We start from the raw sequence: 72,089 nt of genomic DNA on the forward strand, positions 1-72,089 counted from the left end.
CCTTGTCAAGTCAGACGTCCACCTCCTCGTGGTACCGCTGGATGCAGTGTGGCGCGCCTCTTTGAGGTTGCGCTCCTGTAACTAAGTGGCGTCGTGGCGTAGTGCGCCCCGAAGGTCTTCGGGCCATGTGCCTAGGTCATGGTGAGTTGTGGGGCCAAGAAAGACCAGGCTTCTTGGGGAGCTCTCGGCTGTCAATCCGTTTGCTCCCCTACACGCAGTAAATTCTATGATGGAACAAAATAATAGATTGAATGTCCCGGGCTCTCGGATGGCCCGGGGTCTGCGTGTGCAGAGCGAATGCTCTGCCAGTGCGGAGGACCCTGACGGGGTCGTATCTGGCTCTAGGCGATCCACTTCGGATGGAGCCTTAAATACGGCTGAACACGGCAGCCATAACAGAGCCGAGGCTGAACACGGCAGCCAAGAGTCTTACAGTTGTGGGCACTGCCCCAAGGAGTTCCGGACCAAGAGTGGTCTTGGGCTGCACGTAGCTAGAGCCCACATTGAGGTGGCCAACAGGGCTGTCAATGTCGAGCGTGTTAAGGCCAGATGGTCTGTGGAGGAAGTTCGTCTCATGGCTCGTGCTGAGGCTACAGCCACCTTAGCCGGGGATGTTCTCTTCATGAACCAGCACCTGCAGGAGAGAATCCCTGATAGGAGTCTCGAAGCCATCAAGGGTAAGCGTCGACAAGAGGCTTACCGCGAGATGGTTAGAGGCTTCTGCCAAGAGATGCGGCAGCGTTGCACGATGGGCAGTGCTGCTGACATCGATGAGGGCGACCGGACGGACGAAGCAATGATAGGAGCTGAGTCCGTCCCGATAACGGCCATGGAGACAGCTATTAACGAAAGATCGAACGATCCAAGCGCACATCAGCCTCCCCCTGGGCAGAGTTCTCAGAGGCTGCGTGACCATATACAACTACTCATAGAGCAGAGTACAGCGGTCCGCGGCTTTGAGGCTGATACTCTCGTAGGCACGGCGAGAGATGCTCTCCTGTCGGGGGCGGTCGACGTCCATGCCATTGAGAGATGGCTGGGCAAGATCTTCCCGCCGGCAGTTCAAGTGCGCCCTCCACAGCGCGCGAAGACTAGACGGCCCGGTCCTCATCCGACCGTCAGAGAGAATAAGAAGCGGAAAAGGAAGAGGGAATTTGCGGTCACGCAATCCCTGTATAAGAAGAACAAGAAAACCTGCCTCGCACATATACTCGAGGGTGACTCGGGACGCAAGCGTCCGTCCGCTGTTGAATTCTGCGATTACTGGCGTCCCGTTATGGAGGCGACCGGTGTCGCGGATGGAGATATGACGGCCTTGCGGAACCGATTTCGAGTCGAGGACAGGATGGCGAGTGCTAGCCAGAGCCTCCCGTCGGGTGCCAGAGGGATTCATCTCGAAGGCCTCGGCGAGGGCGCCGTCGCAGACCCAGTCAATGCGATGGATAGGATCTTGCTCTGGGATCCGATCACTACAGCCGAAATCAGACGGATCTCTGTAAAGACTGGCACTGCGCCCGGATTGGATCAGATTACGCCGAGAATGTGGAACGCTGTTCCCTTCGTTCTTCGTGCGCTTCTGTTCAATCTGCTGCTTCTTGCGAGGGAGGTTCCCATGTCGATCGCCACAACACGAACGGTATTCCTGGAGAAGGGAGGTATGTCCGCCGTGCCTGCACCCGCGGAGTACCGACCTCTAAGTATAGGATCCGTCGTATTGAGACACTTCCACAAGATAATTGCGAAACGATTAGCAGCTCTTGACATCTTCGACGCTCGCCAAAGGGGTTTTCGGCCGGTGGATGGTGTCTGTGAGAACGTCACAGTGCTGTCCGCCGTGCTCGGGGATGCCCGGAGGCAGCGAAGAACTTTACATCTGGCGTGTGTAGACCTGTCGAAGGCATTCGACACGGTCTCGCACGCCGCAATACACACAACTCTCGATGAGCTGGGACTCCCTCGGGAGTTTCGGGAGTATGTGAGAGCTGTCTATTCGGGTGCTCGGACGGTATTGCATATGTCCGGCACCAAGGAAGTGTCGGCCATTAAAGTCGGCCGTGGCGTGAGACAGGGAGACCCGCTGTCGCCCCTGTTGTTCAATCTGGTCGTGGATAGAGCACTGGGAATTCTCTCGGAGGATGTTGGTTACCGGATGGGTGGTCGGCTCGTCAGCGCCCTTGGCTACGCTGACGACATTGTGCTCCTGGCCTCTACCAAGGCAGGTCTGCAGGAGAACTTGACACGGCTTCACGAGGCCTTTATGCGAAATGAACTTAGCATCAACGCTAAGAAGACTGGAGTGCTGTCCATGGTGGCGTCCGGCAGAGACAAAAAGGTGAAAGTCGATACAACACCTTACTTCACCGTGGGGGGAGCGCTGATACCGCAAAGATCCCCAGTCGATGTTTGGGCGTACCTGGGCTGCATGTACCAAGGTGCTAGGGAATACGCTAACGTTCCGCCCCTTGCTCATTCCATCGAGCTACTTACGAGAGCGCCTTTAAAGCCGCAACAGCGGCTGAGGTTGCTGCGGGACCACCTACTTCCCCGGTATTATCACCGGTGGATTGTGGGATCGGTCTCCGCCAAAACGTTAAAGGGAGTGGACGTTACAGTACGCAACGCTACACGACGTTGGCTGCGTTTTCCCCATGATGTTCCTGCGGGATATCTGCATGCGCCGATACAGAGTGGCGGGCTTGGTATGCCTTTATTAAAAGTATTGATCCCTATTCTGAAGCACAGCCGATTGCAGCGGTTGTGTCGGAGTACTCTGCCCGCGGCGCGCGCCGCTGCCGAATCCACTTACGTGGCTAGGCAGTTGGTATGGTGTGAAAACCAGATGCGCGTCCGTGGTAACAGGGTGACTACGACCGCTGAGCTTCGAGAGCAGTGTACGGCCTGGTTGCGCGAGTCGTGTGACGGGAATGGACTCAGGGAGGTCGTGTCGTCCAAACTGAGCTCCCATTGGGTGTCGGGTGGCGCCGACGCTATTCCCGGAGCCGACTACGTGCACTATCATCACATACGGGCTAACTGCGTTCCATCTCGAGCGAGAGTCTCTCGCGGGCGTGAGGGACGCGAGGTGCGTTGTCGCGCTGGATGTCCCGAGATCGAGACTACAGCGCACTGCGTACAGCGCTGCTTCCGATCGCACGGCGGGAGGATCCTGCGACACAACGACCTGTGTCGTCAAATCGGCGGCTTCTTGCAACAGAAGGGATGGCATGTCGATGCGGAATTAGCGTATTCGACCTCTGCCGGACTAAGGCGGCCCGACCTGACCATTGTCAAGGGTGATGAGGCAGTTGGTCGTAGACGCGCAAGTAGTGTCCTGCGAAACAGCGCTTGATGTGTCTCACGAGCGAAAGGTTGTGAAGTACCGGTCTTGTGAGGATCTAGCGGACCGCGTGGCGGAGCGCACAGGGGTGCCGCGAAGTAATGTTCGTTTCACCGCCTTGACGATCTCATGGCGAGGAGTCTGGTGCTCCAGGAGCGAGGAGGAGATGCGTGGGCTTGGCCTGACCACCGGCCAGCTGCGTCCTCTCACGACTCGCGTCCTTTGGGGCTCGTGGCTCAACTGGAAGAGATTCAACGCCATAACATCGCGTTACAATGAAGCACGGGGTTCCGTCAGGAGTGGTGCATGGAGACGGAACGTAGAGTTGGGGGCCTCCGCATTGGCGGAGGTGTGATTGTGTGAGTGCATGAAGTAAGACGAGAACTGCTAGTCAGTTCCTTTAGCACTTCCAGGGAGACAGGGAGAAACGGGAGAGACGAGGAGATAGATAGATAGATAGATATATTTATTATGCCCGAGCATAGGCAAAGTATGATAACACAAAATAGAATACACTTTTAAAACAAAATGTACGCAAAAATAGCTAACATAATGAAAAATCGCACTGATATAAGTATAACTATATGACTAATTTAAATCTTAATATTAACGATACAAGTAAAGTGCTAAAGCTGAGAATTGAGGGAGACGATAAGAATGACAGAAAGCAAGACAGACAATACAAGATTGAAAAATCATGCTAACTCAGATGCCTGCAGAAATGAGCGAAGAAGGGTCTTGAAAGAGTCCAGCGAAGGAGCGGATACAATGTTTGCAGGGAGAGAATGCCAAAAATTAACCGCGGAGAGATGAAAGGAATTTCTGTATGTAGTAGTCCTATGAAGAGGAATATGAAAAACATGAGACAAAGAAATTGTGCGATCTGATTTTCTTACTGAAGGATCAGGAGGGGTAAATAGTTCACATAAGTAAGACGGAGCGTGCCAATGGAGAATCCGATAAGTTAGACAGCCTAGAAAGTACAGTCTCCTGTTTTCAACCGAAAGCCACTCAAGACGATGTCTAAACGGCGTAATATGTTCGTCTCGCTTAAGATTAAAGATGAATCTTATACAGCAGTTGACAAGTCGTTGCAGCTTAGTATTAAGTTCTTTACTCAATCCATGATAGACAAGGCAACAGTAATCAATATGTGGCTGGATCAAAGTATTGACCAGTTTAATTCTGAGTTCGGTAGAGAGAGAGTTTCGGTTAAATTTTAATTTATACAGAGCGTGGTGAACGTTCTTTGAAACTTGTATGATGTGTTTATGCCATGACAGGTGAGACCGGGAGAGACGGAGAGAGACGGAGAGAGAGAGAGAGAGAGAGAGAGAGAGAGAGAGAGAGAGAGAGAGGGGGGGGGAGGGGGAGTGCGTGCATTTGTGCGTGTGTACACTGTGGAGTATTTTACTCAAACGAAAGATTTTCGAAAGTTAGTTTTCTCTATTGATTATTTTTTATTTGGTTATTTTTTAAATTTATTAATTTCTATGTGTGCACGCGTACGTGTGCATGCATATGTCACAATATTATTTTATAACTAGCAATAATAGTTAATTAATTAATGTATATAAAGTTCCCAAAAATGTTGATCTTATTTTATATAGAAAGATACATGTAATGTCAAAGTATTTAATAATTTATTAACAATTGTAACTTTTTTTTGTACATTGTAAAGTATCTTACTCGAACAAAAGATTTTCGAAAGTTAGTTTTCTGTATTGATTTTTGCAAAAGATGTTGATCTCATTTTATATGGAAAGGTACACATATAATGTCAAAGTATTTAATAATTTATTAACAATTGTAATTTTGTTTTTCAAATTATGTCGTCAATCTCTAATGCTAATTAAAGAAAAAAAACAAGAAAAAGAAGAAGAGTCAGAGCTGACAACATTTCGTTACATTTCAGTGTCAGTATCATATTACTTTAAAGAAGATTTATGTATGTTGTGTATATTGTATTTCTTTTTTTCTTTTTTATATGTATAATATTTTTAAAGAAAAAAGAAAATTAGATAATAAATTAATGTATGTAAGTATGATTTCTCTCTCTCTCTCTCTCTCTCTCTCTCTCTCTCTCTCTCTATTTCTTTTTCTTTTCTTTTTGTATATAATTATTTATTTATATAATTATTATTGCAATTGTTATTTTTAAAAAGTAAAAAACTAAATAGCGCGCGCGTAGCGCGCGCCTGTGTTGTTCTAGTTCTTTAAAAATGAATTATCATCTTCGCACAGTTCAAGCTCATCATTTTGAATTTTTTCGTGCCGTTCTGTTTCAATATACCCATCCTCACGCATATTTGTCAATTGTAAAGGTCTATGTAAATTCTTTGTAGTACTCTGAATAATAATAATTTTTTAATTCTTAATGATTTGTATAAATAAGATTATAAAATTATAAATATATGCAACTTTATAACTACTACATACGCCAACTTATTTTCGGAGAAATACTTCATTATACTATTCGAATCAACAGAATGTTTAAAAAAATATTTTGTAAATACACTGGCGCAAAAAAAAAACGAAACAAAATTTTTGACCGATTTTTAGGCAATATTCAAAGTGATGCAACTTTGCGAAAAATCATCCAAATTACATGTACCTTTCTTTAAATTAAAGGGCAAAGACTCTACTTTGAGAATCCCTACGCGAAAGTTTGATTTGTTAAGTGCGAACCTTTTATATCGTATAAAAACCAAACATGTGTTTTTTATTTGAAAAAAGTAAAAGTTTGTTATCGTTTTGCACAAGTTTCTCGTTAAAATCTTGCTAATATTAATTCAGATTCTGAAAGTTCATTTTTTTCTAAACAATTTAAAAAAAATACATGTCGATACGATGTTTTTTGTTGATTGCACGCTAGTTTGAAAGTTGCACTGCATTTTAAGGTATTTTAGCGAATAAATATGGTATTTTTTAAATATCATGAATTTTGAGTATCAATATGATATTGCACATTAATTTTACTCGTGTTTAACTCAATCATACCGCCGTCATCAAAGTGACCCGATCTGCACCACGTGGAAAATGACGATCAGATTTTGTACATCATGTGGCCCTGAAAAGGCTGATTTTTTAAAATAAAATTTGAACTTTTACTCTTTATGTATGAGTATGTGTATATGTATGTTTACGTGTATGTATGGGTTTATGAGTATAGATAAATTCGCGTCTGGCCGTCGCGAAGTACTTTCTCCTAGCTGCTGTTGGTGTGGGTCGAGAGGATGTGGACTGGTGTTGATTGTCGCCTGTGGACGGTCTCAAGGTTAGGTTAGGATTTTAAGTTCCTTAATTTTTGATTATATACGAACATACAGTATTGTGATTTTGTGATAATAATTCATTAGTATAAAGTGTTATTCATAAGTTTTTTTGATTAGTTTAAATTCCTTAGCTTTATTATATACGAACACACAGTATTGTGATTATGAGGCAATAATTCATTAGTATAAAGTGTTATTCATAGGTTTTGACTAGTTTAAGTTCCTTAGTTTTTGATTATATACGAACATACAGTATTATGATTATGTGACAATAATTTATTAGTATAAAGTGTTATCCATATGTTTTGATTTGTTTAAGTTCTTCTTATTTACATTGCGAAATCAATGAATGAGAAAATAATAATATAGTCATACCATTAGGTACGACCGATATAGTTTTATAAAACAAGACTCCCTATTGCCGGTTAGTGTTTACACAAAATCTGTGTATTCTTGCTGTCTTACGACCCGCAGTGGGGGAGCCACACTTATTGAATCTGAGGTATTTGATGCTATAATTATTCAGGTATAGCTAGTCAAAATGAGTAATATAAAAGAAGATATTAATGAAGTGGTAAATACCCCTTCCAAATCGAGTTTACAATTACAATCCTATAAATAAGAAGGGTTTGATGACGCGAAGCCATTACCAAGCCAACAATAGTTTCTATTGAAAATATAGAAATAAACTCTAAGTATAAGAATAAATTAAGAGCGTATGCTGGTAAGAAAAGAATGGAAACAACTAAAGATCAAGCTGGATATACTTCATATTGGATTTCCCCATCCGACCTCGTAACCGACATATGTAGATCACAACTAAGCATTCGGCGAAATATTAATCGCGCAACTCCGGGTGCGACAATAAGAAAATAACGCAACGGCCCAATTAGAGCCGAATAATCGAAATTCAGACGCAGCAGCCTTGCCGAGTAGCAGGAACGCTGATCGGCAAGGATGCAACGTAACCCAGAAAACTGGAATAAAAAGGGAAAGCCCAACGCCGAGTCGGGCTCAGTCAATAATCAATCTGTCGCGTTATTCTGTCACGTAACACTGCTATAAAGTAACCTATCGAGTGAAGTTAAGTAGTGAAATAAAGTGTACATATTATCCACGGCGAGAGTGCCTTATTTAAACCCCAGTCCCCGGGAGCGCGCTCTCAAGCAAGCAGAGTGCAGCAAATAATAAGTGACCAGCGGTTCAAAGGGCCCCTGACGGAGGACAGACCCCGAAGTGCACAGAGCGGCACGACAACCCATTGTCTTAAGTGATGAAGACAGTAATGCTGAAGAAATATTAGAGGACTCAACGATCAAAACACTCAAAAATAAAGGACCTAAAGGACCTAAAGATGGGGTAGCAAAAGCCCATATACTAAGGGTAGTCTCGGCAAAAGTTCCAAGATGGAAAACCGATTTAGACGATGAAGCCTGGGAATATGTTGAAAAAATTTCGGACATTGGTAAAAATATAAGAAAGGAAAGTTATAAAGAAACTAATGAAGAAGTTAAAAAGAAAGTTAAACTTAGTAAGAAAAAGAGAGATAAAATACAAGATAAGCTGGCACAATATCAAGAAATGTCTGCCAATCAGCTTGCAGTGAAGGCTTTTCACTTATTAAAGAAAATGGAGGACGCTCGCGCTAGCTCTACCAATCTGCAAGGACGTATTAGTGGTGAATTAAAAGACGGTATTTTTTATACTAAACGCCTAATTGAAAAGTTAGCTATAAGATCCACGGAAAACGGCGACTTAGAATACTATAAACAAACATGTATGAAACTTACTAAAAAAATGGAGAAACAGAAGAGAAAAATTTCTACTAATCAATATGATAAAAATATAGATTCCGAAGTGATATTTAAAGAGAGATCGAGAGGAGGCCAAAGAATTGAATCATCTGACGATGAGCAATTACCTGGATTGTTTGGAATGATTAAAAGAGCATCCTCACAAACTAAAGTGATCTCAGCAGATGATATAGCTAAACAAAAGAATGAATGTACAGATAAACGTAAAGTTACCATAAACGAAGATGCTAACAAAGTTGAAGAATTAAATTATGATGATTATTACTTCCCAAGAGAGGAGGATACATGGAAAGAGGTTAAAAACAAAAAGAAAAATAGACGCGAAAGAAACAAATCATTTACGTCAAGCGCGGAGAGCGATTACGAGGCCCCTGTGTTAAACAGGGAAGATAGAAATATATAATAACCAAAATGTAAGATATAGTAGTAACCTTCCAAGGAAAAGCCCCCCTAAGTCTGCGGCGGTTACTATTAATCTGGAAGATAATGTTACTTTATTTGCCAGTATTATGAGAAAGGCAAGATCGGATATTTCCCTGGAAGAAATTGGGATTAACAACACCAAGATTAGAAAATCAGCGACGGGGGGAATCATCATTGAACTCCCTGGAGAGGATATGGAGAAGAAAGCAGACCTGCTCGCTAAGAAACTTAAGCTTTCACTTAAGGATGACAATGTTATGATAGGACGCCCGGTTAAGTCTACTGAATTAATTATTTACGGAATGGATGATTCTGTTGTGGCCCTTTGGTGGATAAAGGGTCACAGGTATTTTGGGATCGCTGTCGTGACTCCTCGGATCAGGTTTCTTGAGAGATTGTAGCCGTTTGTTGTATAACAATGGGTATATATTTTCTCTATTGATTACACTGAGTTACACTGACTTAATTCGATAATACCCGTGACAAATATAAAAGACGGAGCGACATACGTACGTCGCTGTATAATGTGTAGTAAAGCCCGCCGTTGTCTGTACCTCGGTGTTTATATACACCGATTTTTGGTGTATAACCGGGGAGGGTACTTCCCGGTCACTGGCCTTTGGTCAATGTTCTTGCTTAGCCAGCAATTGCTAGCTATGCAGATTCCAACCCAAAATCAGGAGATTTTGGGTGTTGTTTATTAAGCAATCGGGTGCATTGCCCGGTGCGACGCCCGGTATGTAGGCTCGGCGATGTCCGCGCGCGAGGTGTCATTTGACACCATATATCGCTTGCGACATTTCTTGTGTAAGTGCATCACACTCACAACAATTCCACTCCGGAGGAAATTAAGGATACGATAGTTAAGAGAATTAAATGTTCAGCTTTGTGCAAGCGCGCAAGCGGCGATTCAAAATCAATCGCGCATGCGATTCGATTCACCGGAACGACTCAGCGCTGAGTCCGGAGTGCGTGGATCTCGTGAGCCTGATGATCACGAGCGGATTTAGGCATGTAATGAGATAAGCGGTGGATATTTTCAATAAAACGTCACTTTATTTCAGTCGTCACACACAATGACGGGTTTCCGTCTATCCAGAGGGAGAATTCCACTGGATTAAGTAAATCCTCTAACTACCTCGTCTTTTCACTCAAATAATTCAATAATGTTCATGATAGTCGCCCGCAGTCACACACCGCAGATTCTTTATCGATTAGATTATGCGAGAAATGCACTCGAGAACTGGAGAATACGCGCTTCCGCCTTAACTTGCAGGGCGCGGAGACGGCGATCTGTACATCACAGATATCTCAGGCCGACTAACTACCGCAACGCGGCATCCTGAACGCGAACGGAAGCATCATGCTTCTGCTCGGTCCAGGACACCCGGCGTACACGAGCGTCTCAGGGTGAATTTAGAAGGCGAGACCACGCGGACGCCACGAGCGAACGAGCCGCCCGGATCCTCGCCAGCGGTCGCAGATTGCGGCCCCGGTAGCATACGGTTGTATGGGGAGGGGATTAAGACTAAGAGCAAAAACCAATCATATTAAAGAATAAGTGAGTGCTCAGTATATGATTGGTTCTTGCCCTTAGTCTTCATCCCCTCCCCATGCGACCGTATGCTACCGGGGCCGCAATCTGCGACCGCTGATCCTCGCTCGCGCGCGACACCCGAAAACACCGTGATCGAGTGTTCTCGCGCGAACAAGCTTTAAATATTAAAGTTGGCGCAATACGTTATAATAGAGATGGATTGTGCTGTATTTGGGTTAAATGCTTTCTGGAGGCTGCGATTGAGTTGACGCAGTCAAGGAAAATTAGGATTGGTTGGACTTTCGCCAACGTAGAGATATTAAAACGTAGACCGTTACAATGCTTTAAATGTTTTGCATTGGGTCACGCGTTTCAGCGCTGCTCATCTAAGGTTAATCGAAAGGGTAATTGTTTTCAATGTGGCAAGATTGGTCATATGATTTACCAATGTACTAATAAACCTCACTGTCCGCTTTGCGCGGAAAGAGGTCTACAAGCTGACCATAGAGCAAATAGTGAGGGATATGTTCCCCACTCCCCGAGAAGGATTCCCCTTAGCAATAAGAGAATTTATTCACCTGACTCTCCTTCAAAAGCAGGAAATAAAAAAAATAATGCTGAGCCCAGATTAATTAAAAAAGGGAAGCAAATTAAGATGCAAACTGATGACGAGGATTCAATTTCTCGGGATACTGCGGAAGAGATACAAAATGATCAGGAAGGGATAAATATAAACGAGGGAAATATAGAGGACGACTATATACATGCAAGAGCATATGGATCTTTCAAATGAACCTCTTATCTCTGAAATCTGACGACCTAACTTATTTCTGAAATCTAATAACAGTCTAGTAAATAGAGATTCTTCATTGGATAAAACATTTAGAGAAAATCAAAACTCTGAAAAATCGCTGTCTAGAAAAGAGGAAATGTACATAATATTAATAGAACCTCGATCCCGGAGACGATTACGGGAATAAATGAGGAGTATAAAGCAACTATGGGAAATCCACTTTCTGTAGAAACTCCATTGGAGGAAATGAATGTTTCAATAGAAGAATTATCGAGGATGACGGACGACATCCAAGAAGGAAATAAAATTCAAGAATCTAAAAATTAAAATGTTACAATTAAATTGTAACCATTCGTCAGCGTCACAAGACCTGGCAATGACTAAATTAAGAAATTCAAATATCGACGTATTAGTTTTACTAGAACCCTACAAAATTTTAAATAATGATTGTTGATTATACTCTGCTGGAGATAAACCAGATATAGCTATAACTTGGCATGGATCAAAAAATAAAAGTACCAAAGGTCAATTATTGGATAGGAATAAGAACTTTATAGTGGTCAAGATGTATAAAATTATTATTATAGGAATTTATTTCTTGCCTAATAGAAAACTCAAAAGATTCGATTATTTTCTTACGAAGTTATCTACGATTATTATTAGATACAGTAACGAGCCCATCATAATCCTAGGAGACTTTAATGCAAGGGCATTACACTGGGATGTAAGCGTTAATAATAGAGTTAATTTGATGACTAATTGGTTACATAATCACGACCTAACCGTGGTTAATACGGGAAAAGAATTCACATGTATACACATAAGAGGAAGTTTAGTTGTGGATTTAACAATAATTAACAAATTAATTAATGTTGATGATGTCTATTGGAAGGTAGATAGAGTGGAAGATTCATTATCGGATCATTGTTATACTTATGTTAATATCAATATAAGCCATTCGCAACCGGTTAAAATTAAGATGGATTCAAGATGGAGTCTAACCTCATTGAATGAGGACGATATGATGGCAGCGGCGTATGTTCTGGGTTGGCCTATTCCGGATTCGAGTAGGCCCGCAAGGCAACAAGGTAAGAGGATAGATAGTCTTCTTAAGGCTATATCCAATAGATCAATGCGCAAGTTCTGCAACTATAAAAATAGTCCTGTATATTGGTGGTCAGAAGAGATCGCCAAACTAAGAACCAACTGTAATAGAGCATGGAGGAAAGTTACTAGGGCGAAAGGGAAGGCTTCCGTGGAACTACAAACCCGGCTTAATAATACATTGAAGACAGCCAGAAAAATTTTACGAAGTGCAATTAAAACGGCTAAAAGCATGGCTAGAATTATTAGATTCTCTGAAAATCGACCCTTGAGGTCGACCATTTAAGATTGTCTTGAACAAGCTTAAGGGATTCAGGCTCCCTCTGACACAAACTATAGATAAGGATGTATTAGAGGGCGTCATTACATATTTGTTTCCTAATGGAAATCTAGTAAATATTCCAATATTACTTTTTGATTGGAACGATAACTTTGAGATTACCGATGAAGAATTGATAAATATATCAGAATATACCAGTACCAAAAAAAGCTCTTGGGCCAGACGGCATACATGGTCTATTATAAAAAGGACTTTGATGCCTCTTTTAGATTATTGGAAAACATGCTTTAATGCATGTTTGAGAGATGGAATTTTCCCGAATCATTGGAAGAGTGCAATATTAACCTTAATCAAGAAACCAGTTACCATAATTGACTTACCATAATTCAGATGGAAGAAAGATGGAAAAAAGACTGACATGTGGAGTACACACACAAGGCTCTGCATTGGGTCCGGTGCTTTGGATAATGGCTTTCGATAGAATATTGAATTTACCCCTACCAGAGGGCGTAAGTGTCATTTGCTTCGCAGATGATACACTTATTCTGATCTCGGACAAGGATGTAAATACTGCCAAACTTAAGGCAGAGTTAGCATTGGACATGATATGTTTAGAGATAAGTAGGTTACGATAAAAAATTGCATCTAACAAAACCGATGTCGTTGTGTTTGCACAAAGACATCCGTATGATTATTTGGGCATGGAGGTTAGAATTGATAATGTTTTTGTTAAATCCTCTAAATGCATGAAATACCTCGGTATAACGATAGACTATAATTGATTCTTTGTGGAGCACTTTCAATCGGTTCTACCCCGGGCTGAAAACATGATATTGTTATTGTCACGATTGATGAGAAATTTGCGAGGACCGAGTGAGCGATGCCGATGTCTATACGCTGAGATCGCCCACTTGGTCTTAATGTATGGCGCTCCTATCTGGGTGAGTAAGATTCATAAAGATAAAAAGATAAAACAAGGATTTCGAAGATTACAGCGATTACTCGCAATCAAAGTAGTAGTGGGATACCGCACGATAGCGTACGATGCAGCCATGATATTGGCTAGGCTTTTTCCGGTTAATATATTCGCAAAAAAGTTAAGTAATATCTATAATAGAATACATGTAAGTAGGAATTTAGGTAATGAAATTTCTTTACTAGGTAGAAAGTTGATTAAGAGAGGAAGAAAGACAAAGGGCGATAGCGGAATGGAAATTTAGATTAGAAAAATTGGGACCGAATGCTCCCGGACATAGAATACGCGAGGCGATTTTACCCAATTTCGAATTGTGGTATGATAGAGGAGATGGAGACCAATTAACCTTTAGGTTGACGCAAGTTTTGTCTGGACACGGCAGTTTCAGCGATTTTCTGTTTAAGATCAATCGTAATGTTTCACCACATTGCAGACATTGTGGAGCAGATGTGGACGATGCACATCACACACTTGCACTTTGTGAAGAGTGGAATGAACAACGCTCCGAGTTAAAAAGAATAATTGGTGAGGATTTAACGCTTACAACGATAATATTAGTCATGTTAACTGTTGATGATAGCTGGAACGCCATGACTCGCTTTAGTGAATCCGTAATGCTTAGGTAGGAGGAAGAGGAGAAAGAAAGAGAAAGGAAGAGAAATATAATAATGAACAATATTCGATGATAGGCAAATGAATTAGGCTGCTTTCCTTTTAGGGAACACAATCGATCCAAGCATCGTTCTACCTTTTTTTATGTTCAATGAGTAACAAAGATAGAACGATACTTGTGTCGATTGTGTTCCCTAAAAGGAAAGCAGCCTTAATTTGCCATTTTTGTGCAGAGGGTAAGGATTAACCTTTACTCGGGGCTTAACGCTTTCCCACTCCCGAGCTAACTAGAGGAATGACTGGTCTCCGTCACCGGTATATAATATAAATAAGTACACTAAGATCGCTGTAAACATCGGGGTTGGGCAGACCTGATGGGTACACCATCTAGGTCCTGTCCAGCCTCTTGATGGTTGGTTCTTTAGTTATATATAATGTAAATATGTAAATAAGATGCTATAACGTTAAAAACCCCGTTACGTTTGGTTCGGAGGAGATTTTATCTCCAAGGGCTTTTGAAGGTTTCTACTGATGAAATGGCCAGAGCCAATACCAGGGAAACCTTTGGAATAAGTCCGAGACAGAGTGGACGACTGGGTGAAGGTTTTAGTAGGTAGGCTACGCTGGCACTAGTTGCGACTGGCGTAGAATCCCACACTACCCGGGAGTACGGACTTCCGGGTGTTTTTTGAAGATTTCTCTCATCCGCGCAAAACAAGAAAAAAGTTAGGTTGTGACCGAACAAACTATCGCAATTAATAAAATCTTAGGAAACTTGGAATTATCTTACCTTTTGTTATATAACGGTCGCCAGGTCGATGTTTAGCCCCGCCGCCAGGGTGTGGTCTCGCCCTTATGGGTAGGTCCGAATACGTCGCAAGTTCCTGGATTTGAGTGTTTGGGTACCTTGCCGCTCTCGAGGAAGTCCTCTCGGGTCGCCTTGGGATGTCCCTGGATGATGCAACAGGTCGTTGCCGGGTCTGAGACTAGCGGTAATTCAATATGGCCGCTGCAGAATGGACTCGCCCAAGCGTGGGTTGGGGAGGGAGCGTCCCAGATGCGCACAGTAATAAACGGACACAGCAGGCTGAGTGAAACGGACACAGTAACAAACGGACACAGACCAAACGGACACAGTAATAAACGGACACAGTAACAAACGGACACAGACCAAATGCGCACAGAGCGAAACGGACACAGTGCGAAACGGACACAGACCAAATGCGCACACTGCACATGCGCACGGACCAAATGCATACACGGAAAGTTGCAAACCCATGTGATGCAGTGAATGCTTTGCACGCACACACACACACACACACACACACACACACACACACACACACACACACACGGAGGGGTGCAAGGGGGGCCTTCGGCCCCCCTCCCGCACCCACCCCGTCCAAGTCGCTAACCTATGTGGACTTTACTCTGCTTGCAATGTACATGGTGTGACGTGACGCGTCCGGTCGCGCTCGTCACAAGGACGTAAGTCCGACCGAGGGGGTCGATTTGGGGCTCTTCCTCGCCGAGCCGAGGGGGACACGACTTTGTTTTACTATTATTTCTTTTTTTTTTTAGTTACCGTATTACCTTGTCAGAATAATTAGAGTAGTTAGCACTAAGGCGCCGAGTGAGGGCTTAATTCTATTGTACCAAGAACGGAGGAGGAGCAGCCATCGGGGGATAAGGATCGCGAGCAGTCGACAGTGGGCGAGGTGCCCCGCACAGAGTTTCCCCGCCGAGCCGTGCGCGAGCCCGGCTGATTGTTACCGCCCTGAGCCGCAAGGATACCGTCGCCGTAAGAATACCGTGGCAGAAATGATACCGCATAGCAACATAAAAGATTCTTGAGAGGAATCACGCCGGGGAAGCGACCGTGAAACCGTCAACCGCCCGCCACGCAGATCGGTTCGGCCACGGCATGGCCAGCCGGGCCAACCGAAAATGGCAGAGCAATAGCACTCGCATCGGCGGAAGTCGTCACGCGCGGACCACGAGGCGATCGGAGAGGCGAGGCGGCACAGCATGGGATCGAGGCGTGCGGATCGACCGAAAATCGAAGCACGCGCATGCGCGGCGGCTCGAGCCGGCCGGCGCGGGACCGGGGTTCCTCACTGTTCGGCACGCCGTGACTGCGTACACTTGCGGAGGACGAGCCCCAGATACCGAGATAGTTACCGAAGACTTCAGGGACCAGGACTCCGTTCATTATTGTAAGGCCAGCACTCGGCAGCCATCGATTAAGTAAGGTTCGGAAAAGGCGGTCAAACTTCGTGCGGGACTGGATACCGGATACCGTTTCCACTGAGGACATCGGTTATCCGAATCCGATATTGTTAGTAATATTGTTGCTTAGAGTAACTCGAAGTAAAGAGTAGAGTTTTGTGGCCGCACGAGGGCTCGGACCGACCGGCCCCGAATATTTGATACCGTGGGTACGTCCCTCTCGGACCACGCCGGAGCCGACAGTCATAGGATTAGAATCATTGTTACCGCGACTTGTTTCCGCCATTATAGATTTTGTCTTTGTTCGAGCGGAGAGCCTCGCCGGCCTCCCGCCGCATATTATCAATTCTGTCTTTTCCACATTTTTTGTGTCTATAATTCGTTTCTGTCTCTATCAAAGTAATATCCGTGAATTAATTGTGTGCAGACGCATTGAGTAAGCTCCTTGCAGCATTGTTACCGTTTCACTCAGTAAAGAAATATAAAATATTTTTTAAGTGTTTATTAAGTGGGTACCGAATTTTTATACGACCTGCCTCGATCCGACTCCTCCACGCTTTCCGCCTCACTAAGAACCACGCCACTCTACCGTCTCGAGAGTAAACGAGCTACCGGCACTTGTGGCGCTTTCTAGTTAATTACCGTATTATCGTTGCTTGTTGTGTGGCGCGAGAAGTCGCGCCTGGCGCCCAACAATTTAGAGTATTGGGAAGTTACCGTTCTTGCACGTTACCGCTATCGTGTCGAGAGCAATCTCTTCCGATATTTGGGGATACCGTCTACAAGTTACCGTTCTCGCTTCGAGAGAAATCTCGAGCGAGTGGGGGGATACCGTATGCAAGCTACTGATAACGTATCGAGAGCATTCTCGAGAAATACTGAAGCTACCGTCTAGTAAACTATCGAATCTAACTAGAAGAGCGTTACTCGTTACCGCATATACAGAGATTCCCGTTTAATTGGGCGTAGCCCCCTCGGACCTGGCGTTCCCGAGGGAAAGCAACGTTGCAATGGATTGCATTTGGTCCGTGCGCACGTGCAGTGTGCGCATGTGCAGTGTGCGCATTTGGTCCGTGTGCATTTGGTCCGTGCGCATTTGGTCTGTGTCCGTTTCGCTCTGTGCGCATTTGGTCTGTGTCCGTTTGTTACTGTGTCCGTTTGTTACTGTGTCCGTTTATTACTGTGTCCGTTTGGTCTGTGTCCGTTTGTTACTGTGTCCGTTTCACTCAGCTTGCTGTGTCCGTTTATTACTGTGCGCATCTGGGACTCACTCGGTCTAGCTACACCTCATGAGACTTTTTCCGTTGTGACGGTCGTGGTTTCGGGTTTTTTATTAGGCGCATTTTTTATTCTTAAACCCGGTGTTGCTTTGCTTTTCCAGGAAAACGGCGACGACAGAGACTGCGTCCTTGTTACTAATAAACTTGACGATGGCGTTGGAGGTGTTGTGACGATGATGGCGGCGGCGGTGGAAGTGTTGTCGTGTGAAAAGTTAGGAAAAAGCTTTTTTCTAGGACGGCCGATCTTACTTTTTTGGCCGGAGGCGTGATCAATTTGGCAAAGACGGGGGCGGCGGAAGCGTCGTCGTCGTTATCGTCTGGAACGTGTGGAAGCGGATGCTTTCTTGGGCGGCCAACTGGACGTTTGGCTGGAGACGTGATTGGCGCCGCGATACTGTGCCCAATGTCACGGTGAATACGTGCCCGGATGATTCTTATTATATTTCGTACGTAGTGCTCCGTTAAATGGCCGCTATCGTCGGCGAGTTGACGATAGTCGTCTACTTTGACGACGACCACATTACGTGTTTGTTGTTATCTTCGGTCGTATGCCACGCGTTTATGGACACGACTTCATAAAAATCCGCCACAAATTGTTGACACGTTGCCTTGACGTCGGTGGCGGAATCATCGGCTGCCATTCTTGCCACTTTTGCGATGGGCGTCACCGGGTTCGTTAACAAACGATCCGCGAGTTGGTCGGCCTGCACGCTTCCAACAACACGCATATTATGTCTCACGGGCAGTTCCTTACACCTTTCAACAAAAGCTTCTAGGCTGAAGAGTGATATTCCTATGTCTATGTCGTGTAATACGCCTTCTATTATTTCCCGAGCTCGATCAAGATTATTGTGGCGCTTACCCAACAAAAGGGTGCAGTACGCCCAAAAATCGTGCACCACCGTTAAAAATGTTATCGGATCGTTTGTTCTCAAGACCTGCAATACGTTCCATACAAGATTTATTCGCAGTTTGCATATGCGACGGAATTTCTCTACCATACATGGAAAAATTTACGCCGCGATTGTCTGCTATGGCAAAAATGTCGTTACGCACCCGGCATCAATTAGAATTTGCCAAAATTCTAAGCTGACCGATTACATAAATTACCGATATAAATTTACACGTAATCTTCCGCCGGTATTCACGGCAAGACCGGACGACGTAAGTGCAAACAGACGATGGTATGAGTTTGAACTGGGCAGTATCAACAATCGCCCGTTGTACGTATCGTTGTACAATCGTACGTGTATCATTTTGCCTTCGATGGCCGCGCTTTCCGATCCTCCTGCAAACATTCTTCGCACAGCGGTATAATTATAAGCTCGATTATAACCATTGAGAAATATTGTACCCGAAAGTAAGCGTTGATTGCCGAATCTATTATATAGTCTGGTACTGTCAGGTTTCTGTTTGGCGGTAATTCTCGGTCGTACACGTGTGCGGCCCGTCGCAATTTTCTTAAATCAACCGCAATATTAAATTCAATATCGGTTCCAATTATTGATTCGGTATAGCATGTTCCTCTTTATAAGTTGCGTGGTTAATATTGTTGTGTACGATGATACGAAAACACACGAGTCTTTTTTATGTCGATCAATGTTATGTCGACGCACGTCAAGCGTCACCACTTCCTCTACGCGAGTAGGGTAGCGTTCTTTTATGTAGTGCCGATACACATATGCCACGTCCTTAAGGTGCTGTCGCAACCCCTTGCGCGCCTCGCGCACTTTTGCGTCGCTATCGCCGTCGAATCCACAGGTCAAGATGTACGTCCCCAGTAGACCAAAGTCTATGGGGCGTATCATCTTTGCCGGGGAATGATACGCCTGGCAATACGTTACCAAGTGGTTTTGTCAGGTGGGAGAAGCATTGCAAAAGAAATTGCCCAATCTGCTTAGGAATCCTATTTGGTAACGCCGTATTTTTCGTGCACCCAAAAATACGACGTCATCGAACAGGTCCCACAGTGACGATCGGTTAACGCTGCCCGAAAAATTGTCCAACTGGACAAGAAACGATCGTCCTCGGGAGTTTGTTATCGTGTCGACTTTATGAATTTTGATTACGTCCACGTGTTCGTGGTCCAACCACAAAATATTGTTTAAAAGTGTACCTGCCTCTTCACATGGCATTCTGAGGCCGTGCAGGCATTGATAAAACCGTACGACGTAAACGTTGTGGTCATCGTACAAATGCACGCGTTCCAATTTTTGGGTCACAAGACTGGCCAATTTCCCAAAATCTTGAAGTGCAATCTTGTCGCTTTGTGTGCTCTCCGTACACTGTTATGCCGCCGTGCGCCGTTGTTGTGTACGGTGACAACTTGGACGCTGCCGCTAGTATGATGTCAATAATTGCAGTCGTAGCTCTGCGCAATGGACTGTCCAGCTCTCGTCTGCTTGAGACTTTAGTCGGCTTGGCGGCGGCGGCGGCGTCGTCGTTTTCGTCAGAGTCGTCTTGTCCTTTGCGTAAATCAAGCTGGAACAGTACGTACAACGGGCGATTATTGATGCTGCCCAGTTCAAACTCATACCATCGTCTGTTTGCACTTACGTCGTCCAGTCTTGCCGCGAATACCGGCGGAAGATTACATGTAAATTTATATTAGTAATTTATGTAATCGGTCAGCTTAGAATTTTGGCAAATTCTAATTGATGCCGGGTGCGTAACAAGTGTCGCGTTGCAGCGACACTTAAAAGGTTGTAATGTCGTCGTTACAACCATCAACGAATCCACGTCCGTTTTTATGACGATATCGTTAACACCGTCATTTTCGACCACGTCGTATTCTTGTAATATGAGGTCAAACGTGTTGATGTAATTTATTGATACCCCGGACGAAGACGACGACAACGACAACGACGATGGTGGTGGTTGCGGCAACTGCGGCTGTGATTGTGATGACGATTCCGCCGACAAGACGATTACGTCGTTCTCGTTAGACGTTATTGTTATATCGTCTGCTACTGAAGCCGCTGATGGTGATGGCAGTGACGGCGGGTGTGATGGTGATGCTAATAATGGCCGTGGTGGTGGTGACTGTGGCAGCAGCGCCGGTGGCCGTAGCGGCGGTGGTGGTAGCGGTTGTCTTAATTCTGATTGCGGACAGTAAAAGTTGATTATTTTCAATTGTTCTTGCCACCAGTGTAGCTGTTTTTGAGTTTTTGCGATAACAGCGGCCACGACGGCGGTAGTGGTGGTGGTGGTGGTAGTGGTGGTGGTGATGGTGGTGGTCTCAGCAGTCCGTATTGACGAGCGCGACAAAGAGGAGTCATCAAAATAAAGATGAAAATCTTCTATTTCGTCCTCCATCTCGTCGTTTTTTTGCTGCTGCTGTTGCTGTTGCAAGTGTTGCCGCCGGCGCGGCGACCGTGGCGGCCGCGGTCGCTGTAAAATGGGCGACATTTGTTGCAATGAGGAGGATGACGACAAAACAATTACGCCGTCCTTGTTAGACGATATTGTTATAACATCGTCTGCTAGTGGGGCCGCTAATGGTGAGGGCGGTGACGATGGTAATGTTGATAATGGCCGTGGCGGTGGCGGCTGTGGCAGCGGCGGCGGTGGTGGTGGCAATACACGTTTGTTTATCGGAAGATACGCGTTTATAAGTCGCCATTGCCACTGCCACCAGCGTAAATGCCGCTGCTGTTGTACACTTTCCGTTGCAGCGGTGGCGCGCGGCGGCTGCGGCGGCGGCGGCGGCGGTAGTGGTGGTGGTAATGGCGGTGGCGGCAGCGGCGGTGGTAGTTGTGGTGGCATCCGTTTTTGTGGAGCTATCAAAATGGAGACAAAAATCTTCGTTCATTTCGTCTTCCATTTCGTTTACGTTTTGTTGCTGCAGCAATTTAAGTCCGCGTCGCCGTTGTCGTGGCGATCGTGGTCCGTGTAAATCGGGCGACGGTTGTCGCTTATTCTCCTCCTCTTCCTGCTGCTGCTGTTGTTCTTCGTCGGTTTGCAATCGTCGCGATTGTGGCGGTGGTGGTGGCGACGGCGACGACAACGACGATGACGTCGTTTGCCGCAATGGCAATTGTCGCGGTGGCGGTGGCGTTGAAAATAACAACGACGACAACGGCGACGGCGACGTCTCCCCTCTCATTTCCGATTGGCCCGAGTCGGGTATCGTTATTATCTCTTCGTTAAAACCCGGTTGTCGCGGCGACGACGACGGCGGCGACGGACGACGACGACGACGACGATGTCGTTTGTCGCAATGACAATTGTCGCGATTGTCGCGGTGGCGGTGGCGTTGAGAATAACAACAACGACGACGGCGACGGCAACGTCTCCCCCCTTCTTTCCGACTCGTCCGAATCGGGTATTGTTATTATATTGTCGTTAATACCCGGTTGTCGCGGCGGCGACGACGACGTCGTTTGCCGCAATGGCAATTGTCGCGGTTGTCGCGGCGGCGATGACGATGAAAACAACAATGTCGACGACGGCAACGGCGACATCACCCATCTCATTTCTGACTCTGGCGAGTCATTGTTATTACCTCTGCGTCTTCATCGTTTAAAGCCAGTTGTCGCGGCGACGGCGACGGCGACGGCGACGGCGACGGCGACGACGACGACGACGACGTTTGCGGAATGGCAATTGTCGCGGTTGTTGCGGCGATGGCGATGAAAACAACAATGACGACGACGGCGACGGCGACGAAATTATCACCATATCTGATTCGCTCGTAAATCAGGTAGCGGAAAAATAAAAACACTTTTATGATATAAATCGGATGCGAGCTATCCATTAAGCCTATTGAGAAATCAATCGATTCAGTCGTTACTGAGAATCCGATAACTACGGATTTTCGCAAACGACGTCTCGCGTAAAAAAGGCAACGGTAGTGCTTCGCGCTGAGCGTACACTTGGCGCGAGGCGCACTACCGTGCCTCTTGATTATAAGAATAATGTAGTTACTTCTGAATAGGAATTTTTAACCTTTTCTCGAGTTAATGTTGTTAAACTTGACATTTTCACTTTCGACGATCCTCTCTTTCCAATGACAAACGTTGTGGAGTATAGACGTGCCGTCCAACACGTATCTCTTTATATCATTTAACGTACTTTTTTGAAAGCATAATGGATTAATTTTTGTAGTGCATTTAATTTGATTTATACAAGTAGATAATAATATTAATTAAAATCTTGTAAAAATTTTGATTGCAATTTTTTAAATTGTTTCGTGTATTTTTGTATCTTTTGTATACAGGGTGAAATGTAACCGGAAGCCATCCCGTAATAGAAAGATAGAAGAGATCGAGATGAACATAAAAGTCCAATATTGTCTTGGATTAGGTCTTGAGTTAGGTCTACCAATCGAGGTATTAATTTTTTAAATTATGCGAATGAGAACGCGCCGAGAGAAGAGCTCAATCCGCTCGAGCTATAACACGGAAGAAAAAATTTATCGTGAATGTATGATAAGCTTTCATTAAATTACTGTTCACAATTACGATAGAAATTAATTAAATTATTTGCTGATTTTATACATTAATATCTCGATTATTGGTGGACCTAACCCAAGACAATATTGGACTTTTATGTTCATCTCGATCCCGTCTATCTTTCTATTACGGGATGGCTTCCGATTACATTTCACCCGATATACACTTGATAAGGGCCAGAAAACGTCTGGCCAAAACGTCGTGTAACATTTAAATTAAAATTAAAATAAGATTATCAGAATTGTCACTAAATTACCAATTGTATATTTTTTACCGCTGGCAACGCAGATTTTTACTTTGAAAGTATACTAACTATAAGAATGGATACTTATACACAAATTAAAAAATTTTAAATGTTATATTCAATAATATGGTTCTATATACGTATAATAAAATGTTTTAAGCATTTTGATGAATATGTATTAACATTTTATAAAAGCTAAAAGCATAAATAATTTATTAAAAAAAAAAAACTTGACTTTGCTATAGAAAATAATATGTAATTAATAGTAATTATAATAAAAAAATGATGAACAATTTATTGTTTATTAATATTAATACATTGTTTTTATGATTTTCTAAAGCATCACCAAGAATTTTTCCATATTTATCTATTATGATTTTTTATTTCTATATAATGATAATATGTTAATCAAAATACTTAAACCACTTCATTAAATACAAAACCATCTTATTAAATATAACATTTTAATATAATATTTATACTTTGTATAAATATCCATTTTAGAATTATTTCTGTGTTTCCATAAAATAAAATGTAATGTTTACTTCGATTGTAAACAAATTAGAATGTACAGTAAAGTTTTATTTTATAAATAAAAGCATTGTATAAAAGTTTTTTATTATTCCTGAAATGACGTCTTTCCTGATCAAGCGCCTTTGTACAGGATACAACTTGTATGGCACGGCCCTGATTGCCATATACATAAATTAAGTTCATTCTAAATTCTAAATGTGTTAAAATTCGTATTCATATAATTCTGAGAAAGAAATAGTTGCATTGTAAAAGATGTTTTTAATATAGCTTGTAAATAAAAAAACTTTTAAAATTATTTAAAGCTATTATTGCGACATAATTATATAAATTATTAAAATTGTTAACTGTAATATTTATATGCATACATGTAAATGTATATATAATTAAAAAGGATTAATTAAAATAAAATTAACATACATATATGAAATTAGAATAAATCGAACAAAAATATTTTGAATAAATTCAAATGAGACAATATCATGCTTATCAAGACACAATTAACTTTTTGCAATCTATATCAGTACATCTCTGATATATACTACTTTATAATTTATCTAATCTAGATTTAGAAACTTCTGAAGAAATCTTGTTGATCCTTGGACTTATACCGAAGTAGGGGATACAATTACAATCAGATACATATAAATTCGCGTTAAAATGACTTCAAAGCCAAACTTTAGTCAATCATCACACAATGGCTTTGAAAATATTGTCTCTCCTCAGTCTTCTGACATTTTGTCATGGTACGTGTTCGTTTTCTTAGCTTAGTCGAATCATTTGTTTAAGTAACTGCAATATAACTCCAAGTATCATAGAGAAAAATTACTTCACTGTGTATTATATTTAAAAAAAGTTTAAAAAAAGTCGACAAGTGTGTGTGTGTGTGTGTGTGTGTGTGTGTGCGCGCGCGCGCGCGCTTTTTTAAGAAAAATGCTATTATTTTTATTTTACTACTTTAATGTTTTACATAATACAAGATAAACATAAATGTGTGAAATGTATCTTAATTCAACTTAACTTTTAACTGAGTCATTATTTTATTCAGTATGTAATTTTTAACTTGACAAAATTGATTTTATATGCTATTAGTTTTAACTTTTTAAATTAAATTAAAAAATATTTTAACTTACCCAACCCTGATTTTGTAATAGTTTATAAAGTTATTGAAAATATATAAATTTTTACTCTTGAATTCTTATATAAATTACAATAAAATTTATATAATAACAAAAAGTAAGGCACACAAAGCGCGTAGGTGTTGTTTAGTACAAAAAACTAAATACATTGTTTTATTGCTAAAAAATAATAATATTTTTTTATTAAGTGCAATAAAACGTGAAAATTATCCTGCAACATATAGCATAAATATAAAATGTAACATAAATCCAATTAAACCAATTAAAAATTAAAATGTTAATTGTTAATTTAAAATTTTATTAGAACGGTAAACAATTCACTAATCTATATTTTTAGTTGAGATTTGAAATCTGTATTTTAATTAAATAAATTTTCTCTATAAAACTTTTAATTTTTTATTGAATTTTTGTTTTTAATTAAGAGTTAATATCTTAATTTTTAAAAAAATGTAAGCCTTCTGAAATCAGTGTTTATTGTTCTTATTACTATTAATTTTTTACTACAATTGATTAAATTGTATGTAAATATTTTTACAAATATACGCTAATTATAATAATCGCGAGAGTCGGCGGCGTCCGCGCCGAACGTAGCCGATCGCGTAGACGGATAGACGGAGCGCCATGTATGTGTATAATCTGCTCGAGCTCGAAATCGCAGCATTGGTGCTAGCTGGTGACGAGAGTATAAATCGAAAAAAATCGACGACGTATCTTACATGAAACTTTCGCATTTTGGACTTTGTGCGATATCTTCTCTCGTAGAACACATAAAGAAAAAATTAAAACGGTTTTCTTGTACAAATCAAACCCAAGCTTTCAATTGAGTCTAGTTAGAATTCAATCGGTTCAACCGTTTTTAAGTTCTGATAATCTTGTGTGCTCGCAAGTCGCGTAAAGATACACGGATGGTCTCGTGCTTTGCGTTCACTTGACGCGAGGCACTGCCATGTCTCTTGATTTTAATAAAAAAATTTTTTATTTATTTGTCAATTCTATTATTATTTATTTGTTATTAAATTTGAATAGAAAATATACTAAATACTAACTAAGAATAGATGCTTTCTGAAAAGTTGCAAACTTATACAATTTTAAAAATCTACTATTTTAAAATATACGTGAAGAATAAATTATATTAATATTCATATTGTATTAATTTGTTATACACTGAAAAAAATTGTATCAAAAAAAAAAAAAAATCTTTAATTTTAGTAAATCATGTATTTGCATACAACTATAAACGTACTTTTTTAAATGAAAAATCATGTTTATTTATTTATAAAATATAAATATTTCTATTAAGTAAGTCATTTACTACATACCACCTGAGATTAGGCCATCTCGAAATTTTCAATCAAAAATTGATCTTTTTTTCTAAAAACAGACCTTAGGGTATGATTATTTGAGTAGAACTCAAACAATTTTGAATCGATTTACTTCAAAGAAGGCCCGATAAAAAGTGCCGATTTTACCCCATCAACCCCCAACGCCTAAAATTCATATAGATTATCATTACTAGTAACCTCCAGAATACAAAAATATTTTTTTGAAGCCTAAAAACCAATGAAAACTTAGTGAGATTAAAAAATAAAGTACGATGTTACACTGTAAATTTTTGAATATCTTACGCGGTATCCTCAAAGTAAGTGATTTAATTGTTTTCGTGGAGTTATTACTCGACTAATTATTCCAAGCGCAATATAAATTTCCACGACTATCATTCAAAATAGCTGATCCAATATAGCGGTGTGTATGTTTAGAGAAGTCTTGTTGTTGTGTGGAAATTGTTGCTAGTAGAGTTAATCAGTTTAGAATTTTTCCTGATAGCCATGCGTAGGTTCAGGAAGCAATACTTTGATATGTTATATTAAGCCTTTTATTTGTTTTTTGCCATATTTTTTCTTTAAAGCTTCTTATTTAGTTTTTTCATTTTATCTATTTTCTTGAACATATTATCGACATTAGTTATACACATTTTAAGATCACATCACTTTGAAAGGCAAAGGAAACTCATGTTAATAAAGCATCTCGATACGTGAGAGATGAAGAAAACTCACACCAATAAAGCATCCCCATTTGCGAGAGGCGAGGAAAACTTACGCTAATAAAGCATAACTTCGATTCATACGACGGTGCTAACGATAATAAAAATTACTCTGAATAACGAGAGACAGTGGAACTCATTCTATAAATCTATTATAATATTGGTAATTATTTCAACATAATCTTACCACCATATTCAGTTTTTTATTTCAAACTTCAAATTGATGATGCCGAATGTATTATCAAAAATTCCAAAAACCTTCGAACAAGTTTTCTTGCGACAGTGATGATGTTACGTCCAGCCTTATGGGATTTTACTCTATTTATTTGGTAGGAGGGTTATTTCAGGAAGAACAGGTAAGGCAGGGAAGAACGTAACAAAACGTGCAGATTCCCGTAGGCACACAGATTAAGAGAGGGTAGGTGCTTCGGGTCGAACGCACTTTTTATGACTCAAAAATATAGGTCAACATGTCGATAGGCCCGCTATAACCCGTTTCGAATCGTACGTCCGTCGGTCCAAGTTTCGAGTTAACGAATTGAATCGCTTTAACTCGGGATCGGATCAGGTGCAGTCTTCGTTTAGGAGGGGCGAGGTCGTTGAAACTTAAATGAATGATGAAGTTTACGTAAAATTAACAAAAGTATTTATTCTAATAACAAATAAAAATGAAAATAAAAAGAAAATACAAATAAGTGCTGAAGTCGTGGTTTGACAATTTTGTAATAATGGTGTAATCGAAATTAAAACGCATAGTAAGTATGTATAAATAGTTGTACAAATATTATATAAATATGTGGTGGGCGGAGAAAGGGAAATAAAGATTTTTATTTTTTAATTCTATAGTAATACGGTAAACGCGGAGCAAAAAAATAGTCAAAGGGTTTACTAAATGGTTACATAAGGAAAACAAAGATGCTTGAAATCGGAAGAAGATAAAGGATAACGCGGGAGAGAGTGGGGGTGGAACATCTTCGGGTTTTGAAGAACTGATCAAGAAATAAAAATGAGGACGTCTCGAGGATCACACGTTCCTCAAGATTGTGAGATGGTGACGGGATATCTTGAGGATCACACGAGGGTTCCTCAAGGTTGTGAGATGGTGTTGGGAACTTAAGATTCGCACACGGGAGCCTCAGGTTCGTGTAAGTGTGTGTAAACTTGAGATTCACATACGGGAGCCTCAAGTTCGTGTGAGTGTGAGGGAATTATTTATAAATAATAGGAGCGTGTCTTAAAGAATTAAAACGAAAGGGAGTAGATGAGTAACGCAAAAACAAAAGAAATTATGATTGTGGGACTTACTCATTGCTGGTTCTCGAGAAAATCTGTTGGAATCGAAATAGGTTCCTTGACTGGAACGGCACTAACGTTTATTCGCGCACTTTTTACATGATTACTAATTGACTCACTAACTGAGTAACTATCTACTAACTAACTAACTCTCTTTAACTAACTGTTAACTGCCTACTAACTGGGGTGAAAAAAAACTACTGCCAAACTTCTTCAAGATTTGGTTTTATATATACAGAGTCTTACAGAGGGAGGATCCAAATGTAGATGGTTCAAATATTTTGATTGGTAAGACTCTTTTTAAGGATTATGTGATGGGTAAATTCTAAGTTTTTTTATTAGAGAAATAGTTTTTCCCTTTTGACCAATCATACGTTGAGTAATCTTGTCGAAAGTTTCTGTTTCCTCCCACATTCCTTTAATTTTATTGAAGGAATCCGACCTATTGCATAGGTTATCTTCCCTTTGGGTTTAAAAGATAAATAATTCTTTATTGTGCTAGACGTGTGACGGTATTGTTTGCAGATGGAGGAAACGGTTACTTATTTTTTGCTAATGTTTAGATTCTTTATTGCTCATTTTTTGTGAGGAAACCTTGCTTCGAACCCGAGTTTGTTTTTGTATTTATACCTTCAGAATTTATTTTTTGTTTGTATTTAAGTTTGTTGACTCGATATTCAGAAGAAGTTTATTCTCGATATTTAAAAGGAAATTATTAACTTGGTCGTTTCGTCCATCCATGTTTGTCGTTATGTTTCTAACGGACTAATTCTAGATGCATAAAAAATTATCGGAGACCGTTAGAACGGAATTTCTTTTGTAAGTTATTTGTTTCTCTGACGATGGGAAATCATGGAGTCTACCGGACGTAACAATGACTTTTTCAAACATACATATCGCCATATTGGATTAACCATTTTGAATGACAGTAGGGGATATTTATACCATGCTTGAAATAATTAATTGAGTAATAACTCCATAAAGACAATTAAATCACTCAATTTGAAGATATTTGTAAGATATTCGTACTTTATTTTTTAATCTCACCAAGTTCTCATCAGTTTTTAGGCTTCAGAAAAACATTTTTGCATTCTGCAGGACACTAGCAACGAACAGACTAGATAATCTACATGAATTTTAGGTGCTGGTTGATGGGCCAAAATAAACGTTTTTTACCGTGTTTCTTTAATAGTATTATTAAAGAAAATAAAACTAAATTATCTAAAGAAGTACACATGGATTCTATGATTCATTAAGTACTTTTTAAGTTATTGAGCATTTTATACGCGATTTTCCACAAAAAAGACACTTTTTCTTCAAGTACTCACTATTTTTTTCAAAAATGAGTATTTTTTAAGGGGTAACATTTAGCTGAACGTTTGAAAATATAGGATAACTTTAGGATTTCTTGCAGCTAAATAAGAAAACATATGGAAATGCGGTAGACGTTTAATGTATGTAATTTAAGGAATATAAAAGAAATTTCTGATTTTATTTTAAAATGACATAACTGGAGCTTTGTATATAAGACAGTTTTTTTCATGGGCCTCTGTAGCTTGCAGCAGAAGGGTCGTACACTTTCACTAAGGACAAAAATCAAAATATTTTAATAACTACATTAAATTCGTTAGAGAAGTACGTAAGTATATGTTAAAATATTGATTTTCGTAGACATGGCAAACATGTAAAAAAAGTTTTATTTTAACCAAAAAATTTGATGAATAAATATTTATAACAAAAAAAGTTAACCGATCAAAAAAATCCTACGCATTTCTCTAGAGATTTTAATTTAACAGCTACTATAAAAATTTCAAGTAAATCGGATAAAATTCGTTAAAGTTGCAAGCCAATTTAAAAAACGTGATTTCGTGATAAACGCGTTTAAAGTTTTGAGTAATGTTATTTAATATTTACACTATAGAAATCTTTAATTTACTTTTAATCTGCGATGCCTGCACTATATAACTGTTTTTCTATAACAATTTTTTTTCTCTTTTCTTCACGATGTCGAGGTTTTACAAGCGTCTGTAGCGGCATCAGTCAAGGCGCATTCGTCATGTATGACGCGGTTTGCGTCGACGCAAAAATTATAATATTGGTAGTCCACAATTAATTTTGTACTTGCATAACTTCATTATATTTTGGAAACGATCGTTAAAGATGGCAGTTGCAATATTTGCAATTTCTACAATTTTTGTGCCACTTGACAGTGTTTTCGAAGCAATCGGCCACACTGTTGTATTAAAACTTTCGTTGCTATTCTATATGAATCCTCTTAAGCAATCATTGAGTAAATCATCTCTATTCAAATCTTCATATATTAATTTTATGGCATTGAAAATGTCCTGCAAAAGAGGCGTTTTATGATAATATGTAAACTGTCCAAGACTTTTGCTCTCTGCCACGAGCATCACAAATCCATACCGACAAGGCACTTAGCATGTTGTGACACTTCATCCGTCGAAAGTTTGTGATAAAGAGTTGCCAAAATTTCGTTCTGCATTTTTTCGATAGAATCCGCCCACATAGAAATTGGCATCCAGTGGATGTCCAATGGACGTGCATTAAATCTCCATAGATCCATGGGACGTCTAGGTCCATGGTGGAAGTCAGATGGACGTCCATTAGAGATCTAGTAAACCTCCTTAACTCCATTGGAGATTTACCTCCATGGCGGAAGTTAGGTAGACGTCCATTAGGGATCCAGTAAACTTCCATAGCTCCATTGAAGATTTACCTCCATGGCGGAAGTTAGACAGACGTTCATTAAAGATCCAGTAAACGTCCATGGCTCCATTGAAGGTTTACCTCCATGGTGGAAGTTAGATAGACATCCATTAGGGATCCATTAAACATCCATAGCTCCATTGGATGTTTTCTTCCACAGTGGAAGTTAGATGGACGTCTATTAGGGATCCACTAAACTTCCATAGTTCTATTATGGAAGTTCATTATTTCCATGATGGAAGTTAGACAGACGTCCATTAAGGATCCATTAAACTTCCATAGCTCTATGGAACATTTACTTCCATGATGGAAGTTAGATAGACGTCCATTAGGTATCCATTAAACTTCCATAGCTGTATGAAACATTTATTTTCATAATAGAAGTTACCCAGACAACACGCTTATCAGAATGAAAACTTTAAGAGAACTTTTTTAAGAAAACACTTAGATACTTTGGAAATGATGTCCAAATGGTAACATTTATCAGAGACGTCTACTAAGAGAGGTCTTTGAGATATCTCATGGAAGAGTTTCATTTAAGTTTCTTAAAAATGTTATCCTTATGATATCACAGCTAAATGATATCAGCTTAATATCTCATAAAAGATATCACAATGCTGTCCGATTTTTGAGCCGTCCATGCGCGTCGTAGTTGACTCAGAAATCAGACAACACTATAGCATCGTGAATGAGAGATCCATTTAATATTTAAAAAAATTATCATAAAGATGTTTTCAAAAATAACGGTTTGTCTACAATTACTGCGCACAAAAAAATGCACAAAATCTAAATTTATCATGTACTGAATACAAAAACAGAATAATAAATGTACTATTCAATTTTTCTTAGAATATATGATCTATATAGTTAAAATTATCTAATTAACCATTTGAACGCTTCAAAGTATTAATGCTAAATAGATCGCAATTTCCATCAAATTATTAAGGTTATGGAAAAAGATAAATTTAACAATGAAATTAATAAGTAAATAAATTAATGCTATTTATTTTTAATATGTTTTGCAAAATTTAATTGCTTTTATAAAAAATAATATAATTGCGTCAGTTTATAACATATATGTAATATATGTAGACAATAACAAGTACCCATATCGATGAGTCAAATTGGCATAGCAGATAGAGTACAAGGTTTGTAATCTTAAGGTCCCGGGTTCAAAACCAGAGGCAAGTAAGAATAAAATAAAATAATATAATTTAAATTTAATTAATTAATAAAAATTTGTCCTAAATTTAGTATGTACTGTTGATAAAAATAATTTAAAAAAAATAAAATTTTTATTTTAAATTTTTATTTTGTCAATCATCCATTGAGGCTCCGTGAAGCCTCTATTAATGATCCACGAAACGTCCGTAAGTCATCCATCGAGGCTCCGAGAAGCCTCTGTTAATGATCCACACAACGTCTAATAGACCTCTTTGACGACCTCTATTGAAGGTCTAATAGACGTCCACAGTGCGGAACTGTGGATTTCTAATGGCTCTATATTGGACGTCTAATGGACGTCCACTGGAAGTTTAAACTTCCATGACAGACGTCCATTAGACGTCTACTGGAGGTTTCATTTCTATGTGGGCGGATGTATACAAAAGGCTAAGCCGTTATATATAGTGAGTTCTTCGATTAATTTGCCGGTTAGCTTGCCTTTTCCGCTAAGACCTTTTGTGTTCTTTTTTTAAAATTCAGACCCGACTGCCCATACGCTTCTGCACATGGTCGATACATTGTTTTACAAACTGAAATATCATTATGGTTCAACATCTACAATTCCTTTAAAAGTCTTTCTAGATAGCACAATGAATTTGAAAAGAATTCTCTCTGAATACCCACATTTTGAAATGAAGTCTTTTTTGTAATCCATTTGTGCACCAAAATAATTCTTAAGAGTTCAAAAAAAGTTCTTTTGTATGTCACCAATTCTGAGTCCCTTTTATAATGCATATAAAGTTAATTTTATGTTTTATACAAATTCGCATTGAATTTAAAATTAATTTTAAATAGTATTCTAATGGTACTTTATCGAGAACTTTATTATGATTTCTTTTATAGTGCAAAAAAGGAATTTCTTTCGGTGTAAAGAAAAGGATAATAAAGGATTTTTTGAAATATAAGAAATGTTAATTTAAAAATATACTGCCACAAAAATAGAGAATTTAGTATATTATTATTATAAGTGAAAAACTCTCTTATTGTTACTATACATGTATAAATTATGTATAAAATTTTCCCATATTTTATTGCAGTGTATTATTGAATTAACATTTCCTAATTTTATATAAAAATAATGTACTTTTTTACCATTTTTTAAATAAATTTTTTTATTAAACGCGTCCCAGATAGCACAGAGATTCAAAAAGAATTCAATTTTATGTCACCAATTATGAATTCTTTTTGAGATGCAAAAAGGATTATTTTTAAAAAAATATTCAAAAAATGCATAATTGGTGAAATACAATTGAGTTCTTTTTGGACTCTCTATGCTATCTGAGGTTATTATATGTTCATTATAATAAAAAAATATATTTATTTAGTTATATATCAAATTTACGACAAATAATATATATATATATATATATATATATATATATGTATTGTATATAATATAGTATTTATATACTATTTAGATAATAATAGCATTTATGACAAATAACAAAGAGACATATATTTTTGTTATTTTTAATAAAATCAAAAAATGTCTTATAAAACTTTTTTTTCTTTGTCAAAAAAATTAAGAGATACTTATTTGTTATATCTTTCTATAGTGTTACGGCTCTTTATAAGAATTTTCATATTAACTAAATTATGTGAATTCAACAAATTTAAATATGGTACTCTTTTTGAACTCATTTCGAACAGAATACGTAAATTCTTAAAGAATTAAAAAAGGTGAATTATTTTTGAACTTAAATGGATCATCTGTGCTATCTGGGTTGCTGTCTCCATCACCGATTAATTTACATATTTAACATTATGAAGATCTTCGAAACATGAAAAAGTTTCGACAACTGTATCCACTTCCATCTTTCCAGTAGACCCTTCATGATTCACTTGGCACTGCTCTGCATGCTACTTACAAGGGAACCTCGCGAACTCGAAAATTCAGATTTTAATGAAACTTGGCATAAATGTAGAGGGGGTGAAAACACGAATTTAGAAATTTTTGGTTGGTGCCCAAAAACGGTTTAAAGGGGTGAAACCATCCTTTAAAGTTAAGGCGTTTTTTTCGATATATCTCGTAAATTAAACAAAATAAAAAAAATTTTTTTTTTTCGAAAAATGAATAGCGTAGTTAAATGGAGGTATTTATGCTGTAAAACTTTTGTATGAAACATTTTTTAATATTTTGTTTAGTTTACGAGATATATCGAAAAACTGCAAAAATGTCTGAACTTTGAAGGGTGGTTTCACCTCTTCAAACCGTTTTTGGGCACCAACTAAAAATTTCTAAATTTATGTATTCACCCCTTCTACATTTATGCCAAGTTTCATTAAAATCAGAATTTACGGGTTTGCGAGGTTCCCTTGTTAATCCATTTTTTGTATTCTGCAGTATTCTTCTTCTTTGTCCAAAATTCGCAGCTCTTACAATATTTTGATTTAACAATAATCTCGACAACTTTGTTAGTGAACCATCCGATAAGTGTGACTAATCTATAATATAAAGCGACGAAAATCCCCGCTTTCTCTATGATCCATCGCCGGACGCAGTAATTTCATTCGTCTGTCCTTTTTCTATAAATAGTTTCTTCTTGTCTTCAATTACTTTTCTAATAAATTTAATACGATTAGCTTCCGTTGCGACGAGAATGTTATTAATGATACAATCATACATTGTTTAAAAAATCAGCCGTGAGAGATCCATAATCGCGCAAAATTTAATAACACCGTTTAGACCTTTCCTAATAAACGCATTGGAAATATTATTCGACGATTAACTTCGTATGCTTTGTCAATTAAGGGACAAGTATATTTGTATAAACTTTTTCGCACTCCCCACAAGAGACTTAGTTTAAAGCTTAAACCATGTTGACTCGCTTCTAAAAATGTCACATTTTTGCCACATCGTTTATACCAAATTTTCAGAAAAAACAAAAAAAAATCATTAAACAATTTATTAATCAGTATCTCTGTAAGACGTTTTCTATAGAGTATCGACTCAGCATTTTCCTATTTGTGATTTTACTTCTTTATGAAAACTACGTTTTCTTCTTAGTACTTTTCTTTGATTTGTACACTTTATTACTCATGATGATAACAATTATCCACACAACTTTGCAAATTGAAGCAGCAACGTTCTAAATTGTGAGTGAACAGCGTCAGTTTCAACAGTTATACTGACCGTTAGTATGTATTTCAATTTTCTAGCATTAGCACCATCTACAAAAATATACTGGGACTTATTATTTGTCAGCAATAGCTATTATATACCTTAGGAGCAACTTAGAAGTCTTCCCAGTACAGAGATAAACAGAAATTCATAAAGAAGTCATTTTAAAGAATACTTGCAGAAGTAGAAAAATGAATACATGATGAATTCTTGAGGAATTAGCCAGAATTAGCTCACTTTAAAGTATTCTTTAAAAGTTCATTGTAATGAATACTTCGCGATTTATTATTAAAAATATTTAAAGTATTCATAGAGAAGTTATTTAGTTAGTACCCTCGGAGAACACATAGGGTCAATTTGACCCTTACCTCGAATTTGATCGTAAATATCTTGAAATTATTTTGAAAATTGGCGGGCCTGAGGCCTTCTACCTGTAGTTTGGGGTACTAACTATAGTAAGTATTATAGTAAGTATATAGTAATATAATGTTAAGATGCTCCTTTTGTACAACGCAACACCTAATAGGTGTTGGGCATTATTCGAAGTCGGTGCAGGGTCATTCTGACCCTGTTGTGTACTAAGCGGTTTTTTAATAGTGAGCACGATATAGTTTGCGGCCACATATTCAGAATGCCTTAGTACGTGTCGAGCGAGAATATTTCGATGACAACATTCTTCTGAGGTGAATAATGTGTCAGTACAGTCAAACACTGACACGTCGTATTCAGATTATAGTGAAGTCGTCGCCGACAATAAATAAGTTAACTTTTACAACAAGTCATTTAAATAATAAAGTATTCACATATATGTAATAAGAAATAAATTTTTCTAAAATTTTTTCACAAAAATGTTTGATTTTTTTTACCTTAAAAGCCACTTTTATTACCTAACAAAATAAATACCTTTTTTTAAGGTAAACACTAAAGTACAATTTTTTTCTTGATTCTACTACATTTCAAGAATACACACGTAAATTTTTAGCCAAAAATATTAAAAAAATATAAAAAATACAATTTTTTTCGTAAATTACGTTTAAAAAAACATAATTCTTGTGAATTTTTTAAAATATGTAAATAATTTCAACAGCACTTTTTATTTATATCAATTGATTTAACAATGTTTCAAGTACATCTGGAAATTTTTTCAAGCTGATCGCACTCGTCAATTTAAAATGGTGGACGATCAAAGTGTGTGTAGGGTCAAATTGACCCACAGTGTTCTTCGTTAACGAAAAAATAGGTGTGTTCTCCGAGGGTTAAAAAAATACTTGTAGAAGTAGAAAAATGAATATATGAAGATTTCTTGAGGAATTAACCACAATTAGTTCACATTGAAGTATTCCTTAAGAGTTTATTGCAATGAATACCTCACGATTTATTATTTGGAATACTATTTGTCAGGAATTACTCGAGTGTTTGGATAATTTCAATTACATTTTTACAATTATATATCACTTAATAAATGCTAATTTATACTTTTATACATGAAATACGCTATATATAATTAGCAAACCAATTAATATACAATTTAAGAGCGTGCTGCAACAGAGTGTCGCGTTCCGTTCCACGCATGATGTGCATGATGCAACATTCATCCTCGTTTGCGTTAACTGCATATGTTTCATCCTTTTAACAATTTATATATAACAAATATTTATGCATAAACAAGAAGTGTTCATAGATCATCACGAAGCGTTAGGATGCGTACGATCTTCAAAGTCAAGCAACGTCGGCGATGGTTGACACTTGGATGGGTAACCGCGGTTTTTTCAGGTACAGAGATTAAACATGCTTCAACAGATACGACTGTGGCTTGGCTGAAACATCTTTTTTCTCTTACAAAATTACCGTAGAAATAATTAGAATTTTTTATTTTTTGTTCAAGTTTATTTCAATACTCAGAAACTTTTAAAAATACTTACAATTAGTAGAAATATTTAAAAAATTTCTAAATTAATCAGAATTTTTCATTGTTTAAATTTTTCTGAGAAACGTTTCAATTCTTATAAAAAATTGGAACATTTATTAGAAATCCTGAAAAAATTTTTTTTAATTCTAAAAATTTTTTTTTACTAAAGTATATTACAGTATCTCAGGAAATTCCTTAGACATCCTCTGAATATCGTTTGAGATATCTCTCTCTCTCTCTACTTGGAGAAGTTCCAATATACTTTAAGAAGTTTTGAGGAATTCTAACAAGTAATTCTGTATGAATACTTTAAAAAGTTCTGAGGAATTCCAACAAGTAATTCTGTATAAATACTTTGAGAAGTTCAAAAGAATTCGAATTATGGTGCATGTCACTTTCTACGTTATTCTTAAAGCATTCTTCTATGAATTCCTAAGAAATTACTGTTCACAAAGGAAGAATAACTTTATAAAATCTTTAAGAAGAAACTGTGTTATCTGGATTGAATCGCTGCGCGCTACTCCGACATGCTTAGACGGCATCACGCCTTGATTTAAATGATGTATTAGAGTCTTAAAAATAAAGAAAGTGTAGTAGGTTTTATACAGAAAAAAAGTTTTTAAAGTGATTTTACATTAGCTGTAAAACCACTTTAAAAACTTTTTTCCCGTATAAGACCTATTGTACTTTTTTTATTTTTAAGAATCTAATGCATCATTTAAGAAAAAAAAATTTTTTTTTTGAAAAGTTTTACTTGGATGTTATAAGGATGTTACCCCTTAATATTCATACGTACTTCTGTAATGAAGAATAACCGTAAAAAAAAGCCTAAAATCGCTCATTTCGTGGGTATCGAAGTTTGAGTCAATTTCGGCGGTAAATAATTCTACATCATAGAACAACATTCTGTGAAAATTTCAAATTGAGCATACTTTTCATTACTGAGATATAAGGAGTTAAATTGATCACTATATATTGATAAAAGGTATACTATTTTATCCGTTCAACACAAAAATACTTCAAGGTTATTTCTTATATCAAGAAACTGTTTCAGATAAGATTTGTTTATCTGTTAGAAGATTAATCAAGAGACACGGTAGTGGCTCGCGCCAAGTGAAAGCATTGCGCGAGTTTATAGTCACCTCAAATCAACGTTTAAGTTAAAATTGTGAAGGTCATGTAGAGTCAACTTGCAATTTGCAGTAAAAATTTTTTAATTAATGATGTTGGATATCTATCTCTGTAGTCTCTGAACAAGTACATGTATATACAGAAGTATTTTATTACTGTTATCTTACTGTTAACACGATTTTATCTTACCTTATATTTATGTAAATCCGATAACCTTATAACAATACTTCAAACGCTAATCAAGCACCTCGATAGATAGAGAGGAAACGTTTATCTCAAATTTTTTTGAAAATATCCATTTGACCTCTACATAACCTTGCAAATTATTTCTTAAAGGTGAAGCCTATTAATTTGATTTTGTATTTATTTTATTGTTTTTCTTAAAAAAATTCTTAAAAATCACATAATCTTTGAAAGTTCAAGGTGGCTATCCCCTTAATAGAATATTCCTATAAAATAAATTCTTCATAATAATATTTTCTTAAAGCGAAGAAATATAATCAAAAAAGTAGAGAATAAGCATTATATTTTAATAAATGTTGACTGCATTGCATAAAACAGTTTTGGTATGTTGTGAATGATTTGTTATATTCTAAAATGAAATAATAAGACACTATACTTAATTTAAAAAAAAAGTATTTACAGATGTATGCAAACACATAATTTATTAGATTAAAAACTTTTTTAGTACATTTTTTAGTGTACATTAAATACCCATATAAATAAAAAAATGTTTTTTAGATTTCTAAAAGACATCTTGCGATTTCTTGCGATATCTCGCATTTTTTACAAAAAGATATCTTTTCGCGATCTAAAAGATGTCTTATGCAACAGTTTGAAATATCTTTTAGATATTTGGCGATTTTTAAAAGACATCTTGAAGAAATCTAAAAAATATCTTAAAATATCTAAAAGATGTCTTTTATATGTCTTGATGACCTTTTCTAGAATTCTTTTTAGACATTTATAAAAGTTAATACATTTATGCGGAGACTCAGAGAGCTTTCTCCGAAAAGAAGTGCGAAGATCCGTGAAATGCTCTCCATCAGGATATAAAAAATCTATTACGTAGGCCCTAAGAGGGTTGTGAGCTTAGTACGATTGCTATCGTAGGTTGTAGACACCACCAATCAGATTACTGCTTTAGTTAAAGTTAGGATAAATTTATAGAATTTGATTGGTGGTGTCCGTTTTACACTGTACGCATCTGGGACTTACTCTTGTGCTAAATTTTGCTTAGGGGTGTTAAAGTTTCGAATGCGTTTTCTAACCTTAAAACGCCTTGTTAGCCAAAATAAAAAACACGTATCTAATATTCTTCGATGTACTACGTAAGTACAAAGTTTCAAGAAGATCAGCGTGTTGCACTTGGGTAGTGTTACTTGTTATGGCTCCAGCAGACCAGCGCGATTCTGTCGCGCGCGACGCGCGATGTCCAATAGACGACCACCTTTCCGCTCATCTCTGTATGCCCATTGGATATCACTCGTCACGCGCGACGGAAATCGCGCTGGTGTGCCAGAGCTCTTAGACTAATGGCTCAGTTCGACATACTGCATATTAATCGCAGTTCTACTTGTTTGCATGCTTTCGGTGCGCTTCTCTCATTTACTCATAAGCACATCTTGTTCACGAGAAAATCGCTACTTCACGATAGATAGTAAAATTACCCATTCGCGCGCGAAGGCCAATTGTATGGCAACCCAGATAGCACACGGACGTCCTTAGGACGTCCTCAGAACGTCCAGGACGGACTTCGTGGATATCCTGAAGACGTCCTGGTTTTATCCCGGGACGTCCTCAGGACATCCTGAGGAATAGCAAACGAGCGCCACTTTTTAGTCCTCAGGACATCCTGAGGACAGTCTATCGGATATCCTGAGGACAGTCCATCGGACGTCCTGAGGATACCATAGGATTTCTTCAGGACATCCTCAGAAATAGCAAACAATGACCACTTTTTGTCAGATTTTTTAGATTTTTTTTTTTAGGATTTTTGATAAATGTATTGATTTTTTATAAGAATTGACACATTTCTCAGAAAAACTTAACAAATAAAAAATTCCGATTAATTTAGAAATTTTTTAAATATTTCTAAGTATTTTTAACAGTTTTTGAGAATTGAAAAAAAAAACTTTAACAAAAAATTAAGAGTTCTAATTATTTCTACGATAATTTTGTAAGAGGAAGAAGACTATACATGTTTCAGCGACAGTTGTACCTGTTAAAGCATGTTTAATCTCTGTACCCGAGAAAACGGTCACCCATCCAAGTATCAACCATCGCCGACGATGCTTGACTTCGAAGACCATACGCATCCTAACGCTTCGTGATGATCCATGAGTACTTCTTGTTTATGCATACATATTTGTTATAGATCATTACAATAGATGTTGTCATAAGGATGAAACATATATAGTTAACTTATACTTTTATAAATAAATGTAAAGTTGTACAGTTTTTTAAAATCATTTTTACATATGCGCGCGAAATAGCATGTGGAATAACTTATTAAAAAACTGTTTTTGCGCCGTTTGTATAAAATAAAATTAAAAAATTATTTAATGTCATTTTTTATAATTTTTTAGTATTGTTAATATGCCATATTGTTTCAATAAGTGTAGACATTCAATCTGACTTTAAAGTCAACATTTTTACACATTTGATTTTGCAATACATTCTAGAAATACGTACAATACTCAAAGATTTCTCATTTGCTATATTAATTTACGTTTTTTTCAAAAATTACTATACGTCCAGGATGTCCCTGAATACTATTTTAGGATGTCCTGAGGACTCTCTTAGGACGTCCTAAGGACTGTCTTGGGATGTCCTGAGGATTGTTTTAGAACGTCCTGAGGACTGTCTTAGGATGTCCTGAGGACTTTCAGGATATCATATTCTTAGAACATTCTGTGCTATCTAAAATGTCTGGTATTTATACAGTCATTATATTTAAGTTTATGACATTTTATATTTATATATCTTCAGACATTTTGTAGCTAATGAAACTCTTTATACAATATTTTAAGAATAACGTTTTCAGCTAGAATACATATATCCTCAGGACATTCCAAGGATGTCCTCAAGACATGAGTAAAATTTCAATTTATATTAATACTATTACAGAATTTAACATTCTAAACTTACTTTAGAAGTTAAATTTATACATAAAATATTTACAATAATACAACTATTATATCCTGACAAGATCCCAGGACATCCCGGGACATATTCAGGATGATCCTGAGGACGTCCTGTGCTGGGAAATTTAAAGAATGTGGTTACTATAGATAAAAATTTTTTTTTGTTTCTGTCGCATACAATTATTTTTACTAAAAATAAAAAATTCTTTTTGTTTTTATCGCATAAAATTATTTTATTCAAATAAATGTTTCTTCAAATTTAATAAATTGTTCCTAAAAATTATGTACTTTTTATAAGTAATTTATCTATTATTTTTATAACTTTGGAAAAATAAATTTAAACAAATATTTACTAAAATGTTTTTTTTTTATTACAAAACCTAGACTTTATATTTTAAAAAGTTATTTACTACACTTTAAGAAATATTGTATTGTAATATTCTTCTTCTTCTTCCTCGTGTTAGAAAAGCTTGATCTTTCTCTCTTGCGTATGCTTCTGTGATACGCATGTACACAGCCATACATACAGGACCTATGATTTAACACCGACTCCGAACGGCTGAAATAGAGAGATTTATGGACATAGAATACTCTCTCTTGACAGCCTGCCATTCCAATCAAGAGGAAAACCAGTGTATGATAACTAATGTAATTTCTGGTTTTGACCAGAATCAAACCTGAGATCTTTGGCGTAACAGACCAATGCGCCATCCGCTATACCACGCTCGTTCTCAAATTATTGTAATATAATAATATATTGTTGCACGTGTCGCTCGGTATGATGCTCGGCCGCGCGAATCAGCTCATGGTATAAGGAGACAAGGTGTGCTCGTCAAGCAGACCAAATTTCGACTCATTCTGCGCAAGTGGAACAAGTGACCTTCTGTATTGGAAAATAAGACTTACTTGTAAACAAACTAGTGATTTGTGATTATTTTACTGCTGACACAATGGTAGCATGCAATGTTAAAAAATGTACAAATCGCAGTGAAAATGTCAAAGGGAAAAAAATTATATTTTATTCTTTTCCCAAAGAACCTGAATTTACGATAAAATGGATGGAAGCCTGTGGGAAGAAGGTCAAAACTGCTAAATACATAAATTTAATTTTATTGTATGTAAAAATTATAATAGATAATACATTTTTAATGTAAAAAATGTTACAGCACACATATGTTCCACTCATTTTCTGTCAATTAGTATATATATAAAACTTGTACTACTCCTTCGCTTCGTTCTTTTTAATAAAAGAATTTTTTAATCATTTTTAATTAATAAACTGATAATGATATTTTTCATTAAATTAATTTAATAATTATCCTTTTATCATTCAAATTAATTCTACATTTTAATTACTGCGGGCTAAGGGCAAAACGTTGATTGACTAATACACCAATATGGCTGGTCACTTGTTCCACAACGCTGATTGACTAATCACCATCGTGCGCAATAGCACACCTTGTCTCCTTACACCATGAATCAGCTGGTCCAGCAGATCAATATTATCGCCCGGTTACCATGGGAAACGTTTCGGTTTTTGATGTCGATTTTGAGAGCTGTCAAGCTCGTGTACTCTAAGTAAATTAATAAATACCGCTTTCCTCTTTAATTACAAGTGAGTGTTATTTCTCGCGTGCGACCGTGAGTGGGGAAGAAAGTGCGCGAGGAGACTGGGAGTAACGGAAAGTCGCTTAATATGTATTGAGCTAACAATATGTATTGTTGCAACGTAACAATATGTATTGTAATATAATAAACCGAAATTAGATTTAAATAAATTTTGTAACAAGAGGCTCTCCGAAAATGGTGAAAGGTGGTGAACGGGTGGGAGAATCGCTCTCGGAGTTTTTAGTGAGTGTGGAGTGATTTGTGGTGGAGGAGAGGCGAAAGTGAGTCGAGGAGGCGGAGGATGTGAAGAGGTCCGGACATTGGAGGGAGGTGTATGGAGGAAGGAGGAGAGACGGGAGACGTGAAGAAAGATCAGAGATAACCGGAGTAGATGAGAAGAAGGATGATATAGCAATTTATGAAGGTGGTGCCGTGCGCATGTGTAGACAGAGTTAGAAGATGAGCCGACAGGAGGCGTGTAAAGCGGCAAGCATGAGAGGTGATGCGCTGCGCATGTGTGGAGATTGTTACAAGATGGGTCGACAGAAGGCGAAGCTGGGGGAGTGAGAAAAAGGGGCCATGAGGTGGCGAGCGTGATCGCGGCTATGGAGCGGGATATTGATACATCGGGAGCGTCCGAAATGGCCACGTTCAAAATGGCCCCGCGTAAATTTGACAACGTTCAAAATGGCTACGATCGAAACAGCCACGTTCAAAATGACCACGTACGGAATGGCTACGAGGAATATTGCACGGAGTTCAATTTGCCCACGTTTGAAACAACCACATCCGAAACGGCCACGTTCGAAATGGCCACGTTTGCAACGGTCACGTTCAAAACGGCCACGTTCGGAACGGCCACGTTCTAAATGGCTACGTATGTTTTACGTAATTTCCAGTACAATGCACATGGGTTAAAGACTTGGACGAGGTGGATGCGGGAAGGGGGCCAAAGGCCCTCCTTGCACCCCTTGTGTGTCTGTATGTGTGTGTTGTGTGTGTGTGTGTGTGTGTGTGTGTGTGTGTGTGTGTGTGTGTGTGTGTGTGTGTGTGTGTGTGCAAAACATTCTCTGCACTACATGGATCTGCAACTTTCCACGCTAAAAAAGAAAAAAATCATTCCAAACGTGGCCGTTTCGAACGTGACCATTACGAACGCGGTAATTTTGAACGTGGCCATTCCAAACGTGGCCGTTCCGAACGTGGCCGTTTCGGACCTGGCCGTTTCGAACGTGGGCAAATTGAACTCCGTGCAATATTTCTCGTGGCCATTTCGAACGTGGTCAAATTTACGCGTGGCCATTTCGAACGTGGCCATTTCGAACGTAGTCAAATTTACGCGTGGCCATTTTGAATGTGGGCAAATTATATCTACTCCGATACATCGATATTTGTTCTGGAGGACTGTGATTGGCGGAGAGCGCGACACATGGAGACGGATCAAAGTATTGATGTACAGACGAGACCGACGTATAGTGAGAACGGATACATGGCAAGAAAATTAGAAGAATTGTAGTAAGAAGGAAAACGTATGTAAGACGGGGAAATAATGAGAAAAGAGAAGGGGAAGATAAAGAAGAGGAAACGGGAAGAGACAAGATGAAAAACAGAGAGCTGAAAGAAATAAACGAGGAACTGAGAAGGATCAGAGAATGTTTATTGAAGATGGCAAGGCTGTAGAGAAGGTGATACAAGGAAGAAGGCGACAGAAGAAGGAAAAGCGAGGAAAGAGATAAATCCGGTAAAGGAGAAGAAAGTTGAGGAGGAACGAAGGGTAAGGCACGAGGAGAAGGAGGGAGTGGAAGGAGGAGATAAAAGGAGAGAGAGCGTGGAGAAGCAGAGAGGCAGGAGGATGACAGGATCAGGAAAAGTGGAATCTGATGGCGAGAAAAAGTGTGGCAGGAGGAAGCAGATGGTGAGAGAGATGAGGAAGGAGGAAGAGGAAGAGGAGAAAAATCAGGTTTTAGAAAATAGAAAGAGGCGAAAAAGCAGAAAGAACAGGGTGGAAGCGACAAATAGGGAATTATGGGTAGAGGGTAAAAGATGGAGTTGAGACGGAGAGAGGAATAAATAGAGAGAAAAAAGGGAAGTGATGGGAGAGGAGGAAAGGCGGTGAGCAAAAAAAAGGAAGAAATAATTGAAAAAGGTTAACAGACGGAGGTATATATGAGGGGCGAGGGGAGAGATGGGAATGAAGGAAAAAAATTGGTAGAGGGACGTGGAAGGAGGAGGATAGAAAGAGTAAGAGTGGGGGGAGATTGGAAAAAAGAAAAAAAATTGGAGGAGGGTGGGATATTATTTATAAGGTCGTGAAAAGATTGATAAGAGAGATATACGGATATACGGATGCAAATGTGATTATATGTAGTAGGACGGGGTATAAGAAAAGGGTGATAAAGGGTCGAGAAGGGGAGGGAGGTGTTAATTGTGAGGTTGCAGAATGACCAGAGGCCGTGTAGGACTAAAGAGACATCCTATGTATGGAAAATATGTATTTTTTGAAGAAACTGCAAATCTCGAGGAAACGCAGTATAATAAATATCTACCTTTAAATTTTGTAATAAGAAATCATTTCTTAATTTTAATGCTTCAGTTTATTATAATAAAAGAAAATTATATCTAAAACATGATTTATTTAAATTAAGTAAATGCAATTTTAATAAATACATTTACTAAATTGAAGAAGTATTTTTTCTTGGTATAATTAAAATCTCTTTTTAACAATTAAGACTTTTTCTCTTTTGACTTTATTTAATGTATAATAAATAATGTATAATAATGTATAACGATTTATTATTACAGCTGGAGTTCTTCCATTTTTTGATTCCAGAATTGTAAACGGAGAAGACGCTAAACTAGGCGAAATTCCATATCAGGTACGTATTACAGAAACATTTATGGTAAAAATAAAAAATATTAGTATACATAAAATGTTTGTATATATAATATTAATACATGTAAATATCATATCAAATATATAATAAACATTGTAATGAAAAGCATACACAAAAATATTCTAATAAATGCGCAAATATTAGAATGTACTATGTGTAATTTTTACAGGTTTCTCTTCAAAACAAAGGTTCTTCTTCCCACTTCTGTGGTGGTTCAATTCTGAATGATAACTATGTTATTACGGCAGCTCACTGCGTGCAAGGGTAATTTTACTTTAAAATATTAAAATTATTATTTTAAATATTTTTAGTAAATTAATTTCAATATACAGGGTGATTTAGAACGACCCAGGTGTCCTTGCAATGACATATTCCTGAGTCAATTCTGAGATAATTCTTCCTTTACGAAAATGTTATTCAAAGCTTACTTTTTGAATTATTAAATAAAATAATTACTAGATTATAGGAGGCGTAGAAAAGATAGGCAAGGGCAGCGTAACTCATCATCAAACACAGGTGATTACAAATTCGATTTCTTTTCATACTGCTTGACGGATAAATAATTTTGGATGGATGAATGAATAACATTTACATGTAGCGCTTTACATGTAACAAACCCATAAATACCAATAAGATATAAGTTTTTTCTCACACAATACGCATCGGATTTACTCACGCACTTGATCGAGTGATTTATAAATCTATCGATTCATTACATATTACTCACTACCGAGTAAATTATTCCGCAACTTATTTTTTAACTCAAGAAAAAATTTAGATGATAGTAATTACAGATTACGCAATTACTGTAATCAATCAGAAAATTATTGTCTTTTACAAAATGTATCATGTATCAATACTTTTACAAATTTACACACACGGAAACAAATCTATCTGTTTATTGTTATTAGTTATTACCGGTTAATTATTCAGCGACTAATAATTATTCAAAAAACCGCGTTAACACAACGCACATAATCTGACGCGAAGACTCAATGTCAACAGAACGAGAGGTTGTTCTTTGAAGAACATTCCCAGCTAACCTTAGATATGCCTGAGATATTCTGTTTGTATCCCAAACCTGCCGTATATCTGCAATGGGAGAAGAATGTTCACAGAATTATCAAATGTCCCCTAAAATATTTGGAATAGTGTATAAATTATATGTACATACGATAAAGGTATTCATAGGATATGTGATGGGACATATTTAAAGTATTCGAGGAATATTGCTACGAATAAACTGCCATGCGCAAGCGCATTATGACCATGTGTGAAACAGAACGCAGTTTGTGTCATGTCGTACCCAAGTAGCAACCTAATGTCAAATATAATTTTAAAGACGTTTTAATAACGTTTGAAATGTCAAGAAGGCGTTATTAAAATGATATTTGGCGTCACCTTGCTACTTGGGTACAAGATCTGTAGATGAATGACGGGAGGGGAAGGAAGGTCTCCGCATCCATTGTTACACATGTGGCCCTAAAATGGCCGAAGCCAATACAATGTATTAATTCCACTTTCCCCTTACTACGACTCATTCACTCTTCTTGTACAACAAACAATACACATACACTTTATAGCCCTAAAATGGCGCTCATGCGAAGGAGCCAGATATGCATAGTTATAACCGGATACAGCAGGCTGAGTGAAACAGACACAGTAACAAACGAACACAGTAATGAACGGACACAGTAACAAACGGACACAGTACGAAACGGATACAGTGTGAAACGGACACACCGTGGTGGCAATCGGACACATTGCAAAACGGATACAGCAAACCGAAGTCGCAAACCATGTGATAAGTCTGTTGGTTACTGTGTCCGTTTGGTTTGTGTGCATTTGGTCCGTGCGCATTTGGTCCGTGCGCATTTGATCTGTGCGCATTTGGTCTGTGTCCGTTTCACTCAGCCTGCTGTGTCCGTTTATTACTGTGCGCATCTGGGACGCTGCCGCATGGGTTTGCGATTGTGTCCGTTTCGCACTGTGTCCGTTTGTTACTATGTCCGTTTCTCAGTCTGCTGTGTCCGTTTATTACTGTGCGCATCTGGGACGCTCCCATGCGAAGACCCTCCCGTCGTTCATCTACTGACCTTCTTTGGGTACATACAGCATGCCGGTTAGGTGCTGTGTGCCGGTTTTCTGCTTGTTTTATACAGCTCATAGAAGAGATTGACCGTGTTTGCAAAGTAAGTGATTTAAAGCTCAGAAATTTTTTACACATTGTAATATTCATTAAGTTTGCAGCAAGTTCGGCTTCTTTTTATTTGTGTATATCCTATATATGTAACCTATAAAACATGATGCATATTTACACGCACATACACACGTAAAAGCGGAATTTAAGAGAAGACATTTAATGATTCCTGTGATATCCTATGAATATTCTGGAAAAGATACGAATATCTATGGAATATATTTTTGGAATAATAGGAATATTTTTAGAATATTAGAGGGATATCTAAGGTTTGCTGGGTTAAATATAAATCTGTCGATAACTACAATCGATAAATCAATCACTTTGATACTATGATAATACAGAGTATTAATTAATTGGTAGTAGAATGCTCCGAAGCATATCCTAGATAACGTGTACGTGTATTGCTAACGTTTAATTGTACCAACTTTATTTTAGTTTTAAGCGAGATTTTTCTTCCTTTCTTAAAATAAATAAAAACTAATACATATTTAAGTCTCGCTTAAATTTAAAATAAATTTGGTGCAATCGGTTAGCAATACGTTATGCTTTGGAGCGTGCTACTGCCGATTAATTAATACTTTGCATTATCATGGTATCAGAGTGATTGACTTATCGATTGCAGATATTGACAGATTTTTACATAATGCTCTTCACAAACATTAATCCCTCGTTCTGTTGATATTGAGTCTTCGCGTCAGAGTCTTACATGCGTTGTGTAAACACGTTTTCTTCGAATAATTTTTGGTCGCTGAATAATTAACCAGTAATAATTAATAACAACAAATAGATAGATTTGTTTTCGTGTAAGTTTGTAAAAGTATTAATACGTAATACATTTTGTAAAAGACAACAATTTTTTAATTGTTTACGTAATTGCGTAACCTGTAATTATTGTAATCTAAATTTTTTTAAATAAAAATAAGCCGCGGAATGAGTTACTCGGATAGTGATATGTAATTTGTAATGAATCGATAAACTTATAAATTACTCGATGAAGTGCGTGAATTAATTCGATGCGTATTGTGTGACTAGCGAAAAAAACTTATTGTTTATCGGTATTTGTGGATTTGTTACATGTGAAGTGTTACATGTAAAGTGTTGTTCATTCTCGGTAAAACTATTTATGCTTCAAACAGTATGAAAAGACATCGAATTTGTGATCACCCATGTTGGATGGTGAGTTGCGCTACCCCTGCCTACCTTCTTTACGCCTCTCATGATTCGGTAACTATTTTATTTAATAATTCAAAAAGTATGCTTTGGATAAAATTTTCGTAACAAAAATTTGTTCCAGAAATGACTCAGGAATACGTTATTGCAAGGACACCTGGGTTGTTCTAAATCATCTTATATACATGTGTATGTGTATAAACCGGATGATTCTTAATGATTGTCCCAACTTTTTACCATGGGAGGTGAGATTACCCACTGCAATCTTAGTACACACATGTACGACATACTGTGTGCATATGCCGTACGTGTGTGTATTAAGATGTAGTCGGTAATCTCATCTTCCACGGTAAAAAGTTGAGATAATCATTAAAAACCACCCTGTATGTTTTATCTCAATTATTATTATATAAGCAATTTGTATTTTAGCAAAAGTGGCAGTTCAATACAAGTTGTTGCCGCTACCATTAATCTAAGCGTCCCGCAATCGCAGCATGATGTCGCAAAAATTATTGTGCACCCGAGATATAATTCAGCTGATTCCTGGATTAACGACATTGCTTTACTAAAAGTAAGTAAAGCGTTTTTTTTTACTCAAAAAAATCTTAGAAGCTTTATTTTATTTCTTTAATAAAAATTATAAATCTTAAGCCAAAAGCATTTTTCAGGTAAAAACTCCCTTTAAAAAATCTGTCTACGTCGGACACGTTCCTTTGCCACCAAAAGGTCATGCCGTTAAAGCCAACGATATTGCTATTGTATCGGGATGGGGCAGGCTTTGGGTGAGTCTTTCGCCGTTTAAGAGCACTGTGGAAGTTTGAAGATCTCAAAAATTTACTTACGTTTAAGTGTTAATAAGAAAGCCGCGAATAAACATAGAACTTTTTTATTTTTTAGAAAAATATTTCCTCTTCTTTGGCTTCCCTCTAGAAGTTATGCTTGAAAATTGAAGACAAAAATAAAATTAACAAAATGACGTTTAAAACAGAGAATGTAAAAACAATTGTTTTTTAAACATCATTTTGTTAATTTTATTTTTACTTTTAATTTTTTAGATATACCCTCTAGAAAGAAGTCAAAGGAGGGAAAATATTTTTGTGACTTCTTAAAATCTTTTTCCATTTAACCAGAATCGTGATAAAAACGCAAATTCAACATATTTAATATTTTTTATTGGAACATCAAAATTATTCACTCTGGAATGATTCTGAGTGGAATTTTACTTTATAATGTTGTAGTATGTAGTTAATACTGTAAAAAATAGCAGCGTCAAGTTTTTTCTAACATTTTATTTATCTTTATTACGCTTTTTGGTTTTCTATATAGTGTTAATATATTAATTGAAACGCATTATAATAATATTATTGAAAAAAACATTTTAATATTAAAAGTAATAATAAATAAATTTTGTATAAATTTCCATTTTTGTAGTTGGCGCATTTATTGTATATCAATTTTTTGTAAAAAAGATATATTTTTTGTCTTTTTAGTTAAAAAGACAATTTCTTGTAATTTTACACATTTATATTTATTTTGTATCATGTAAAAAAATAAAAGCAGTAAAAAAAGTACTTTCCTTAAAGAAGCACACACATACACGCGCGCGCGCGCGCATTTTTTAATTAAAAAAAAAGCGCCAATTTTGTTTGGATATATGTTTCATTAGGTATTGCGCTCATGTTTGCCCAATAATTTTATTTTAATTTTAATAGAAAGATAAAAGATATTGTACTTTTAACTATACATTTTATATTATATGCCCAATATTATACATGCTATTAATTCGGTCACATGATTTTGTTGAGGCATATTCAGATATATAAAATCTGTGTCTGCTACATTTAATTATCTAAAGTTGTTCTGCGAGCTGCAATTATAAATATTATTACGAAATTATAGCAAGGAGGCCCAACTACTACTAAACTACAACGAGTTAACATCGTTATCGCTGATCAAGATTACTGCAAATATAAGTACAATAATATGGGATTAAACGTCTATCCAACACAAGTTTGCGCGTATGACCCGTCAATCCAGAAAGGATCTTGCCATGTAAGTCTTTTTTTAATTTTAGCTTCCATTGCATTATAATTTCCTGAGTAGCATTTCAGCAACTTTTAATATTGTTGAAATATCTTACGGTATTTGAGTTAAACTGAAATCTTTTAAATGTAGTGTCTCAAAAATCTCAAATATTTGAAATTGTAATTAAGAAGATACATAAATTAAAAATGTTAAATATTATTTATTAATTTAAAAGACATTTTTTTCCAGGGTGATTCTGGTGGTCCATTGACTGTTGGTGGAAAACTCGTTGGATTAGTATCTTGGGCAAATGGTTGCGCCAGTACCACCTACCCTACTGTTTATACTCGTGTCGTTTCTTATTTGGATTGGATTGCAGATAATGCAATTTAAAACAATCTCGCTCACTTTCAAATATGATTTATATTCTATCCATTTGTTGTTTATATATAGAAATATTAAAATTTATATTATAATTTTCTATTTATTAGTTTTTAAAATTGGACAGAAACATTTTTTTGGTGTAAAAGACATATGTTATATGACATATGATTATACATAGATGCTCAAAATTGTATATATATTTTAAATGAAATAAATGTTCTTTATTTTAAAAAATTATTAATAAAATTAATCTGCTCAAAAAGGCCATAACCAATATAATCGTTCGATAAGTACCATTTATTATTTATCACAAATTTCATAGAATATTGTGGTTTTACTTTATTGAATATCCTGCATAAAATGCCTTATTCAAATATAATTTCGCATTCACGAGATTTTATCGTGAATTCTGCTTTGCAAAAATCTCGGATTGGATCGTGGTCAATACTTTTCAGTGCGATATTGAGAATAGAACCATGAAATTTTGGTTGTGTTCCAAAATGTGCTGACAGTACTGATAGTACTGTTTTGTCGTTCCAAAATCGTTTTCAGTTCTGCTTTAAGTTAATAATACTGCTATTTTTTTCACAAAAGTTTTAGGGAATTGCTAACTTCCGGCTAATTTTGCACACTTTCAGAAGGTAGTGCAAGTCATGATGTGAAAAGAAAGGTGTAACAACATCAGCGTGCACAGTAGTCAGCCAATCATGTGTGGATAAAAAAAATTAAAAAACAATATGGCTGCTTACGCAAACTAAGAGGCAAAATCAAATAACAGTAATTATCCAGTAAAATATATAATAAAATGGAGATTTGTGTAGCCATTCTATACATAATGTAGATTACAAAAATGCCATGCAGCGTGCTGTATACAAAACTGTAACAATCGTATTGAATGTACACGCTTGACAAATATAAAATTATTTTGTTTTCCGAAAAAAATCATTCGACAAAAGAAAATGCTACTACCATGTCTAACGACTTTACAGAATTGGTGTGCAACGTTTAATATTCCACCAGGTGTTTTGGAAGCTGTGCTTAAAATTATGCAAGATAAAGGAACAGAACCTTTGTACGACAATAAGATTAATAGTATTAACGTTTGATGAAATGTATATTTCTAATTGTATAGATATAAAATGAAAGGAACAAAAAATTAATAGGCCGTACAAAACTTGTCAATTTGTTACGGCAAGAGGATTGTTTTCTAAATGGAAACAACCCATATATTACGAATTTGATAAGCCCATGTCTGCGTATACTTTATTAATAATAATAAACAGCGTTTATGAAATTAATTATACTGTTATTGTTGTGACGTGTGACATGGGGTCAACAAATATGAAGTTGTGGAACGAATTAATCATTGGACTCAATATTGACACTAACTCTCAAAACATACACAAAGAAATCACTCAAAAGTAAAATTATATTTTACATCCTTCGAATAACTCATTAAAAATCTTTTTCTTTACGGATGTTTCTCATTTAATAAAACTAGCTAAAAATAACTTGTTTGATTCTGGGTTTAAAAAAAATGGAAGTTATATCAATAAGACTTGTTTAAAGAAATTATTAAAACTAAATTTATAAGATTTGAAAGTAGCACACAAATTAATTGTTGCACATTTCGATGTAAAAGAAGCACATAGACAAAATGTAAAAATGACTGCACAAATTTTTTCATATCAGAATGCATCAGCAATATGGTAGTGTGGAGAAAAAGGTTTGCTGACTTCTCTACAATGAGAACAGACTGCTAATACACTCCAGTTATTTAATGAATGGTTTGATGTTTTTAACAGCTAATTAAAACTTGGACATTATGACAAATCACAATGCATACGGGATTAATTTAGAGCAATAAAATAAAATTATTAATAACATAAATGACTACATTCAAGAAATGCGAATTGGAATACGATTATCATTGTTACAATTTCAAAAAGGAATTTTGATATGCAATAAGTATCTAGTAGAAATGTTTTCATATTTACAAAAAAATTATTCACCTGAAGTATTTCTAGTAAATTATATTTTAACAAGGAGATTGAACCAGGATGTTCTTGAGAATTTGTTTTCCTATTTACAAATAATGGGTGGAGGATACGATCATCCAACATCAGTAAAAGTGACAGAATAAAATGGTGCATATTGAGCAAACATTCCGAATATGTTCTTTCATCAGGCACAAATACCTCTGCAGATAGTTCCACAATCCTCACAAATATTGAAAATACACATAGCAATGCAGTAAGCAAAATAGCAAGTTTACATTCTGTATAAAACAAAACAGTTACAGACACAGAAAGTTTTATGGACATAGAACAAAATTGTATTAAAGCACAGAGAGAAGCAATAGAAACAGAAATAAAAAAAGCAGGAAACAATGAAAGTATAGAGATATAGAGCTTGTAATATTATTTTTTACTATCGATGTATTGTTCGCAACACTGCATGCATATTTACATTTAATTGGTTGAAACATGGCTATTGCGCACGCTTGATGTTGTTTCATCTTTCTTCTTACATTTTTCTTTCTAGCAACGGACTTAAGTAATTATACCCTTAATTTGAATTAGAACTACTTGAAATCCTGGAACGCATGACAGCTATAGATATTATAAAGCAAAATGTTTTGTTATATATTGCTGGATATGTGTCACATAGATTTCGGAATACCTATAGTTATTTAGGAATCCCTACAAAAAAATTTCCAAACCTATCTAATGATTGGCTTTTATAAAAGAAGAATTTTACGAAAGATAGTGAAAAATGTCTGAATTAATACGATATCAAATTATCGATGGAGAGGAAAACAACACGAGATATATATTACACCTGAAGATTACGAAAAAGCATTATCTGGTAAGAAGTATAGTTACTTAAAAGTTATAAGCTAACATAATAAGCTATCAAATCTTAAATTTTTATTTTTGTTAATAATCAATGTATATTATTGCAGATAAAAATTACGCTTCCAAAATTTTCGAAAATGTTAAGCAAATAGAAATGACTTTAAGTGAGACAAAGGAAAATTTTGAAATTGACAATGTCAAAGGCAAAGAAAATAGTTCAAAAAGAATAAATGTATTATTATGTATTATTATGTATTATTATGTATTATTGTTGTATATAGTATGTATTATTTTTGGACTTATACCAAAAATATAAACCAAGTTTAATAGTGGGAAATGCAGTCAAAAAAATCTTTTTAAAAAAATATCAGAAAGATTAGCACATAAAAATTTTTTTTCTCCAAAACAATGTATGACAAAATTAACAACTATGAAAAAAATGTATAAAAAAATATAATTCAAAATCAGGAAATGACCGTCAAACCTGGCAGTATTATGAAGTATGTTTATTATTATTATACTTTTCTACATATTACTTATTGTATTATTAAAAGTAATAAATATTATTTGTATCATTTATTTTATAGCAAAGGGAAGAAATATTTGGTAAAAAATCATGGGTAAAACCGTTAAGTACGCAATCATCAACTTCAAAAAATTTAAATAATGAAACTAAAAATTGTGAGTTTGCCCGGGAAAAATACCTCTTATTTGTTCATATTAACAAATATATGTTTACATATGTTTATATATCGTCATAAGAAATTAAAGTGCAATTATAAATGATCCTATACGGCCATATATGGGAATATGTGATTACATTATTCTTGTAAATCCTGTTTAAGTATGGTCTTATATAGCCATATATGATCTAATGTTCTTGTATATTGTAAGCGATAGGGCCGATTCGGGCGGCTGACGACTTGCCTCGGCAAGCAGAGTAGTTGTTTATTGTTTTGCGCTACCGAAACCGAGAGTTTCGCTCGACGAGTGCCCGGTCATCGACCGATTGGGAAAGCGGGAAGACTTCCCGCGGGACGATGTTCGGAGATTCGAGCAGATCTCTCACGGTACCGGAATGGCGAACATACTCCGCGCGGTCGCCTGTAACACTTTCGAACAAATTCGTTATCTTACGCCTTCGAATAAATACGCTTTACTGGCCTGTGCATAATTCCGAACGCCATCCAGTGACTCCAGTTTAATTCCTACTACAATATTATCATATGTGATCATGTAAAAGCATATTTTATGATCAAATATAATCGTATTTGAATATATATACTTAAATTTATCCATAAGTGGTCTATACTATGAGTAGATCCAAGTATATACGTTCATATATGATTATACACGACCATATACATAAATATGCTTACATACGTACTAAAACCTACGAGGCAGAAGGAAGCCGCGACGCAAACCATCGAGAAGCCAGGAACGGAACAGCCGGAAATTTCACTACCGGCTACGATTAGCTACCCGGACGGACTTACATATACGGAGAGCAAAAAAACCAGCAAATCTCGAAAACGGAAACAACGCCGTACAACGATAAGGGCTCTCCGCGACATAAGAAGAAAAGAGGCGATCAGGAACCTTTGGAGCACCAGGATCTAAAGATAACCTCCACTCTCTTACTCGATGCCAATAACAACTCCGTCGGCTACCAGGTGACCAAAGCTATACCGCCACTAGTGTGGAAGCCTAAAAGTTAGACGTACATTTTTTTCGGCTCCATCTAGAGGCTACCTAAACCAAGCAAAAAGAAATATCCCATGTACATAGTGTATATATAAATTAGAATAAATAAGAAGTATCAAAACTACTCTCTCAGGTTATTTTAACCTTTCTTGCGAAGCCAGCGTACAACACCTTCTTGCAAAACTGCGAACACTTTCCACAACTGATGACCCCGACGTCGGAGAAGATATGGAGAAACAAGAAGACGCATCACTAAACATTTACAATGGACAATCAGAAGCCGAACAGGAAAAATATCGATAAAGCTACCACCATTCTGGCCGGAGAAACCCGAGTTATGGTTCGCCCAATTGGAGGGCCAATTCGCCTATGCAATATTAACAGAGACGAGGAGAAATATGCTTACGCACTATCCAAAATAGAGCCCAAATAGGCAAGGGAAGTAAAAGACGTAATCACACGACCACCGGAGAGAGACAAGTACGGAGTACTCAAAAAGGCATTAGTACAACGACTAACCGACTCCCACGAAAACAGAATGCGACAACTACTGAAGCGAAAAGAAATTGGAGATAGGAAACCATCACAATTCCGATATCTCAGTTCCTTGACGGGAACAACGGTATCTCAAGACCTGCTACGAATACTATGGCTGGGACGACTATCACCGGAAATGCAGACTATATTAGCATTACCGACAGCAGACAAACTAGAGGACATCGCAGAGCAAGCGGATAGGATCCATGAATAGGGCAGAGAGCAATGGTCCTAGCAACATCCAGCCCTCAGAAGCAAAGCATCAGCACTGAAGCCAACCAGGAGATCGAAGCCCTGAAAAAAAAAGTCGCCGCACTCACACAGATAACCAGGATGGCCAAGTCGATGCAGAGATATCAACACTAGAATACAAGTCGCTTGACGAGTAGAACACCAGGAAAAAGAGAAGTATGCTTCTACCACAGGCGCTTCGAAGACGCAGCCAAAAAATGTACACAACCATATGTACATATGTAAAATACGAAGAGGGCACTTATTAATGGCGGAAGGTGACAGAAGCCCACAGAAACGCCACCTATACGTCACGAATCAAACTACAAAAACGCAGTATCTGGTAGACACAGGATTAAACGTAAGCATCTACCCCGCACACAGATATCGAGAAAAAAAGCAACCAGGAGAATAACAACTCCACGCAGCAAACGGGACAGTCATACCAACTTATGGGACGGTAACGATGCAACCAAATTTAGGACTACGACGCACGTTTACGTGGAGATTCATAATAGCAGAGATTATTCACAAGGGAAGTTATCGAACCCAAAAGTTCAGAAAATTCTGAAAAATTATAAGCAAGTAGAGCAGTTTGTTTTTAATAGGGAACTATTTTTCATTTCTGCTAACTTTCACTTTGAAGGAGTGAAACACCCCTTCGAAAAAAATCGGTTTTTTCCTTTCCATGTAAATACATATCTTCGTAACTATAAAAGATAAAAAAAAATTTTTTAAACAAAAATCGAACGGTTTCAAGAGTACTTCAAAGTTACAAAGAAAAAAAATTTTATTTGCCTTTGTTTAACAAAATACCCCTTTCCCTCCATTTTTTAATTTTTGTTTACACTAAATTAAAGATTTTTTTTTCCGAATTTAGCCATATATGATGTTCAGGAGTGATAGGATAAGTGGAATTAACTGATTTGGTCGCTAAGAATTATATTTTTTGGTCTATTGTACACTATTAACAAAATTAAAATTATACACAGTTTGTAGGTACAGTTGTGATTTTTGCGCACTCACGAGATTGTTTTAAGATCGCGAACTGATCGGCCGGAGAACTTTTCACGCGCTTGGTGAGAGGAATTCCCGCGGGCAAGAATATCTGCGGCGATAAGAGACTGGAAAAGATAAATGATATTCACGCGAGAGCGGAGACGCGGTTTTTTGGGACGTAGCGTTTGCACAATATTCGGGCGAACAGTGAAGTGGCCCGGCGACGACAAACTGCCTTTGTGAGAGTGAAGAAAAGCTCGGAAAGATCGGGAGGAAGCAATCGAATTTTGCCGCACCGTGAATTTGCAAGGCCACCCGAGATCACCAAGGGTGATTGGAGATCAGTGACGACGATGGCAATTCTTTTGCCACTTGACATGCGTTGATCTCCTCTCGCGGCTCGGATTGGGCCTCAGTGGCGTGCTTAACTTACCGCACTTCTCATGAGAACATTGTTATTGTTGATTGAGAGTGTAAGATCTGTTGATCGCCTCTCAAAACATTACCTTATTTGGTAATGTTTTGCGAAGAAATCTCTCCGACCAGCTCTCAACGATAGTGATTAAGAAATTTCGCTATCGAACATTGTAATGTGCTAAAATGATGGAATTATTGTAGAGAATGCGAGGATCTCAAACATACGATTAATTTATGTTTCAATAAACCATTTTCGAGAAATAATTATAAACGTTTCCGCATATATGTTTTCCATGCTTATGTGCGTAAGTAATAATTGTTGAAACAATAAAATATAAGAAAATGGTTTTAATTATAATTTTTGTGATTTTTATATATTATGTATGCCTGTCTGTATATATGTGTATATACAGGGTGTCGTGTAAAACTTTATACAATGTTTACAAGCAGATAGAGCGCATTAAACTGAACAGAAAAGTCCTTTACCGTTTTGCAATTTTCGCAATAAGTTATTGATTACACAGGTACACAAAAAAAGTGGTAAAGTGATGTTTTTTTTTAAGTTAGGAAAAAATGATCCAATTGAGCAATTCTGACCTTGGATTCAAATTCAGGAAGTCAGTAACATGTATATTTTATGTTAAAGATGTATTTAATCAACAACAAAAAACTTATAATTAAAAATTTATTTTTTTTTATTGTACTAACACTAATCTATTCATAACTACGAATCGGTCTAAATATTTCAATGCTTTTCAAATCCTCTATCTCCTCAACAACTTTATCTTTTGATAAAATAAATTCTTCCACACAGTCTTGACAATCTTTGGCCGGTTCTAAAGCATTCTACCACAGTCTCGAATTCTTCGTCTTCAGTTAAATAACTATAGAAAGCAAGATCCAATATTCTTAAGGTCACTTGAAAATCTTCCTGGGCGATAACACCTCATACACTGGCGGCGCCAAAGATATATAATTTCCGTCCAACATCTTTCCAGCATTTTTACACAAATACTCCTCAAGAGTATTTTATATGTCCGGGTAATCGATGGCTCGTATCCCATCGTATGGGTCTGTAGTTTTCCATTTTCCACTCCTTTGTCCTTTTCTCATTGTCAGTTGGTAGTTTCATCTTTTAAACAATTAAATTAAAATTTGTTAACAATGTAACCGTGAATTTTCTATCGTAATGTGCTACGGATAGCCGCGGTTAATTCAGGGTTCGGGCGGCGGGCTGGTTGAATGAATGATAAAGGCAAGCGGTGTGAGTTTAGACAATTAATATTTATTCTACTATATCCTAGCTAATATATACAAAGTCCCTACTCTAGTACTTACAACTAATATCTCGCTATGCGAGTCGCGGGTGATCGGTTATGGCGACGTGTGTCGCGAGGCGCATGTGCGCGTCGAGTATTCGGTGCCGGATTGGCCGCGGCGGGCGTACGGCCCGTGTGTCGGTCGGTGCGTCGATCGGCGTTAGCGGCCGGTCTTACGGATTACAGTATTCGTGGCGGTGTAATCGCGGCGGTGTAATGTGTGGCGGCGTTCGTGTCGGTCGCGGTGGTAGCCGGATTGGCTGCGGCGTTACGGTCGCGGCTGCGCGGTGCGGTGCGGCGTTCGCATTCGCCGAGTCGGTCGGTGCGGCGTCACGATTGGCCGCGGCGGTGCGCGACTGCGCGGTACGGCGCGGAGCTCGGCTCGACAGCCACGGTGATCAGCTGTTCGACGATCAGCTGTTATTATCGTCGAGGATCATCCCGCGTGGATGATCCTCCGCGTCGGCGGTTTCCCCTCAGTACGGGGTCCCCGTGTGCGGTCGGGATCGGTAGCTCACTACGCGTACCGGGATCCGGATGACGAGCGGGGCGGTGTTCTGCCACTCACTACGTGGCGCGAGGAAGCGCTCAGTACGCGCTAGTGCGGGAAGCCGGGTTTTAGGTTAAGTTCGGCACTCAGTGCGTGCTCTGGGTGCTCAGCTCAATTCGCTGAGTGGATCGGTCGGCTCAATACGCTAGACCGGGGAGATCTGATCTCTTATCACCAGCGGAGGGCTTTTATAGCCCCCGTTGGGTGATAAGAGGAGCGGAGGTGTGCGGGGAGAACGAGATAAGCGGAGGGGACTACACGAGGTAGGAGGGTAACGGCCTCGTATCCGTATGCCTTAACGCGGCGGAGGAACGGCTCGTTACACCTCCCCCTCGGCAGACCCCGTCTCTATGTACAAAGAATGATTTTTATTAGTGGATATACCACGACCCGTCGGGCTGGTGCTTCACCACGATGCGGTGTCCGAGGGCCTGGTGGCGGTAGCGGCGACCTGGCGGTATCCGTTCCCAGGGGATGGTCCGTAGAACTTCGCTGGGGATGACGGATTGGCCGGCGAGTGGCGAAGTTGGCGTCACAGTTGCTGGTGATGGTGGTGTCGGCGGTGGCTGGGTGGAGTACCCGGTCGGCGTCGGTGTCGGCTGCGGCCGGGTGAAATACCCGGGCGATGCGGGCGGTGTCGGCGGCGGCGTTGGCAGCGGCGGCTGAGTCAGTTCAGCTGTGGCGGTTTTGGCAGCGGCGGACGGTGGCCGGGCCGGTGGTGGAGGCGGTGCGGGCTCTGGTACTGCCGTCGGTGGCGGTGCGGCCGGTGCTGGCGGCGCGGTAGGACCGGACTCCTCGAGGCGCAACGCTGCTATGTCGGGCATCGGCGCGGGTGTCGTGCGCTCCTCCGGTACGGCGGTTGACTCACCTCCACTGTCGTCGTCGTCGTCCAGGTCCGACAATGTGGACCCGAACGTGGCGAGCAACACGCTTCGCCCGTTGTCGACTGCTGGCGGTGCCTCGGCGTACAGCCGTTCCTGGCGAGAGCGTGTCGTCCGCTGGCGCGCCACTGCTGGTCGGCGTGGTCCGGACGGCGGTGTCGGAGCCGGGATCGGAGCTGGTGCGGCGGTGCTGAGCGGCTCGTTCTCGCGCCGTTGGCTGCGCGCTGGTGTCCGGGCGGAGGCCTCGAAGGGCCGGCTGCTCGTCGGGATCCGTGGGGGTCCGGCGATGGCGCGGGCGAGACGGTCGCGAAGAGAGCTCCTTGCTTTCGGCATCCTGCTGCTGCTATTGATCACTCTCTGATCTGGCGGGCTCATCGCTCCTTTTTATACCCTCCGTTTTTGTTGTTATTCGGTGTCCGGACTCTCCTTCAGATCCTTTACGTGTACGGCTCCTATAATTCTGTTGTTGTTGTCGCGAAGTCGCACGATGACAGGTGACATGTGGCGGTCGACCGTGTATGGCCCGGTGTATCGAGGCGCCAGTTTTCCCGCGAAGTTTTCCTGCGCGTTGGAGAGCGGATGTTCGCGGCGATAGACTTGCTGGCCGATCTCGGGTCTCCAGTCGCGTCTTCGCAGGTTGTAGTATCGGGCTTGCCTTGCGGTTGCTTCTTCCTGGCGGCGTGTGGCGATTTCGAATCGGTCGCGCAATTTTTGAATTTGTTGCGCCCGCGCGGTAGGTCGGCCGGCTGGCAGGTCCTCCTCCAGGGTTTGTTCGGTCCGGGCTCGTAGCGTGCCGGGTGCGGTAAGTTCGTGGCCATATGTGAGCATCGCTGGTGTATACCCGGTGCTTTCATGAACGGCGGTGTTGGCGGCGAACGTTAGTTGTGGTAGATGGCGGTCCCAGTGGCGGTGGTTTTGGTCGACGAATTGCGCGACCATCGTTTTGAGCGTTCTATTGGCTCGCTCGACCGGATTGCATTGCGGCGAGTATGGCGGCGTTTTTCGATGTTCGATGCCGGCTTGCGCGAGTAGGTCCGTGAATTCGCGGCTGATGAACTGGCGGCCGTTGTCCGTGATGATCCGGCGGGGGCACCCGTGTTGTAGTATGACTTCCTTTTCGACGGCCCTTGTCACGGCGGCGGCGGTGGCTTGCCGTAGTGGCTTCGTTGTTAGCCATTTTGTAAAAATGTCCTGGCACACTAGGATCCAGGTGTGGCCTTCGGAGGATCTTGGTAGCGGTCCTATGAGGTCGATGGCTATGACCACGTTAGGTGCATCCACACTGGCGTGGTGCATGCGTCCGGCCGTTTGTTGTTGCGATGGTTTATGCTCCCGGCAGTTCGCGCAGCGGCGGACGTATTGTGTTGCCTGTCGAAACATTCCTGGCCAGTAGTATTTTTGTGCCAGTCGGGCCAGCGTCTTCGCGATTCCCAGGTGGCCGGCGGTAGGGGCGTCGTGACACTCCTTCAGGACTTCTTGTCTTTGTTGTTGCGGTATGCAGAGCTTCCATGCGGTCGGTTCGTCATTGTCATCGGTGGAATGGCGCTCGTGGAAGTGGCGGTACAGGTTGCCATTCTGTATTGAGTAGTCTGGCAGCTTCTCTGGTTTTTCCCGAACGGTCTGCATCGTACGCTGGTGCCACTTGCATGTCGGTGTCACGGCTGCCAGTGCTTGTCCGGTGTTGTCGTTTTCCTCTTCATCCTCCCCCTCCTCTAGGGGCTGACGCGACAAGGCGTCGGGCACGTAATTTAGGGCGCCTTTCCGGTACTCTACCTCGAAGTCGTGTTGTTGTAGGGCCACCGCCCATCGTGCCAGGCGGCCGGTCGGGTTTTCTAGCGAGCGGAGCCAGCGGAGAGAGAAGTGGTCGGTGATGACACGGAACCGGTATCCTTCCAGGTACGGCCGCATTTTCTCTATGCCCCATACGACCGCGAGGCACTCTTTCTCGGTTGCGGAATAGTGCTTCTCAGGCTGTCTCAGTGCTCTGCTTGCATATGCGACCACGCGCTCCTGTCCCTCGATCGTCTGTGTTAGGACTGCCCCTAGTCCTGCGTCGCTGGCGTCCGTCTGCAGAACGAAAGTGGCCGAGAAGTCCGGGCAATGGAGTACTGGTGCGGAGGCGAGGCTGTTCCGTATGTCTTCGAAGGCCCGTTGCTGGCTGGCGGTCCACTCCCATCGCCTGTTTTTCCGGAGGAGGTCGTTTAACGGTGCGGCCAGTGTTGCTATGCCGGGAATGAAGCGGCGGTACCAGGAAGTCATTCCTAGAAATCGTCGGAGGGCCGGCAGGGAGGCGGGCGGCGGGATCTCCATGATGGCCTTTACCTTGTCAGGATCGGTTCTTAGTCCCTCCTGGTCGACGACGTGTCCGAGATACTTTAGGCTGGGCCGAGCGAAGTGGCACTTGTCCGTGTTGATCTTCAGGTTTGCGTCTAGTAACCGTTGTAGTACTTCGCGGAGATTGCGGAGGTGTTCGTTGAATGTCCTTCCGAGCACCACGATGTCGTCGAGGTAGGCGAAGGCTCGCGGTTCCATGTCCGGGCCGATAACGCGGTCCAGTAGTCGTTGGAATGTAGCTGGTGCGGCGTGGAGTCCGAAGGGCATCACTGTAAAACGGAATTGCCCCCTCCCTGGTATGGCGAAGGCGGTCATCGGTCGGCTGTCCGGGTGCAGGGCGACTTGCCAGTAGCCGTTCTTGAGATCGATGGTTGATAAGAAACGGGCTTCCCGTAGCTGGTCGAGGATGTGTTGCACTGGTGGTAGCGGGTAGGCATCTCGTACCGTGACTTCGTTGACCTTACGAAAGTCAATGCAGAAGCGGTACCGTCCGTCTTTCTTCTTCGCCAAAACCACGCCGGAATTCCAGGGACTGCTGGTAGACTCGATATGTCCTTCGTGCAGCATCTCGTTGATCTCTTTATCAATGATTCCTTGCAGAGCGGGGTTAAACGTTCGGTATCGCTGCCGTATCGGTTCTTGGTCACTTTTCAGGCGGATGCGGTGTTCGGTGAGCGGTGTGGTGCCTCTTAGTTGTGTGAATTTCGGCAGGAATTCGTCCAATAGCGCTTGCAGTTCCGCGTTTTGTTCATCGGAGCAGGCGGTGAGTCCGGCGGTGGGTTCAGCGGTAGGTGTTCCGGTGGGCCGCAGGGCGGCGATTGTCGGAAGGCTCCAGCGAAAACCGGCTTTGCGCAGTAGGTGGACGCCGGCGATTACGGTGGAGGTCAGCCCTGGCAACACGTGGAAGGTCTGTAGTCCGTGGTAGTGCCCCAGGCGTATTCGGACGCGCATCTCCTCGTTGATTCGGCCGGTTCGTCCATCGGCCAGTTGTACGGCGGCGGTGATGCGGCGGACTTGGGCGTACGGTCGTATGCGTTCGGCGGTATCCTCGGCTACGTATGAGAGGATTGCGCCGCAGTCCAGCAGGGCGTTGTGTTGCTGCCCGGCGATCTCGATCGTCCCCCATGGTCGCGGATCGGTTGTTTCGTTTCGGGGGCTGATGCTCGGCAGCTGGGCTCTTACGCGCCGGTGTCCGGGCTGGCGGTAGACCGGGAGGCCCCCTCGTTCTCCTCGGCCTGCTTGGCGTTTCCCGGCGTGCCGTGGCAGTTCCGGGTGAGTACCCCCTCCTTCCCGCACTGCGAGCAGAATAATTTCGGGGGTCTCTTACAGAAGCGGCGGGTATGTCCTCGTTGCCCGCACCCCCAGCAGCACTCGCGGGAGTCGTATGCCGGGATGATGGCGGCGGCGGCGGTCTTCGGCTTCTCCTTGCCCTTCGGTGGTTGGTATTCCCGTTCGTAGCGCCTGGCGCGCTCGTAGTCATCGGTGAGCCTTAGTAGTCCCGGGAGGTCGAGGAAGTCATTGCGGCGCGCATATAGGTGGTATTCCGGCCGCAAGTTATGATAGATGCGCTCCAGGCGGTCCTCCGCGGTTATCCCTCCGTGGCGGCGCATCAGAGTCTGGAGCGCCGTCACGTACTCCCGTGCGGTCTCGTTCGGCCCCTGGGTTCGGCGGGCGATCTCGGCCTCTAGTTCGAAGCGGGTCTTGGTAGGCACGAAGTATCGCCGGAAATTTTTTTCAAAATCCGCCCAGCTCCTCCAGTCGTCCCGGTTGTTGCGGTACCAGAGTAGCGCCTGGTCTTTGAAAAGCAGCGGAAGGCACCGTTGCAATTGTGCCTGAGTCAGCCCGTAACTAAGGCGTAGATCCTCAAGACGCTCTAGGAAGGCGACGCCGTCCTTTCCGTCAAACTGGCACCCCCACTTGCGGACGGTATCGAGTAGTGCGGCGGTGTCCGAGAAGGCACCCCGGCGTCGTGTTCGGGGGGTCCCTCGGACAGTTTCGATTTCGTCTGCGCTGCTGTCGTCGGCCGTGGTCCCTCCGTCCATTATCTCCTGCTTGGCTGGTCCGCCGGTGCGGAGTTTATCGCTTGTGGTCGGCATTATCGCGGTATTTTGCCTATTCATTCAACCAGTCCCTGTTCGGGCGCCATTTTGTAACCGTGAATTTTCTATCGTAATGTGCTACGGATAGCCGCGGTTAATTCAGGGTTCGGGCGGCGGGCTGGTTGAATGAATGATAAAGGCAAGCGGTGTGAGTTTAGACAATTAATATTTATTCTACTATATCCTAGCTAATATATACAAAGTCCCTACTCTAGTACTTACAACTAATATCTCGCTATGCGAGTCGCGGGTGATCGGTTATGGCGACGTGTGTCGCGAGGCGCATGTGCGCGTCGAGTATTCGGTGCCGGATTGGCCGCGGCGGGCGTACGGCCCGTGTGTCGGTCGGTGCGTCGATCGGCGTTAGCGGCCGGTCTTACGGATTACAGTATTCGTGGCGGTGTAATCGCGGCGGTGTAATGTGTGGCGGCGTTCGTGTCGGTCGCGGTGGTAGCCGGATTGGCTGCGGCGTTACGGTCGCGGCTGCGCGGTGCGGTGCGGCGTTCGCATTCGCCGAGTCGGTCGGTGCGGCGTCACAATTGGCCGCGGCGGTGCGCGACTGCGCGGTACGGCGCGGAGCTCGGCTCGACAGCCACGGTGATCAGCTGTTCGACGATCAGCTGTTATTATCGTCGAGGATCATCCCGCGTGGATGATCCTCCGCGTCGGCGGTTTCCCCTCAGTACGGGGTCCCCGTGTGCGGTCGGGATCGGTAGCTCACTACGCGTACCGGGATCCGGATGACGAGCGGGGCGGTGTTCTGCCACTCACTACGTGGCGCGAGGAAGCGCTCAGTACGCGCTAGTGCGGGAAGCCGGGTTTTAGGTTAAGTTCGGCACTCAGTGCGTGCTCTGGGTGCTCAGCTCAATTCGCTGAGTGGATCGGTCGGCTCAATACGCTAGACCGGGGAGATCTGATCTCTTATCACCAGCGGAGGGCTTTTATAGCCCCCGTTGGGTGATAAGAGGAGCGGAGGTGTGCGGGGAGAACGAGATAAGCGGAGGGGACTACACGAGGTAGGAGGGTAACGGCCTCGTATCCGTATGCCTTAACGCGGCGGAGGAACGGCTCGTTACAACAATAATTTTAATTTTAAAAGAAAATACCTTTTCTGGATTCATAAAAAGATCTGGCACTTGCGTTATCTTTTTTTTATTAGAAATAATTTTTGTTTATTCGTTAGAAGCTATTAAACACATATAAATCGGATCCATTTTATTAATAAATTGGAAAGGTCGACAAGATTATCGGCGCAACATGTGATTTTGCGTCATTTAACATTTAAATAGAATTTCATGTAATATCTTATTTATCGTGCTGTTTAAAATTATTTAATAAATATTATTGCAAAAATAACTAGACATATCCGCTTTATATCAATCAGAAAAGTCGACAAGATTATTGGCGCAACATGTGATTTTGGGGAGCGTCCCAGATGCGCACAGTAATAAACGGACACAGCAGGCTGAGTGAAATGGACACAATAACAAACGGACACAGTGCGAAACAGACACAGTAACAAACGGACATAGTAACAAACGGACACAGACCAAATGCGCACACTGCACATGCGCACGGACCAAATGCAATCCATGTACATTGCAATCAGAGTAAAGTCCACATAGGTTAGTGACTTGGACGGGATGGGTGCGGGAGGGGGGGCCGAAGGCCCCCCTTGCATTCCTCCGCGCGCGCGCGTGTGTGTGTGTGTGTGTGTGTGTGTGTGCGTGGAAAGCATTCACTGCATCACATGGGTTTGCGACTTTCCGTGTGTGCATTTAGTCCGTGCGCATGTGCAGTGTGCGCATTTGGTCTGTGTCCGTTTATTACTGTGTTCGTTTATTACTGTGTCCGTTTGTTACTGTGTCCGTTTGTTACTGTGTCCGTTTGTTACTGTGTTTGTTTGTTACTGTGTCCGTTTGTTAGTGTGTGCATTTGGGACTCACTCTGATTTTGCGTCATTTAATATCAAAATAGAATTTCATGTAATATCTTATTTATTTATTACACGAAAAATGAGGTAAGATTTATAAGTGATAAATTAAACTACTATTGCAAAAAGATAAAATAATATACAGGGTGTAATGTAATCGGAAGCCATCCCGTAATGGAAAGATAGACGGGATCGAGATGAACATAAAAGTCCAATATTGTCTTGAGATAGGTCTATCAATAATCAAGATATAAATTTTTCAAATTGTACGAATGAGAGCGCGCCGTGTGAAGAGCCGAGACGCTCGAGCTGTAGCGCGGCCCACTGTGTCGAGCATTGGCTGCCGGTGGCGGGGGAAAGAAGGAGAAGCGGTGCCGCTGCCTGTGCTTCGCCGCCTTCGCGTCTCACCCCACCGCGCTAACACTCGTGGCGATGGCAGCTATGCACATTCGCGAATACTTCACAAATTAGGAGTTAGCAAAGATATGACAAAGTGAAACCGTAATAAACTGCTGTGATTAAGAAAGTCGAAAGAGCGAAAGCGATAGATACTTATGGAATCTACAAATAATCTAATTTCTATCGTAATTGTGAATAAGTAAATTAATAAAAGTTTTTTGTACATCGACGAAAGATTCTTTCTTTTTCTTAAATATCTTATTTACAGTATCATACAATTCTAACTTTGTTTCTTATCGAATTGTGTCGTACTGTTAAATCCTTGATGAAAACATTAATAAAAAATTACCATAAATTCACGATTGATTCTTAAAGTGATAATTTTCTTTTATAAGTGTATTATAATATTTGCCGCATCAAATTCTCTCATCGTTTCTTATTGTTTTTTTTCCATGGAATGTTAAATTAACGAAGGTTTATCACGATTAATTCTTCATACATTCTCATTTCGTAAATATTTAATTATAAAATTATAAAATGCACGATATATCCATATAATATGTTACACTCATTGTTCATAACACGATAGAAAAATATTTCTTGATGTAACGATTTCACAATAGATTATGTCTTCTACGACAATTATGCTTAGAGATCTATGTTCAATATCAAGTATTGTTAATACAACGAAGAGTTTTTCTTTCATAACGACAGGAAACTTGGAATTTCTTTTATCTTTAATTACATTATTAATTACGACAGATTTTTACTGATTGATTTAGAATAGATACCAACAAAAATACGAGAATCTAATTGATTTCTCTTTCGTAATCCATTACTTGTCTGAATAAAAAAAAAAAGAATTTCAAGAAGTGATATCATTGTCTATCGTTTTCTTGTTTCCTGTTAGGAAAGTATATTTTATCATTGGAATATGAAAAAATATCTAAGGAGATGTGTTTAATAGTTCTGTTAGAATCTATCGTAATTAATTAATAATGTATTAACGATAGAAGAAACTCTAAGTTCTCTATCGTATAATTACGAAAGAAAACGCTTTGTTGTTAACCATACTGATGATAGTTGACATTAACATTGATCTCCAAGTATAATTACAATAGAAATCGCGTCGCATAATTTATCACGAAATCGTTAGATCAGGCATGAATACTTTTCTATTGTGTTACGAAGAGTGTTATATTATGGATAAATATTTCGTGCATTTTGTAATTTTCTAATAAAGTACTTACGAAAAGAGAATGTATACAGAATCAATCGTGACAGACAATTTGTTAATTTACCATTGTGTGAAAAAAAAAGAGACGGCGAATGAATTTGATGCGACAAATACTATAATACACTAACAAGAAGAAACTATCAACCGCAAATTCACGGTTGTCCTTTGTCAATGTAGAATTTGTAAGTATGATAAAACGCAAAATATTACAAGAAACAAAACTATACCTGTGGATGTTTCGAGGAAACGCTATCGTTTCCGCACCACCGAAATACATAGCTTGGCGCGTTTTTTTTTAGTAGTTTCCCCAGTAGGCCTAATCCACTTTCGCTATTTTAGTTTAATAATTATTCAAAATGCTTCCCCCGTGCATTTAAGAAAATATACTTTCCTAACAGGAAACGAGAGAACGATAGACAATGATATCACTTCTTGAAATTCTTTTTTTTTATTCAGACAAGTAATGGATTATGAAAGAGAAATCAATTAGATTCTCGTATTTTTGTTGGTATCTATTCTAAATCAATCAGTAAAAATCTGTCGTAATTAATAATGTAATTAAAGATAAAAGAAATTCCGAGTTCCCTATCGTTATGAAAGAAAAACTCTTCGTTATATTAATAATATTTTATGTTGAACATCTCTAAGCATAATTGTCGTAGAAGACATAATCTATTGTGAAATCGTTACATCAAGAAATATTTTTCTATCGTGTTATGAACAATGAGTGTAACATATTATATGGATATATCGTGCATTTTATAATTTTATAATTAAATATTTACGAAATGAGAATGTATGAAGAATTAATCGTGATAAACCTTCGTTAATTTAACATTCCATGGAAAAAAAACAATAAGAAACGATGAGAGAATTTGATGCGGCAAATATTATAATACACTTATAAAAGAAAATTATCACTTTAAGAATCAATCGTGAATTTATGGTAATTTTTTATTAATCCCAGCAAACACAAAGTTACATGTAACGTGCTTGTTAGTTGTAATTTCCCACTCAACAATGTAATTGCAATATAACACGTGTGTTATATTACAATTACATTGTTGAGTGGGAAATTACAACTAACAGGTACGTTACATGTAACTTGGTGTTTGGTGGGATGTTTTCATCAAGGATTTAACAGTACGACACAATTCGATAAGAAACAAAGTTAGAATTGTATGATACTGTAAATAAGATATTTAAGAAAAAGAAAGAATCTTTCGTCGATGTACAAAAAACTTTTATTAATTTACTTATTCACAATTACGATAGAAATTAGATTATTTGTAGATTCCATAAGTATCTATCGCTTTCGCTCTTTCGACTTTCTTAATCACAGCAGTTTATTACGGTTTCACTTTGTCATATCTTTGCTAACTCCTAATTTGTGAAGTATTCGCGAATGTGCATAGCTGCCATCGCCACGAGTGTTGGCGCAGTGCGGTGAGACGCGAGGGCGGCGAAGCACAGGCAGCAGCACCGTTTCTCCTTCTTTCCCCCGCCACCGGCAGCCAATGCTCGACACAGTAGGCCGCGCTACAGCTCGAGCGTCTCGGCTCTTCACACGGCGCGCTCTCATTCGTACAATTTGAAAAATTTATATCTCGATTATTGATAGACCTAACCCAAGACAATATTGGACTTTTATGTTCATCTCGATCCCGTCTATCTTTCCATTACGGGATGGCTTCCGATTACATTACACCCTGTATAATTGCGTCTTTTGATTCATATAAATATCCTCGAGAAAATATTATTTTCACTTTTACTTACGGCGGCAATCAATTATTTTAGTGAAGAGTTTGTGATTCATATAATATCCTACTTCATATAATTCTCTTTAAAATAACGCCATGTCGCAAACGTAATAAACATGTTAGCGACTACGTTTCAAATGGCAAGTATAACGCAGACATCTATAACATCGTTTGAAATTGAAGTGCTTAATGAAATTCGCGATATTCTACAAAAACGTCAAGACGTACGATTATTTGATCGGTATTATTATTTGAATATGATTATGTATTTGATTTTGACGATTTATCAGAACCGCATGAAGCACAAGTTGTAGAATATATTACGCCTGCAGAAAAAGAAGATAGTTTTGAATCTGAAGTATGTATTGTTGATGAAGGTGGGAAGGTCGACTTTAATTATAAGAGAAAACTGTGGAGTTTTGGAAAGCCGGAAAGAAAGCAAGTCGACCTATAACTACTGTACAAAACCGTTTTCGCAAGGTTAAATCCATACATCAACTATACAGGTGGGAAGCGAGTATAAAGAAAGGTGGAACAAATGCAGATAAAGTTGCATTTATTACGGAATACGTATTGCAAAAATTCAAAAAATGTTACGTCTGAGATCTGCGACGCGACGCGAGCCAACTCCAATTTACTTGTATTGCATGGATATGATATGATATTTGTACACGCGTACGATTTCACGAGCGCGGTCGTGCGCTGGATGCTCGGTGAAATATTGAAAGATTAATATAATATAGTCTAGCAGTTATTTTTGTTTTAATTGAGAAAGAGAAAAGGAAAAATAAAAAAAACAGAAAAAGAAAAGAGAAAAAAGGGGGGATACACAAAAGCAAAAAAAGAAGAAAATGAATTATTAATAAGAGCCCGAATGAGAAATGGAGTGTACAGTACCTCGAAACCGTTGGTCGATCCTCGGGGACGA

At 39.3% G+C, this 72,089-nt stretch overlaps 3 protein-coding genes across 3 annotated transcripts; 1 reads left to right on the forward strand and 2 right to left on the reverse strand.

Moving 5' to 3' along the window:
• Positions 1–19,844: 19,844 nt before the first annotated feature.
• On the reverse strand, positions 19,845–21,765 carry LOC118645337 (proline-rich protein LAS17-like). Its single transcript, XM_036286209.1, has 3 exons — positions 21,522–21,765; positions 20,382–21,439; positions 19,845–20,141 (listed from the first exon to the last, which is right to left on the reverse strand). Exons 1-3 carry the CDS (start codon positions 21,763–21,765, stop codon positions 19,845–19,847), a joined length of 1,599 nt encoding a protein of 532 aa, XP_036142102.1.
• Positions 21,766–24,536: 2,771 nt separating this feature from the next.
• LOC105836200 (chymotrypsin-2) lies at positions 24,537–52,130 on the forward strand. The gene is made up of 7 exons (XM_036285860.1): positions 24,537–24,634; positions 46,030–46,103; positions 46,291–46,385; positions 49,924–50,065; positions 50,163–50,276; positions 51,394–51,546; positions 51,769–52,130. Exons 1-7 carry the CDS (start codon positions 24,586–24,588, stop codon positions 51,910–51,912), a joined length of 771 nt encoding a protein of 256 aa, XP_036141753.1. The 5' UTR covers positions 24,537–24,585; the 3' UTR covers positions 51,913–52,130.
• Positions 52,131–60,889: 8,759 nt separating this feature from the next.
• On the reverse strand, positions 60,890–61,774 carry LOC118645338 (actin cytoskeleton-regulatory complex protein PAN1-like). The gene has a single exon (XM_036286210.1). The coding sequence runs from the start codon at positions 61,772–61,774 to the stop codon at positions 60,890–60,892; it is 885 nt and encodes a 294-aa protein (XP_036142103.1).
• Positions 61,775–72,089: the final 10,315 nt, after the last annotated feature.

Source organism: Monomorium pharaonis, chromosome 4 (assembly GCF_013373865.1).
Source record: "Monomorium pharaonis isolate MP-MQ-018 chromosome 4, ASM1337386v2, whole genome shotgun sequence".
Taxonomy (NCBI): domain Eukaryota; kingdom Metazoa; phylum Arthropoda; class Insecta; order Hymenoptera; family Formicidae; genus Monomorium; species Monomorium pharaonis.

Excerpts from the sequence above, each read along its gene's own strand:
- LOC105836200 (XM_036285860.1), top strand. The coding sequence starts at position 24,586 with ATGGCTTTGAAAATATTGTCTCTCCTCAGTCTTCTGACATTTTGTCAT. Across the intron at positions 24,635-46,029 it reads TCTTCTGACATTTTGTCATG|CTGGAGTTCTTCCATTTTTT; the intron begins GTACGTGTTCGT and ends TTATTATTACAG. Across the intron at positions 46,386-49,923 it reads GCAGCTCACTGCGTGCAAGG|CAAAAGTGGCAGTTCAATAC; the intron begins GTAATTTTACTT and ends TTTGTATTTTAG.
- LOC118645338 (XM_036286210.1), bottom strand. The coding sequence starts at position 61,774 with ATGAGCCCGCCAGATCAGAGAGTGATCAATAGCAGCAGCAGGATGCCG.
- LOC118645337 (XM_036286209.1), bottom strand. The coding sequence starts at position 21,765 with ATGAGAGGGGAGACGTCGCCGTCGCCGTTGTCGTCGTTGTTATTTTCA. Across the intron at positions 21,440-21,521 it reads ATCGCCACGACAACGGCGAC|CTCCACAAAAACGGATGCCA; the intron begins GCGGACTTAAAT and ends CCATTTTGATAG. Across the intron at positions 20,142-20,381 it reads ACGTGGATTCGTTGATGGTT|CTTGATTTACGCAAAGGACA; the intron begins GTAACGACGACA and ends GTACTGTTCCAG.